The sequence below is a fragment of the Sciurus carolinensis genome, chromosome 17, assembly GCF_902686445.1.
Source record: "Sciurus carolinensis chromosome 17, mSciCar1.2, whole genome shotgun sequence".
In the NCBI taxonomy this organism is placed as follows: Eukaryota; Metazoa; Chordata; class Mammalia; order Rodentia; family Sciuridae; genus Sciurus; species Sciurus carolinensis.
Window position 1 is genome coordinate 30,191,315 of NC_062229.1, and position 72,089 is coordinate 30,263,403.

The 72,089-nt window shown below is 44.7% G+C and overlaps 1 protein-coding gene, 1 non-coding gene and 1 pseudogene across 2 annotated transcripts; all 3 read left to right on the forward strand.

Moving 5' to 3' along the window:
- The first annotated feature begins 12,962 nt into the window (after positions 1–12,962).
- Cx3cr1 (C-X3-C motif chemokine receptor 1) lies at positions 12,963–29,110 on the forward strand. The gene is made up of 2 exons (XM_047531494.1): positions 12,963–13,069; positions 26,054–29,110. The coding sequence occupies exons 1-2, from the start codon at positions 13,064–13,066 to the stop codon at positions 27,131–27,133; spliced, it is 1,086 nt and encodes a 361-aa protein (XP_047387450.1). The 5' UTR covers positions 12,963–13,063; the 3' UTR covers positions 27,134–29,110.
- Positions 15,094–15,168, forward strand: Trnav-cac (transfer RNA valine (anticodon CAC)). Its single transcript has one exon. It is a non-coding gene; the product is annotated as a tRNA-Val (tRNA).
- Positions 29,111–49,124: 20,014 nt separating the features above from the next.
- Positions 49,125–72,089, forward strand: part of LOC124968252 (max-interacting protein 1-like) — a 25,598-nt pseudogene continuing 2,633 nt past the window's right edge.

Sequence of the window (72,089 nt, forward strand, 5' to 3'; positions counted from 1 at the left end):
ATAAGCAGGGTCTCTGGTTCATGCAGTACCACCATCCATAAGGCTCATAACTCAACCCACTGGCTCTGTCCCATTCCAGCATCGTACCACAGGGTGTCAGTAGAGGGCTTTATGACAGCAGTGGTCCAATAGGCCAAAGGTCCTCTACTGGATCCATTAGTGTACCAGGGACTGTCACCCACGGGGCTGCTCCTTTGGTAAAGGGCGATGGCTCTTTTGGCTCATGTTTTTTTGGTACTGTCTAGTGCTTCCTCATTTGCATATTGCACCAGCCCTAGAATCTGATGGAGCTCATGGGACAAGGGACTAATAGACAAGGCACTCTGTTCCAAATACAACCCCACCTTGCTAGTAGGCATCTTGGCTACACCTGTCCTTGAGGTGACTGCCCAATTCTGCACCCATCCTCATCCTCAGAATACATGGTGCACACCAAAACTTCAGCAGCATCTGTGATGACCTTTGAGACCACCAGAGCTGCATACATAGCTGCAAGCTGCTTCTCTATCAGGGTGTAATGAACCTCTGTACCCTTCCATAACTGGCCAGAAACCAACTGGTCTCCACAGCTACAGCAGCTCATGCTGCTGCCACAGGCCCCGCCACCAATGCTCCTGGGTTACACGAACATCCAGCCCAAAGAGGCAAGCCAGGTCTACTACCTGCAGGGACTGAGCTTGCTGAATGGCCCTCTTAGTGGCCCAAAAACCTGTTTAGCCACTTGAGTCCAGTCCTGCCATGCCCCTTTCTTCACTAGGCTTTAAAGGGGATGACACAATTGGGTCAATGGGGAATAAAACCTGACCAATATCCCAACAAGTCCACCTAGGTCAGCAATTGTGCAACCGTTGTTGGTTGTGGATATGCCTGAATTTTATCAATAACAACCTCCAGCACAACTTTTGTCTTACCTGACCAAACAACACCCAAGAACTTGACCGACAAGCCAGGTCCCTGCACCTTGGCTGTTTTTACTGCCCATCCACATGTCTCTAAATGGGCCACTAAGGTCAGAGCTGTGAGCCCTAAATGTGCAGGGCAGTCAGAAGTCAACAACACATCACCAATATAGCTGGAACATATGTCCAGTACGCAGCTGAGTCCATTGGGCCAGAACACTGGCCACCAAACCATGGCATAAGGTCAGGCTTTGCAAATAATCTTGTGGCAACACTTGAAATGTCCACTGCCAGTCTTACCATGTGAAGGCAAACTGCATTGGCCAAGTCCAGAACATAATGATATGTGCCCAGCTGCAAGGTCAGTTGGTCCATGAGATCATGCACGAAGGGAACTGCTGCATGCAGAGAAGGCACCACTTTATTCAGCTCTCAAAAATCTATGTCATCCTCCAAGTGTCCTCAGGCTTCTTCACTGGCCACACTGGAGCGTTAAAGGGGCCTTGTGTGGTTGATATTATGCCCACCTTCTCCAGTTCCAGGATACTAGCTCCAATGTCTGCATGGCCCCTTGGGAGGTGGTACTGCTTCACTGTCACAGTCCTCCAGGTTTGTGGCAAGACCTGGGGCAGAAGAGAGTGGCTCAGGAGAACTCAGAAGGAGTGTCATCAACATAGACCGAAAACATTTGTGTCTTCCGCAATGTCAGAATTTACAGAACAACAATAAATGTACAGCCTTCCCCACTTTCACCTGCGGCCATTCGCTGAGTACTTAGGGGTCACCTGGAAGTCATAAGCCAGGCAATGTCAGGTTCTTTTATTCCAATATTATTTTCTATTTTCTGTAACACTCTAGTAGCACTTCACACTTCACACAATTAGATAACTGTGTGTGTGTGTGTGTGTGTGTTTGTGTGTTTTACAGAAAGGCTAAGAAAGGGTTAAGGCAGTCACAGGGTTTCAGAAGGCTGAACTGAGATCAAAGGCAGACAGCAGCTAGGAATGCAAAGAGTCACTGCCCCTGGTCAGATGAGATTATGAACCAGCCTAAGAAGTTGTTCTGGGGCACCACAGAGCTATCAAAGTGAGGATGTCTCGCAGTGTCAGCTTGGAGTGTCAGCTGGGGATGTGGCTCAGTGGTTAAGCGCCCCTAGGTTCAATCCCTGGTACAAACAAAACAAAACAAAACAACAACAATAACAACAACAATCAAAACCAGAAAATATAATGAATGGTTCAAGATCAAATACCAAATAAAAATAAGAGGTTTAAATATCCCTGAAGAAAATATGGGAAGAGGCTTCTCTCCTTCTGTTTTAGGATTTCTTCCTCTCTTGTTTCCACTGAGGTGTCTGAAGTCCTTGCCTCCGCCTCATTTAGTGGCTGCCCACCCTTGCTATGGCCAGGTGGAGTGGGGCAGGGGGGTGGGAGGAGAAATTGTTTTTAAAAGATTGATTTTATTTAAATCTTACAGTCACCCCATGAGGAGTTATGTATGAAATTGTAAGTCCAATAACAGTTCCTACTTAAATGTACATACAAGGCCAGAATCCTTTAAAGCAACTAATATCATTTTCTTGTTTACATAAAACATGCATTTATATCAGCTGCTACAGGTTGGCTCATCAATTTCTACAAGAAGAGACAGTCCAATATAGTCAATAAGAAAACTGTGAACAACAGTAAAAGAAAGGTTTTCTTGTTCACATAGAATGGGGAACAGAGCCCTTCATAAAAGCAGCTCTTCAGCACTGGGGTGACTTGTACACTTACTGCATAGTGAAGAATGTGTCACTGGCTTTGACCTATCATCGGAAGTAAGGAACTTTCTAGTTAAATCAGAAATTTGAGCAGTTATAAACTAGTAATGGTGTGACCTTGTAGATGAGGTTCTAAGAATCCTCAGACTTGGAAAGGAATCCCCAAATCTTTATGATGACTAAGTAAGTCATTCACCAGCCTCACAACTCAGTAATGGTTCCTTGAGGACCTCTGCACATCTTTTATGAAAAAGAAACATCAAGGGAGACAGTCTCTGCATCCTAATTATTATGGAAATGTACAAGCCTTACCTCCAGGGGTCCCTTGATTTCATTTGCAACAATAAATTTATCTCTCCACCAGATAAAACCAACCCAGGTCTCATGAATAAAGAAAAGATGATAAAGATAGGATGGAAAAGGGGTTGTGAAGTTCTCTTCCTTGGCATCATCATTGTTTAGCTTGAGAATGTTTCTGAAATGGATTGAATCTACTTGGCTACTTAAAAAAAGAAAAAGGTGAAACAGATATTATTACCTCATGTGCACATAAGACTGCATGACCAATATGAACCTACAATATGTACAATCAGATAAATGAGAGATTTTACTCCATTTATGTATGATTTATCAAAATGTATAAATGCATTCTACTGTCATTTATAACTAATTAGAACAAAAAATTTTTAAAAGGAGTCATAAAAAATAATAATTATAATTTTAAAATGGTGAGATTGCTTTCTATCATTGCAATCTCTGACCACTCAGAGTTTCTAGTTTAATGCTTATTCAATAATAAAACAGTTTTCTTCCTCTACTATCTTTTTGGAGAGATTTTCTGGGTTAGGAGAAGCTTTTTGTTTTCCAAATTATATTTTCCCCACAATGGCACTCTGTAAAAATGATATTAGCAGTTGCTTCTGAGTGAAGGAGCGGAGGTTCAGCTGTTGAAGAGTCAACTCATTGCTATGATTGGATTTTCTCAGCAGAGAGCAAAGGTCTGTGTGTTCACCTAACCTTGGAAATCTCTTGGCTTAAAACGTCATCCTGCTTCTCTTCAGACCTTCTTACAAAGTGTGACCTTTTCCTCCTTTTCATTTTTCATATTTTCATTATTCCCTGACTCCAAAACATTAGAAATGCCACTAGACATCTTGCCCATTTCTTGTCCCACCAGGAAACATCTGCCTCTTAAAATTAAGGCAATTTCAACCTTCTCCTGTCCCTGGGGTTCCTTTCCAGCATAGCATATGAGTTCCCAAGAGGCACTAGCTGCCATTCCTAATCAGTCCCTGTGGGGAAGTAGCCTAGCAAGAGAGTTTGTTAGCAAGACAGAAATTACAGCCTTCTTGACATGGTTGGAAAGGCCTGCTGTGGTTTCTCTGTATTCTAGTGGATGGAAGCAAGCTGTAGGTTCTGCCCACACTCCAGCAGGCAGGATTACACAAAGGCAGGAATCCTGGGAGGTGGGGATGATTGGGGACATCCTAGTGTCTGTCCCCCATCGTCATCCTCTGAGACTGTTTAGACACACGCAGGCAGTGGTTTATTCTGCGTTCCGGTCTCCTAATCTCTTTCATATTTTCCACCCTTTGGTCTTTCTGCACCACATTCTGGTTAACGTTCTTTCGTTCATCTTAAAGTTCGTCAGTTCTTCTTCACCCAAGCTTGATCTACTGCTTACCTGTTGATTTCATATTTCCAGTCATTCTGTATATTTGATTTTGAGAATGTGTTTGATCACTTTCATGTCATCCAAACTACATGTGATAGCTTTGTATGTCTTCGTCATATCCCAGTGTCTTCCTTTATTTCTTTAAACGCATTCACATACTAATTGTATATTCTTTATTTACAACTTCTGTATCTGAAATCTTCGTGGGTCTGGTCTTAAGGTTTGGTGTTTTTGCTGACTCGGACCACGCTGGCTCTGTTCCTTGGGTGTTTGGGATTTGGGGGTTGTGATCTCACATTACTTGGAACTTTCTTGGGGTTGGGAGTTTTAGGAAGACTTTTCTTCTCTCTGGAGTTGAAGCCTACATAGATGCATGCTCATACAGTCTCCCCTCTGTGTGGGGGTGAGGTGGCATTCCTGGTCCATTCACTGAGGGGATAACCTTTGGGGGTGCTGCATACAGAACCCCCACCTCTCCCAGTTCAGACTATACAGGTGTTCATCTTCCACACTAAACATACATGACCCATCAAAACCAGGCCATGTATGAAAAAGAATTTTTTAAAATATTTATCACTGTCAAAAAAAAAGATAATGAAAATAAATTTCAATACCACATATTACTTTACTGAGATTATGCTGAAATGTTCACATTTTTTTCCTGTTCTCAAATGAAATTGTTGTGTACTTACTAAGAATAATAAATAAATAAATAAATAATTTAAAAAAAAAAAAACAGGTAAAGGGCCCAGGGTCAGCACAGACTTAGCTTTCTCGCCACTCTGCATTCTGGCTTCTGAGAATTTCCCTTACCTCTCTTGTGATCAGCCATTCACTTAAAAATGTATTTTAAAATCATTAGAATCTTAAGTGTTCTGCATCAAGAGAGGGGCCTCTAGGCATTCTTACTGTCTGTGTTACCTGGAAATCGTTTCTTTCCTCTTTTATTTTTTTCTCTCACCCTTTTCCTTGAGTCACAATCTTCCATCCCTCACAGAATATGACATAGGTGTGTCTCACAAAGGCTTCTAGGTGGAATCCCCGGAATTCAAAGTTCTGCACCCCCAACACCATGCTCCCTCTGGTAAGTCTGGAAGAGAATTTTATGACTCCACTCCGAGTGGGTACTCTGGCCAGCAGAGCGCTAGCACCTGGTTGTACAGAGCTGGAGAGTTTCCATGGCAGGTATGATCATTTCCTTTCATTGTGCAAAGTAGGAACATGTTAGAGATCAGCACTTCAGTCAGTCAGAACCTGCCTCTCATGCACTTTCCTGGGGAGAGTGACTAAAAATCGTTTTCCAAATAGCCGTCAGTTTCCACTCTCTGTCAGTTCACATATACAGCTCTTACACACTGCAAAGAGAAAGCACATACGATGTACTGTTGTGTGTCTCTTGATGACGGGGATATGTTCTGAGAAATGAGCCATTAGGCGATTTTGTCATTGTGCAAACATTATAGAGTGCATTTATGCAAATTAAGACGGCTAGGACGTCACTAGGCAGAATCATCTTATGGGACTGCTATTGCATGTGCCATCCCTATTGACAAGTCATTAGTTGTATGTGATTGTATATTCACTCAAGGGGGAACTCCAAATGAAGTCATCTATTGAAACCCAGCGTGACCTATTGTTCCAAATCAATCACCCTGAGCAAAGGACGGCTCTGGAGGAAGTGATGCTACTCAAGAAGTGGGAGATCAGCAGTTTCATGAAGTCCCATGTGTCAGCTATCTGGGAGAAGGGTGTGCCCGAAGATGGTTCTGGCTATTCCTTCAGCCCAGCTGTCACCTGAGTAAGATTTGTTTAGTACCTTGGTTACTGACCATGTGGAGTCTCCAGCGCCCACTTTAGGGATGGAGGTGCAAAAAGCTGGAGTCTAAGAACCCTCAATTTGGCTCAACCAGTTTCCTCATCTGTACTTCCAGTGGTAAATTCAGAAAGCACAGGATCCAGTTTTGGCCCTCTGGTTTGGTTGCCTTACTCAAAAAGTGAAGAGACCCTGGGGACATTCCCTAGGACACTGGGGAGCTCACCCTGAGGACCTCATGGATGCCCACTTCTCCCCACCAAGCCCTCTGTCCTTTTCATTTCCATGTCCACTGGATGAATCTCTGCCTCCCTCACAGTTAAGTGGACCCCTTATCTAATTTTTCTGCCTTTGGCTGGCTTGATGAATTACCTGTCCCCTAACACTTGATAAGTTATTGTCACCTGTGCAAGTATATGTGCCAGGCAGAGGCTTAGGAAAGAAGGACTTCTAGTCCCTGCTGACCAGTTTATAAGAGGTGCATGATTCAAAGTAAGTGGGACTGCACAGGACACCTGTGTGAGAAGACTTGGTAGAAAGAACATTGTCCAAGGTGTCAGAGAAGATTCCAGTTTCTGCCCATCCAATTAGCAAACCAGGGCTTGAACTGAGTCACACTTGTCAGTGCAGTGTGGCAAGTAAGAGTTTGGATTCAGACTCAGATGGTATCTCCACTTTCTGAGCTGTGTGATCTTGGAAAAGATACTCAACTTTTCTGTACATCATTGCCTTCATCTTTAATATGGAGACAGTACTCGTGTTTTGGAAGAATTAAACTAGATCAATAGAAAGCACTCAGGTCAGAGCCTAGCATATGGTAAATGGTGGATATTACTGTGCTTTACCTATTATTACCTTTGTGCCTACTTGGTTTTAAAATGGAAACTTCCATGCCTAATAAACCTGTCTTACAGGGTTTGTGTGATTTGAGATCATGAATGTGAAAATTCTTATAAAACTGGGAGTACTTTAGAACTTAGGGATATAGCTCAGTTGGTAGAGAGCTTGCCTCGCATGTACAAGGCCCTGGGTTCACCAATCCCCAGCACCACCAAAAAAAAAAAAAATCCACAACTGGGAGTACTTTAGAAAGTCATTGCACATTCAGAAGTGGAAGGGAGACTGTAATACGGAGTCGATCCCAGGACCAAGTCTAGAAGCTCAGCATCAGTACCTTTCATGGTAAATTCTGACTTGATCCCTACTTTCTCACCTCTAGCAAGGGTGGAGAACACCTGGCACTGCAGGCCTACAGGATGAAGGTCAAATGAGTCTCTGACCATGGTATGCATGGGGCTTTACTTAGGGGCTCAACCCCTGGCACTTGTGGCCTCAGAAAGCCCCTGGCCGCCCTGGTCTTTCTTAGCCCTGGTCTGGGGCAGCAGTTCACCTGACAACCAGAAGGGGGAGCTCCAAGGCTTCCACATAGGAAATGGGTCCCTGGCCCAATCTTTCCCTGTTCCCAGCAGTTGACCCTTTCCAGGGCCAAGAAGGAAGTCCTTCGGGAAGAATCAGTGGCTGTCCACTCTAAGTCTTCAGGCCATGAAGGCATCTGCTCTAGGCTCCATAACCTGAGAGAAGCAGCCCTGGTTTCCAAGGCCAGACACAGCATGTAGGTATATTTCTGACCTGGGAGAACCTCCATGCCAACCTACCAGTTGAGTGGCCTCGAATTACTCCTCAGTAACCAATTCAGGCCTCAGTTTGCTCCCCTGAAATAGAGAGTTGAAGATTAAAGCTCCTGGTGCCCATGGGAGTGCTTGGTAAACTGTGGCTAACCTATCCCATTCGCTGTTGCCACTGGTGGAGTATACTGTATGGGATTCTCCAGTATGAGAAAAGAACGGTGAAAACTTGCTTGTCAAGTGCAGACTGTGATGCTCCCATGCGGACATCAGCAATACACAGACAAGGAAACACAGTGACCATGTTTGCAGCAGGCTTACACAAGACCACTCCTCAATCACAAAATGATCCACACCTCCACTTCTGATTAATATGAGCAATGGTTGCTTCTTGTCCGATGATGACTCTAGCCCTCAATCCTCTGCCCATTAGAAGAAGAAATTCATTAAGACAGCCAATCACTGAATTGTCCCTACCTCTCAGTAGTATCTGACCAGAACTGACCCTGCTTCCTGTATCTGTCTTCAAATCATTCAGCACAATCCCAAATCCTCCATAGAACTCTTCTCAACTCTCCTGTATGAAAATTCTCCCTGATACCTAAGGCAGGTGTCCTTCTTTGCTGCAGTAAGTTAAACAAATAGCCTTCAGTCCATAAACTAGAAGAAAGAATTCCACCCTGATTTATCAACCTCAAACTTTTAGCTGCTTGGGTTGCCATAACACAATACCACAGACTAGGTGGCTTAAACAATAGCAGGTTGTTTCTCATAGTTCGGAAGCTGCAGATCCAAAACAAAAGTTCCAACAGGTTTGACTCCTCCTGAGGCCTCTTGTCTTGCAGTGGCCATGTCTCCTGTGTCCTCACATGGCCTTTCTCTGTGCATGCACACACCTGGTATCTCTCTTCCTGTAAGGACATCAGTTCTATCAGCTTAGGGCTGCATTCTTATAACCTCATTTAACCTGAGTTGTCTCCTTAAAGACCCTGTCTCCAAATACAGGCACATGGTGAGTAGGGCAGCAATGTATGAATTTTGCAGGGGGAGGGACCAGTTCAGCCCATAACACTTGACTTTTAATTTTTTTTTTCTAAGCATAATAAAAGGATCTTTCAGAAGAGGAAAGGGAGAAGATTTCCCAACAGGTTGAAACAGAAAAGGACACTGTCACTCAGAAATCCTTGCAAAGGGAGCAGGTTGCAATGAGAAGAGGACAACAGAGCATAAAGAGAATTCCAGGGGAACTACGGCATGACAGCAAAGCCCTGGAGAGAGGTTACATTCTTAGTAACCTCACTGCTTAGTCTGGGCCACTGTGTGAAGTGTTCTGCATGTGGCTAGTCACACACTGGTCTTGCCATAATGATCTATTCCACTGATTTTTTTTCTTTCTTTTTCCTCCCTATTTAAAATTGTTTTTTACTTATTCTTTTTAGTTATGATACAACATCAGGATACACCCTGACATAATCACAAAAGCATGGAACCCAACCTGCTCTAATTCAGTCCCCAGCACTCCATCCCTCTCCCCACTTCCCTCCCTCCACTCCATGATCCCTTTCCAATTCATCTACAGTTCAATTTTTTTTTTTTTTTAAATTAGTGTTCCGTGGACACACCTGATGCTGGAACCCACCGTGCCACCTCCATGCACACTCAAATGAAATTTCCATCCATTCAATTCATGGTTCTTCCCTTTCCCTGTCCCTTCTTCCCTTCTTTCTTTGTCTAGTCTACTGATCTTTCCTCTATTTTGATGAAATTCCCTCCCCTTTCTTTTTTTCTTTTCTCTTTCATTTTTACTTCCTCTCTCTCTCTCTCTCTCTCTCTCTCTCTCTCTCTCTCCCTCTCTCTCTCTCTTTCTCTCTCCCTCTCTCTCTCTCTCTCTCTCCTCCTTTCTTTCTTTCTATCCTTCCCCCACTACCCCTGCTCCCTCCTTGTTTTGGATTAGCTTCTGCATATCAGAGAAAACATTCAACCTCCATCTTTTGGGGATTAGCTTATCTCACTTAGCATGGTATTCTCCAGCTTCATCCATTTACCAGCAAATGCCATAATTTCATTCTTCTTTATGGCTGATAATATTCCATTGTGTATATATACCACATTTTTCTTCATCCATTCATCTGTTGAAGGCCACCTAGGTTGGCTCCATAGCTTGGCTCTTGTGAATTGGGCCGCTATGAACATTGATGTGGTTGCATCCCTGGGGTATGCTAATTTTAATTCCTTTGGGTATACACCAAGGAGTGGGACAGCTGGGTCATAGGGTGGTTCCATTCCTAGTTTTTTGAGGCATCTCCATACTGCTTTCCAGAGTGATTGCACCCATTTTCAGTTCCACTAACAAAGTATGTGTGTACCTTTTTCTTTGTCAACATTTATGATTATTTGTATTCTTGATAATTGCCATTATTACACTGATTTTAACAATAAGGAAACTCGGACTCTGAGAAATAGCTTGCCTATGGCTACACAGCTTGAGAGTAGCAGGTCAGCGTTTAAGCCATGATGGTGTGACTCCAAATAATCTGGGGTCTTCTAGTTCACCACAAAATTTTAACCCAAAGTCTTGCCAATTTTACCCTCACACACCACTCTCTCCAAGAAATGCAGCTGCCATGGGAATTTTTGCTAGCAAAAACATATACTTTGGATAAATTAATGAACTAGAATGTAGTCCTGAGACCAAAGACTCAAAGACTGCCCACTAGGCAGGGCTGTGTCTGCAGATGGGCTACCCAGCCTGATGCACCTGGCCCTGGCAGGTACTTGGAAAAGGCAGAAATGCTAGGAGAGAGAGACAGGAGCAGAGCTCCATGGACAGAGGTTAGACAGGTCACTCCTGTTAGCTGATGACTGCCTACTCCCTAAAGAGAGTGGGAACAGGCAGACAGTCAGGGTAAGGGAAGAGACCCTGTCCTGTTCCTCTTTGTATCTCTAGCAAGCAGCCCTGAGCATAAAGTAGGCTTTGCAATAGGTGCTCAGTTAACACCTTATGAGTAAGAGAACAAAGGAGTCAGGTGGGTGACACAGGGCATAAGTGCAGAGGTGAACTGCATCCTGTGGTGGCTACCAACCATTACTAAACGGTTCAGGGGCAAAGATGCGGGTGAGGCTCAGTGCTGGAGCACTTAACTGAGTCCCATGCCAGGTGTCTGTAGTCCCAGCTTCTCAGAGGCCAAGGCAGAAGGATCGCTTGGGTCCAGGAGTTCAAAACTAACCTGGGCAAGATAGCAAGATACCGTCTCAAAAAACAATACAGTTAAGGAGCAAATGATGGCTTGTTTTGGAATAAAGGGACACATTTGCTTTAGTCTGCATTGGGTGTTAGAAATTCTGACTCAACATATTGAGGTTTAGAAATAATTCAACTCCAACAAGCTTCCTAGAGAAGAATGACACATTGTCACATAAAGCACAGATGGGTTTCATGTACTTTTTTTAAAAAAACAATTCTCTCTCCCTCTCTCTCCTTCTTTCTCTCTTATACACACAAACACATATACATACACATGAGCTTTTGAATATGGCAATGTGTTGCTTAATTCACATCCTAAATTGCTCCATCTGGAGAGATGTCACAACAAAGGAATTATAACCATGTTGCTAGACATACAGTGTCAACAAATGTTGCATCTAGGTGGAACCAGACATACACTTAAGCTGTAGAATGTAGAAAAAAATTCATGTAAATATACCCTTTAGCCTCTTTTTGCATGTAAAATTGACTTGACATTGTAGATTTACTAAATCTTGATCATGGATCTAAAACATTTTTGAAAAAGGAACTCTAAGTGACATTTTCACTTAAGCCATTCAAAATATTGACAGTTATGCCTCCTTGTCCCCAAGTCAGCTTCAAGGATATTCCAGATTTGTCAGATGTAAATGTGCTAAAGGTGCTGAAATAATCCAAAGTCTATTTACCGAGTAGAATACCAGAAACTTTGGAGTAAGGGCAATATCTGCACATGGCTCTTCCGAAGCTCAAGCATCCCTGCAATTTCCAGCAACAGCCGGAGCACTGACTGACCGAGACAGCTCAGCACCCTGGACCCCCCAGCAATCCCTTCTGGCCAATTTGTCACTTGAGGACTGGTGGCTTATTCTACCAACTGCAGAAGAGTGAATAGCCAAATTGGGGTTCAAAAGGAGGTCTCTGGCTTTTTCTTTTCTATCTTTCTTTCTTTTTTGTGATGTTGGGGATTGACCTCAGGACCACACACATGCTAGGCAAGTGCTGAGCTACATCCCCAGGACTGTTCACTTCTCTGTCTTGTGGGTGGGGAATGTCAGTGGAGTAACAGAAGAAAGACAGAGGGGTAGGAAGGACTTGGGTAGGCAGAGGAAGCCATCTAGGTTCCAGCTGGAGATGCAGACGGTTCCCAGAGGTGGTCAGCAATGTGTAGTAGATGAGATTGTCCAGGAAGAGTGAGTCAGGGGAGAGGGAGAGTCTTGACCAGATCCCAGAAAGGAACACAAAGAGTTGTAGAAGGAAGTCCAAGATAGGGAAGGACGGTTACAGCAAGGCCCTGAGAGATATGCTGTGGGGAGAGGGAGGGCCGGCGTCCAAATTTGGGGGCACAGGAGCAGGCTGTCTCTTAGTCTGTCCTGTAACCTTCACAGGCAAAGGTAGCCAAATTGGAGGCCAGAAGGAAATGAAGAAAGGAAGCGGTGGACTTCCTCAACATGAGCAGGTAGTGAGCTGCTAGGTACTTCGGGGTTTCCTCAAGCTCAGCGAGCACACCAGTCTCCTGAGACTCTCATCGAGATGAAGGTGCTGATGCAGTGGATATAGGGTGGTGTAAGAAGAACCTGGACCACACCGAGAAGAAAGGTTGTAGGTCATTTAATCTGCACCCCAGTGCTGCCCAGGGAGTACCATGGGCTCTCTTTATGGACAGGAAAGCGGAGGCTCCAGCTTCCCTGGAGATCACCATTAAGAAGAGCTGACTGCAGGGTCCTGTTTCCTGCCCTCCCCCATATGGGAGTAAATGGCACAATCCAAGTCATCCCCCTTCCTCCAGGTCTGCCGGGGGCTCCAGTCCTCCAGGCTTGTAAATTCAGAGCCTCCTGAGGTTGGCTGGTCTCCAGGATGGAGTTTCTGAGCTTGCTGGCTGCAGCATCTAAAATAGTCTACCTCACAGGAAACCAGACACTATTGGCTAACTTTGCAAATAAAGATGCCCTCAGAGAGAGGGAAAGGGAAATACTTGCCTCTGGCAGAGTCTACGTAGGACAGGGTGGCTGACTGGCACATCCTGAGGTTCTCTTCCCCAGTGGATGGAGGTAAGTGCACCTTAGTGGGTGGGTTGGGGTGGGCGGGGCACACTGGAAGAGATTAGTAGACAAGTGATGTTGGTTTGCTCACAAACCAGCCTTTTCCTGAGGATGCTGCAGCCTAGATATGTCCAATGGAGTAGAGGAGTGGAAAATGGGAGTGTGTGTGTGTGGGGCAGGTGACTAGATCCTCTACCACAGGTCATACAGTGGGATGTGATTAGAAGTGTTAACAATTACATTTTAGGGATATGGAGAAAAACTCGTGGTTTGACATTAACAGAAAAAAGCAGATACAAAATTGTATCTGGATGATAATGAGGAATTCTATTTTTTAAAGATAAGAAATAGTACTGTTTTTTTTTTTTTTTAACAGTTCATATCCTTTAGAGACCCACGTTTAAGTTTTATGGGTAAAATTAAATAATCCTGTGGGGCTAAGAAGTGGGAAACTGACCAAATATTAACTGCTGAAACCGGGTAATGGGTGCCAAGAGATTCTGCTTTTCTACTGTTTGAAATTTAATAATAAAGAGTATTTTTAAATTACATCTGAATATTTACTATAAATATAAATGTACTTAATAGAAACATACACTATAAAGATTAAATGGAGAAAAACTGAAAGATTGTTCCACTTGATTCTAGGGAGTAGAATTATAGATAGTTTTGTGGATTCCCACCCACCCCCTGCACATTTTTGCATCATCTACAATTCTTTTTTTTCTCCCCCTTTGGTACCAGAGACTGAAACCAGGGGTGCTTAACCACTGAGCCACATTCCCCAGCTCATTTTATTTTTTATTTTGGGAGTGTCTCACTAAGTTGCTCAGGGTCTCACTACATGGCTCAGGCTGGCTTTGAACTCATGATCCTCCTGCCTCAGCCTCCTGAACCACTGGGATTACAGGTGTGCGCCATCGTGCCCTCCACCATCTACAGTTTTTATAATGATCATATATTGCGTTTATAATTAAAATGACTTAATTAATAAACCTCTGGCACAAATTCACTGTTCAATTTTGATATATGGTTATATAATCATTGTGAGACCACTTGGGCTCAGAAGGTTTGTGCCATTGGAAAACATAGTCTTTGCAAAGAAATTATGAGAGCAAGACAGGAGGAAATATGTCCCTGCTTGCCCACAGCTCCCCTTTTTCAGAGGCCACAGCTAAGGACCAGCTGTAGCTGTCTTTTTCTAGGTGTCTGCATTGCATCTGTCAATCATACCCTCACAGAATTTACATCTGAGTCCAGAGAAAGGCTAGGGAATTTTAGGATTCTTCCTCCCAGTCAAAAATAAAAGTTGTTATTGTTATTATTTTAAATACTAGATATAGAATACTTGAGGCAAAAAGAAATTAAGTCAAAAGTAAAGAAGAGCGAACCGTGTGAAAGTAGGCAAGAAAACTCCCTTCTGGGCACAGGTCATCCAAGGGGCCTGGGCTTCCAGGGAGCAGGCAGATGGGAGGGGCACATGGGCTGCTGAGCCTTAGGGGCCACTGTGGGTCAAGGGAGGGGGCAGTGACTGGGACTTGGGACTCCTGGAAAGAGAAACAGCCTGAGGAAGGTCAGGATGGAGTCTTCCCTTCTACCTTTTCACTTGGCTTTATTTTCACAAAGAGATGTAGGGCAGGAAATGTCTCAGCCCAAATTCAAGTTGACCCCTCTTGGCTCTCAGACTGTCCTGGCACTTACCATCCCCTGGGAAGTAGCAACTACTCTGTTAGCCACACATTTGTTTCCAATCTACCCGCAACCCTGTCCTCAGTGGTCTCCATTTCACAGAGCAGGCTGCAGACACTGCTTGGCTTTGGAGCAAAGTCCTGGCTCCTCTGCCCTTAGAAACTGTACTCATGACTTGGCTTTGCTCGGTCCACTTCCTACTGTCACAGGGACATTGGCCATGAGTCCTTGAAGCCAGGATCTGATAGGTGTTGACTTTCTGTGACGATTAGGGGCATGGTATATAAAGTCCCAGGCACACTGTTTGGCCCATGTTTGGTGTCAAAAACACAATATATGGGGCTGGGGAGATAGCTCAGTCGGTAGAGTGCTTGCCTCACAAGCACAAGGCCCTGGGTTCGATCCCCAGCATCCCCCCCCAAAAAAAAACCACAATATATGTTGCTAGCATGGGAAAACTGAGGTTTAGAAAGCTTGGGTATCTTAAGAACAACGACTACTTTCAAAGGAGTTTGTGAGAGATCCAGAGTTGTAGGGACAGGAGAAGAGAGAATGAATCACAGCTGACCCAGTTCGGAACAAATTTCCATTCTCTTCTCACCCACCCCAGTCCAGGAGGCAGCCCTTCCCCACCCCAGTGAACTGTGGAAGGGAAGCCATGGCAGGTATGGTCCTCCCAAACCAGAGACCCTGGCATCCTTCCTGAGACTCAGGACATCTAGCTGGCCCACACCAGAGTCACAAGCTCAGGAATGTTCAGCTCCAACTGCTGTAGCAGATGAGCTAACGGGGAAGGCAGCTCACTGTGCCTGCCAGGAGGTCACAGGCATATGAAGCAGGATGATGGAGTCCAAGTCTCAGCTGGCTCTTCTGAGGACTTGTTTCGACTCCCAGGGGGCAGCCTGGGAGTTCCAAGAGGTAGGCTGTCTCCTGTCACTCATTCTGCCTAGAAGAACCAAGGGAGACTGAGACTTCCACCTGAACCTTGATCCTGTCTGTCTTCTCCAAGGGGACAGAATATACCAGCAGCCATGAGCAGTGGATTTTTGTGACCTCTAGCCACAGTGGGTGCTTCAACAACCTCATCTTATTTAACCAAAGTTCAACTATCTGGGGTTATAAGTCTTGGTAGGGAAAAAATAATCTCCATTACATCTTCACTACCTTTCCAGACCACCTTTGTTCTTTTCCTGAAATTGATATTAACTGTGGAATATAACACCCTGAAAGAATAGTATCCATGTTCACCTCCCATGTAACACCATCCAGGCCAGTGTGAAGAACCTGGCTGCTCCCCCAAGTCTCCCTCATGGCCCTGACTAACCTGCCTCTCTTGCCACACAAATAACCACAACCCTGACTTATAGGGTGATTGTTTCCTTGCTTTTCCTCACAGTTTCACCCAATCTACGTCTGCACACCCAAATAACATTTTTTGGCATTTTCTGGTTTTGATCTTCTTATGTGTGGGCTTGTATGCAGCTCTGGTTTCTTTGACTCAACATCAAACTGGGTCTTCTTTTTAATTTAAAATTTTTTTTTGTTCTAACTAGTTGTACGCAAGAGTGGAATGCAATTATACATTTTGATAGCTCATACATAAATGGAGTGTGTTTTTTTAAATGCTTAAAATATTTTATTTTTCCCATTTTCAACTGGTCTGTGACAGTTGTACATAATGGTGGAATCCACTTTTATATATTTGTTCATGCACACAATATAACAATATAATTTGACTAATATCATTCCCTAGTATTTCCCCTTTCCCTGCCCTCTACCCTCCTCCTGTTCCCTTTCCTCTCCTCTACTGATCTCCTTTTCAATTTTCATGAGATTCCCCCCCACACACCCACCTTTCTTTTTCTTTTTCCTCTTTAGCTTACACATATGTGAGGAAATATATGACCCCTGACTTTCTGAGTTTGGCTTATTTCATTTAGCATAATGTTCTCAAGCTCCATCCATTTTCCTGCAAATGACACAATTTCATTTTTCTTTATGGCCAAATAAAACTCCATTGTGCATACATACCACATTTCCTTTATTCATTCATTCACAGATGGACACGTCGGCTGGTTCCATAGTGTGACTGTCGTAAATTGTGCTCCTATAAATATGAGTATGCATGTGTCACTGTAGTCAGATGGCTTTATTTCTTTAGGATAAATACCAAGGAGTGGCATGTCTGGGTCATATGGTGATTCCATGCCTAGTCTTTTCAAGAACCTCCATAGTGATTTCCACAGTGGTTATACTAATTTACAATCCTATGAGCAGCATAAAAATATACCTTTTTCTCCACATCCTTTCCAGCATTTATTACTATTTTCATCACTGGGTTTTTCAAATGTATCCATCTTGTAAGAGATGTCCAAACTGGACCCACGTGCATCAGCAGTAGAAATAATAAGAAACTGGAACATTCACACACAGTGTATTCCTATGTAGCCGTGAGATTGAACAGACGACAGTCACAGCAATAGTGTGGGATGAGATGCTTCCAGAAAGGCGGAGATAAACTTAAAGACAAATGGAAAATTGGTTCAGTTCCATGGGGCTCTTATCCAGTGCATCTCCATACACACAATTTATATGTCTATGAACAAGACTGATTTACACTGCTATCAGTTTTCTATTACTTATGGCATTGCAAATTAGTTCAGACAATGACAGAGGATGATAGCACCAAACAGTGTGTGAAAGAGGACACCCAGCCATCTCTTGTGTGTGCCTATATCAAAATCTTTTTAGTACTTTTTCCTTAGCTTTCTAGGGTGAAGTTTGCAGTTCCTCTATTTACCCCCTTCTCCTTCCCACCTTGGCTCTGGGCATCCTTACCTGAGCCTTCACTCTGGCTCAACTGGTCTTTCCTGACTGTTCCCAGGACACGTGGGCACCTCCCGACACCATCAGCCCCCGTTCCTTCTCTCTGCCCAGGACACTACCCTGGTCTAGCCTCCCTGAGTCTTGGCCTTCAAAGCCCACCTCCATTCACTGTCAGCTCCCTCTTGTCACTCACAAGTCTCCTCCCACCTTTAAGTCTTAGCCTAAATGGCAACATTTTTGTGATGCGCTCCATCATGCTCCCCAGTCCTAACCAGGACAGACATAGAGACCCAACCCTTGGTTTTCCCACAACTTATGTATTATTGTTACACAATAACAAACATTTACAAGAACTATATCTTAAACACTGATATGGCTTCAGAATTTAACATAGTGCCTCGTTTTGGGAAAGTAGAAATAAAAGCAAAAGCTTCTCCCAACACAGAAATCCTTCCTGCAAAGGTAGTAGAGAAAGAAAGCACTTTTTTCATTACAGATTCAGTAAATCAGCATGTGATGCACAACACAGGTGATACGCTGAGAGATTGCAAGGCCAAACATAATTTCAGCAGGTATACACCATTACATCCGTGTTCCTCAGATAAACAACGGCTAGTCACCAAGTGAGAGGCATGATGGCACCATTTCCCAAGCAGACTTCAGCCTAACCTTACCTGGTATTCAGAGTGGCCACTGAGTTAGCAAATTGGCTCCATTTAGGGGAGAAGCATCCTTCTCTTTCCTTGATGACGAAGGTGGTTGGCAGCTTGGAGCAGGGCTCTGAACCTGCTCTCCCATAGAGACTGGGAGAAGGGCTCTATGCCCTTTATTGCATACATTTCAAAGAGATGACACACAGCTCCTTGAGAAAGACCTAGCCCAGAGTTGGAGATATAGCTCAGTTGGTAGAGTGCTTGCCTCGCATATATAAGGTCAGAGGTTCAATGCCCAGCAGACAAAAGACCTATTAATCTTTGAAAGGATAGATACAAATTCAAAGAGAGGAGAAAGTACTTACAAGTTTTCTAAAGCAAATGTCCTAAGGAAAAGAGAATCTCTTCCCTTATTTTCACCAAGGAGAATTAATCTCTTATTTTTAATATTTATTTGCTCTTATGCTACCATAGGGTAAGGATGCTCCATCAATGTTGGTTTAATTCATAATTCAGTAATTAAAAAGTCTGTCTCTGTCTCACTTTTTTTTTAATTGTCAAGTATTTTCTTTCAAAATTTTACAGTTCATTTTGACAGAAATAAATAAATACCATAAAGTGCTTTGAGAAGGAGGGAGGAAAGAGTGTCCAACCCCAAGCAATGGCGGGCTTTGGAAAGGGGCAACTCGAGAACCCAGGGTGGGAACAGGGTTCCTCAGGTGTGGTTTTCTCTCGCTGGTACTTTTTGGCTTGGGTGTGTGCCTTTGTGCTGTATATAACCATGGTGGGTAGACAACACTGTGAAGTTTTCAGTGGGATCTTTGTCACTCAATTTACTTGCAAAGGGAATGGGGTAAAAGTTGCAAAATTTTTTCCTTTTAGTTCTTTATCATGGACTTGAAGCCCCCTCCATCCGCCATCAGCCTCGGCTCTCTCTGCATCCTGAGGGGTGCATGTTGTAAAACTAGCTGCCACCCTACACGAGAAAACCATCCAAATCTGGTAAAACCAGGCTTCCCCAGCAGCCAGGACAGGCTGAGAACTTTTCTCTTTAGTACAAGGTTAAGCTCAAGACTTGAGGTTTGTGTGTGTGAGGGCGGGGGTGCTGGAAATCAATAGATCCACCACTGTTTCCAAATAGAACTTCATCTGAACACTTCTCGACTGTGACCCAGGCATGTCACACACTACAGGCAGCTGCTGGGCAGCAGATACATGCTTTCACCAACCTAGAACTCATGTTTGTCTTTAAGGTTGATTCCTTATGTTGGATTCTTGTTGGAAAATTGAGCATGTCAGAGTTGGCAAGGCCCTTGGAGGTGACCTGGCCCATGGCTTCATTTAACACATCGGGAAACTGAGGCAGAGCTAGAATGACCTGCTCTGGGTCTCCCAGAATTCGGGCATAAAGTGCACAGCCCCCCCCCCCCCCAGGAAATTTGTGGCTCTTAAAAGCACCATGGAATATTTGAAGGCAGGAAATAGGCTGATCCTTCAGCCTTCAGACTTTTTTCTCCAGAGGAAACTATTCCAATTTCTTCACCTCGGTTCATAAGAGCTAAATTCTGGGGGTCTAGGGTGAGGACCTCCTGGTGGTGGCTAGAGGGGCAAGTAATATCCCACCCTCCCCATTTTCCACTTGCCGTTCCCTGAGAGTCAGCCTGCTGGGTTTTGAGTCCAGAAGGGAGAAACCCAATCACTTCAGGGTTGTGTCATGGACTAACTTCTTTCAGGGGACTTGTGTCTACTATTTCTCAGTCTTAATTCTAGGGAAGTGGCCTGTGATATTCTGCAGACTTCCCCTCCAACCAAAAGAGCATCATTCAGTGCAGGGAGCATTCGGGTTTGTGGAGAGAAACAACTGGGATTGAGTTCCGAGCTGTATTGCATCCTGGGACAGTTAACCAAATCTCTGTGATGTGAGCCTCTGTCAGTCAGTTTGTAAATGAGGATAATCATTTCTCACGTGGGATTGTAGAGAGAATTCAGTGAGATGGTGTGTATGAAGCATAATCTTGGCAGGCCTGTAGGCACGGCAACGTCTGCTCCTTCAAAGCTGGGGCTTTCTGGGGTTAACATACGATTCTGGAACAGTAAAAGAACCCATGTAGTAATTATGGATCAAGCAACTCTAACTTCAGTTGGTCCAAAGGGGGAAAAAAAATTAAGCCTCACAATTTCCTTGGCTGTAGGCTGGAGCTCAAACCCAGCCTTCACACAAAGGTTTACTAAAAAACCATCAACAGGGACCAGGAAGGGTAAAAAAAAAAAAAAAAAACTAACGGAAGATACACTGGATTTGGAAAATGGTAAGCAGTATATACAACCAAAAAAGGGTGGGGGGAGCAACACAGATATGTCAGATAGAAGGAGAAAATGGACTGGGGTCACCTAAAAGAGAAGGGAAGTGTGGAAACGGGAAGCGAGGAGGAACGAGGGGCAATGGTGACCTCCACCCACCCCTAAGAAAAGTCAAAAAAATAAATGAGCAGGCCTGAGAAAAGGAAGTGGCCAGAGGAAGCGGAGCAGGACGGGCAGCAGAGGGGAGCAGGGAGATTTATATTATAGAGCGGGTTGTGCGGAAGTCGTTTCTGCTTGGCTGGGAAACAGACCCTCTCACCAAGCACTGCTTGGAGGCTCAGCCCAGGCTCTCCCAGCTGAACTCCAGTTAGTAAATCCTGGGTTTAACTGGCTGGAGGGTGGGTATGGAGGCTGGAGGACAGCCTAACTGGCTTTAGTCCTTGCTGGCTACTACCCTGAGCTGTCGCATGCAGCCTCAGGCTGGGGGGCACTTTTCCTGTGCCCCTTCCCTGCATGCTGCTTGCAATGCTTGTGGGTACAAAATCTAGCTGAGAAGACGCAGCAAAGGCTTAACCCATTGGATCCTTACCCTCGGGTTCTGGCATCCCAAGAAACAGAGGAAAGCCACTGTCTGGGCAGGCCTCCCCTGAAGGCCACCCCAAGGACTAGCCACACTGCCATCTGCTGCTGAGACCCTCTCTTTAATTAAGCTCATCTCCCAATCCCTGAACATCTCAGAGGACCCAGAAATAAAAGATCCACTTGGCTCAAGCCCACTTTTCCTAAAGAGTGACCTTAACAAAACTATCAAGTTCAAGAGGACCGTTCAGCAAAGGGGCCGTCTTCCCGGACGTGGAGCTTCTGGTGTAAACAGAATCCTTGCTGGGCTCTCCTCTGCTGAGGCTGGGTTTGTATCAGACCCAGGGCCTTGCACAGGCTAGGCAAGGGCTCTACCACTGAGCTACATTCCCAGCCTGAGTCTGGGTTTGAACTGACTCCAACACATAGTCTGCTCTGCCTTTCCAGGCAGACAAAACCCTGTGTCACCAGTGACTCGTGCCTCCGAGGCAGCACTGTTTCTCAGTACTTGCCTGGAAAGAGCTGAGGTTGTTTAAGAATCAGCTAAGTCTAGCAGCCCACCTGACAGGAGCGTGTTGAGATGGGAAGCTGTGCTTCCCACACCTCTTCAGGCTATGCTGGGCTTCAGGGTCCATGTTCCTCTCTTAGGGCTGCACATTGAGAGGTTACTGTCTTTTACTTCTCTAGGTCTTCCATTCACTTGCTCACCCATTCATTCATTCATTCAGCACAGCAGGCACCCACACAGAGCTCTCAAAATTCAAGTGCCCCTGGCCTGTGACAACTGTGTGGCCTATAAGCTCTGCCAGGAAGAGTAGGAGGTACTGTCACCACTAAGTCCTTAGGAATGAAGGTCTAAGATACTATAAACATTCATACAGCATTTGTTCTATACCAGGCCTCTCTCTTTGCTAAACCCTCATCTACAGAGTTAAAAAGAATGTGATTCTTCTTCGGGGATCTCCCAGTCTTGAGGGAGGAGGATAAGGAAGGCTACTTACTTTAATTTTTCCTATAATTCATATTTTTGCTTATTTTTACTTTGAAAACTCCAAAAGAAACATTTAAAATCACTTGCAAAATAGGTAATATGTGTACATGGTAAAATAATTCTGAGAGTTGGGCTGGAGATGTAGCTTAGCAGTAGAGCGCTTGCCTAGCATGTGCAAGGCCCTGGGTTCAATATCCAGTACCAAAAAATAAAATAAAATAAAAAACTCCAAGTTTAGTTTACAGTGAAAACTAAAATGCCCCTCTCCCCATCCTCCAGTCCCCATAGACGCCCTCCAGCAGGAACTCTTATTACCTTGATTGGCAGAACCCTTCTGAGATCTTCAGACCTTACCCAAAACATGAGCATGGCATTACCTCTCACAGAGAGCAGCACAGTGTGCGCCTGGTACCTCACGTACCAGTGTATCTTGGAGAAGGTTCCATGACAGAACACAGATCTGTCTGGCTTTGCTTTTTTTTTAAGCAGGTGCTTGCTGTTCTGTTCTTTGGATTTACCATGGTTTTGTGTGATCTGTCCCTACCCATGGGCACTGGAGTGGTTTCTCTTGGTGTCTATTTCAAGCTCACTGTGGTGATGGTCTGAGTGCACACTTCCTTGAGCTTGTGTGTGAGAGCATCTCTGGTTGAACCCCAACAAGCCATTGGGTGTCATTGCATTCTTTGGCTCTTGATGAACCCCAAGGTTGCTCTTTAGAGGGGAAGCTGAGACAGGGCCCTGATGGCTTTTTATTTCCAGGGGATCGACTTTGATAGTCACTGCATCCCCCTCTTCTCTCCCTAGCCATCTTTCTTTTCTGGGGGGCCCACTAGGAGTGTGACCTGGGCTTCAGTCTTGCTACCCCACTTCTAGCTATGTGATGGGCATGGGCCTTGACCTTGCTGTGCCTCTCATTGGCATGAGGAGCACTAAGTCTCCAGCTCCTCAGAATCACGTAAGGGCAATCAAAAGAAACACACCTCCTGCTCCTCCCTCTGTAGTCTGGCACAGCATGACTCAGCAGGGATCACAGTGTGCCAGGCAAGCACCTACTATGTGCACAGCACTGTGCCAGTGCTCAGAGGAACTCCTGTGGTAGCTGAACCAGACTTTGTTGGGGACTCTGAGCCACCAAGGAGCCAGGATAAGGGTGGTCAAGTGTCTCTGTGTCCTCACTGGGCAGACCCTCTGGATGGCATGGAGTGTCCTGAGCCAGATCTGTCAACTGGTTCTCAGGAAGTAATATGTTCACCAATCGAGCAAGATCATCCCTTCCACAGCATCTCCTGAAATTGTGTCCCATCTGCAGGGATGTATTGACACACTTCCCAACTCTGCCTTTATCAAGACCGTTGTGTGAATTTCCCATTGAGACCACAGGTCCCTTTGTGGCTGAGACTGGGCCTGACTAATTCCTCCAGGAGCCCAGCCATGCTTTGAATGTTTGCATGGATATCTGGCCCCTCCAACCAGGACCTCCTCTGGCTTATTTGGAAAAGGTGTTCCTGTGCATGTGGCAGCCCTGAACCCCAGCAAAGTGGGAGGCTAGATTTGGGACCCCTTGCTCCTTAGCCAGACAATCCCTTGCTTAATTCTAACTCTCCCTGCCTTCTCCACATAGACTCATGCCCCAATCTTCCTCTTCCTCTCTTCACAAATATCCCTGGAGCATCCAGTGCAGTGAATTAAACACAGGACTTTGAGAATCACAGAGAGGATTAAACAGATAATAATGCACATGGAATGTTTGGCAATAAGCCTAGCAATTCAGTAAAAGCTTAGCAAAAACTGGCTTGCACCGCTCTTAAAAATAATCTAAAAAGAAAACTTTTTCTTTTATTTCAGGGGAAAAAAATTAGAACAACCTTTAAATACCAAATTCCCACGATGCCCTGGGTAGGAGTTAAACATGAATCTACAGGCAACCCGGATGAGTCCAAATGCTCAAAGGGCCTCTGCTGCCTCCCCTAATGCAGGAAAGAACTAGCATTTATGAAGTGCCTGCTGTAGGCCACACAGTTGTAATAGTTTCTCCCCTTAGAACACCTCTGTGGGCAAGCATGAGACTGCATCTCAATCTTGCAGATGAGGAACATCATGCCCAGAGATTCCAAGCTCACCCATCACTTAGCCTGAGAGAGCAGACTAAAGTTTTGGAGCCAAAGGACAGATCACAGGCAGAACAATTCTTAGGGGTTTTAACCTCCTTTTTTTTTGCGCTGCTGGGGATAGAACCCAGGGCCTTGTGCTTGCAAGGCAAGCACTCTACCAACTGAGCTATATCCCCAGTCCTTAACCTCCTCTTGAAGTCAGCTTTGCCAGCTCTTTTCACTGGGCAGAAGGGGAAAGTGTGTTAGTCTAGCCCAGCCTCCCCAACTTGCAGTCTTCAAGGACTTGACTACTTTCGCACTTCAACAGCAGGATCTTCACACACTGAGTACCAATTCCTGTTTCCCCATCATTAGTTTTAGACAGATGAAGCTTACTCTCACAGAACTCAAAAATGGGATCAGGTCAGCAAATTCGTTCTTACTAACTTAAATGTTATTAAGGTCACAGCCAGACACCTGTTCTAAGGGCCTGAAGTAGAGAACTCATCCACTTTTCCTGGGGTCAGATATCCATCACAGGCTGAGAAGGCCCAGGACTGGCAGGCTTGGCCCATCTCATTGCAGAAGAGATGGGTGAGATGCAGGACATGGCAGAGGCTGGGCAGGAGCAATGCCCAGCTGGGTGGGCTGTGGGAGACACCCGGGTGAAACCATCATGAACAGGGCGCAGTAGGGTGTGGAAACTCCCTTGGTTAAAGAACCGCGAGCTCTGCTTTCAGTTTTGATGAAGAAGGAGGTGCTGACAACCAGGAGGCCTGCTCTGAGACATGGAGTTTCTGAGGGACCTGCCTGTGGCTTCACAAGGTAGAAAAGGAGGTGCCAGAGGAGCAAAGGGAGAGGGCAACCTATCTGCCACCTCTGGGGTAAAGGTACAGCAAGTCCTGGATGGGAAAAGAGCAGGACTAGGGCAAGCTTGACTGCCCAACCTATGCAGAAATGTCTTCTTTTTCAATTTTTGCTCAAAAGCAAACAGGAGATAAGAATCACGGGGAGGGCCAGGGCTGGTGATGACCAGGAGAAGTAGTCTCATGGGCCCAGCCTGAGCTCATCCTGTCTTGGACTGGTCAACCCTCTGTGACTGCAGAGCCCTGGATCATGACAGTGTTCCTCTTCAGCTGGGCCTGGAAGATAAGCCTCAGTCCTAGTTTGCTTGGGATTGAGGGGTTTCCCACAGGTGGGAGTGCTGAAAGTCCTGAGCAACACAAAACAAGTGATTCACAGGACAGCGTGACTCTGACTGATCCCTGCTGAGGAGCAGAGGGGCTTGTTGTTTCCAAGAGGAAGAAGAGGAGGAAGGGCTCTCAAAAACCAAACACGGGGAGTCTCTGAGACCTCTCTCTCCAGGCCTAGCTTCATGGAGGGGAAATGCAAGACCAGAGGGTGGAGAAGGTAGAAATAAAAAAGAGCATGGAAAATTGCTTGAGGAAAGGTTGGGCTGTCACCCCTCCCTATCCTGCCCTTCACCTCGTCCTTGGTTCTCCTGCCCCTGTCCACACACTGGTCAAACCAGACACCTTTTGGAGAGACTTATGAAAATCAATGAAAGCGATCTGCCTCAAGTTCCAAAAGGCCTGGATCCAAATGCTTGCCGAGCAAGTCCTCTTGGGGACCTCTCTTTGAACTTGTCAGGGGCCTGACTGCCTCTCCTGCCAAAGGCTTCTGTTGCAGCCTCCATTATTAGACCATGACGGGGATCAACAAGATGGCGAGCTGAAGGCAGGAAGCTACTAGGCACAAAACTGGAATTTATTTCTTCCTTTCTGCCTCCACGATGGGCCAGTTAGAATTCCAGATTTGTTCCTTCGAGAACTAACACTGTCCCTTATTTTCCCTTCCGATCCAGGTCCTCACCATGCCCACTTTCTCCCCTGAATCAATTGAAGAATACTTTGAGTACGATGAATCTGCCGAAGCCTGTTATGTGGGGGACATCGTGGCCCTTGGGGCAGTGTTCCTGTCCATATTCTACTCCCTGGTCTTTGCCTTCGGCCTCGTGGGCAATCTGCTGGTGGTGTTTGCCCTCACCAACAGCCGGAAACCCAAGAGCATCACTGACATCTACCTGCTGAACCTGGCCTTGAGCGACCTGCTCTTCGTAGCCACTCTGCCCTTCTGGACTCACTATGTGCTCAGCGAACAAGGCCTCCACAACGCCGTGTGCAAACTCACCACCGCCTTCTTCTTCATCGGCTTCTTCGGAGGCATATTTTTCATGACCGTCATCAGCATCGACAGGTACCTGGCCATCGTCCTGGCCGCCAACTCCTTGAGCAACCGGACCGTGCAACATGGCGTCACCATCAGCCTGGGCGTCTGGGCGGCAGCCATCCTGGTGGCAGCGCCCCAGTTCATGTTCACAAAGCGAAAAGCAAACGAGTGCCTGGGTGACTACCCCGAGGTCCTCCAGGAAATCTGGCCGGTGCTCCGCAACGTGGAAGTGAACTTTCTCGGCTTCCTGCTGCCCCTGCTCATCATGAGCTTCTGTTACTTCAGGATCATCCAGACACTGTTTTCCTGCAAGAACCAGAAGAAAGCTAAAGCCATCAAACTCATCTTACTGGTGGTCATCGTGTTTTTCCTCTTCTGGACGCCCTACAACATTTTGATTTTCCTGGAGACTCTCAAATTCTACGACTTCTTTCCTAGCTGTGACATGAAGAGGGATCTGAGGTTGGCCCTCAGCGTGACTGAGACGGTGGCGTTCAGCCACTGTTGCCTCAATCCCTTTATCTATGCATTCGCCGGGGAGAAGTTCAGAAGATACCTCTGCCACCTGTACAGGAAGTGCCTGGCTGTCCTGTGTGGTCGTTCGGTGCATGTCAGTTTCTCCCCGCCCGAATCACAAAGAAGCAGGCAGGGAAGCATTCTGAGCAGCAATTACACTCACTACACAAGTGATGGAGATGCATCCCTCCTTCTCTGAAGGGATCCACAAAGCCTTGTCTCTACAGAGAACCCAGAGCTCCTGAATCTGACACTGAGTAATGAGAACAGATTTTTCTTGTTGTTGCTTTGTATGTGCAAGAAATTTGGACCCAAAACTAACAAAACCACACTAGAGTGTTTTCAAGAAATGTGCTCAAACTTGGAATGGTAAAGGGTGCACGTGTCTCTTACTGCAAATGTCAGGACATTTTGCTCACAAGTGGCAAAATTTTAACCCAGACTATCTTTGTTGAAAAGGGATCTGTGAGTGGTGTTCTCATTGTGGCATTGATCAGGGGGTGACTGAACCCTCGGGGTGAGTGGAAACCAGGACTTGAATTTAGCTAGAATTTGCTCTCTCTCTGATCCTCAAGGCTTTAAGCAGTGATAGATTTTCAAAGCTCACATCATACAGCTTTATCACCAGAGAGGGAATAAGACCCTTTCCTCTCCAGTCCCAATGTCAAATTTTCCATAGAAATCTTGATTGGCCAAGTTTGCATCAGGTGGTGGACCAGGTGGTGAACCAGGCGGTGGCATCCGTCTATAAGAAAGGGATATATGGGATCAATAGCCTCCCCTGACCCAATCTTCTGCTCTCACCTCAAGGTTAGAGGTTGAGAAAGATGTGTTTCCTACAAGTTAGAGGAGTCGCTACTGTTCTGATCAGACAGAACAAGAGCCACTCACCCTGTACCTGAGTTAGTTCCTTCCCTGATCACACAAACCAGCACACACCTCTTCATTAAACCTTCTTCTATCTTGTCCCCATACCTACAAGGGCTCCCCACTGCCCACTGCATCAAGCCCAAACACAAATGCCTGACCTCAGACTCTCCACCATGCAGTTCAACCCACAGATTCTCCCCTGCTTCCCTCTTCCCAGGGGATCCCATCCCCCCGGGCACTCACATCCATATGTCAGCCATATCCAACCCTGTCTCTACCATCAGACTTCACACATCTCCCTCTACTTGCTCCCAAGCCCACGGGAAGAAGAAAAAAAAAAAGAACGCTGCCCCAAAGTGAAGGGAGGAATTCCGATCCCAGCTCTCTCACTTGCCCACTGGGTGGCCTGGGGCCAACTGAGCTTTAGTCCCTACATGTATAGAAGGGGGATGATGGTATCTTTTGTGTAGGGAGCATTCTCTCCATCATGAGGAACCAGTCACCAACTCTTGCAAGTCCCAATCATCTCACCTGTTTCCCAGACTTCAGCTGTACCCTCGCCTGGCAATGAGGAGGCTGCACCATGCCCAAGTGGGACATAGCCTCCTCAGAGGAGGTCAGTTCCTGCAACAGCCCTCAGTGAACAGCTACAGCTGCAGCTAGGCAGCCTGCAGAAGAGAGTTCACCCTCAGTCTACAATTGGATCATGCCCACTGCTGCCTGAGCTCTGGGCTCCCCAAAACAGGAAAATGAGCCCCGAGATCTGCAACCTTCCCAATCCCCTCAACACAAGCCCTTGCCCATCTGGAAGACAATCCCTTTCACTCTTGCCACTACCAACCTGGAGAGACAAGCTATGACAGCAGTTTTCTTCTTTCAGTTGGTTTAGAAATTTATGAAGTAATCATGCTAAAGAAAGCATCATCTACAATCTAACCACATGAGTATTTTCATTCCTGGGTTTGCCCATCAAACCTGTTCACACTCACTTATTTAGAGTTGCAATCATAAAGCACAGTTATTATGTAACCTGCTTTCTTCAATGTTAGATCCCAAATAGCTCTGCGTCTGTGTAGTTTTGTAACAGTCCTTTTAGAAGACTCTACCAGATTGCATGCTCGTTGAGGCAGATGTGCTGATTCATTGCTGTGTATCTGGTCTCTCCTTGATGGTATGAACATTTGTTTAATGAATGAGAAAATGAGTCATGTTCCTTCAAGATCATGCACCATCATTAACCCACCATTACTCTGTTGATAAACATTTCACTCCTTTCCAATACTTAGCAAATACATATTTTACAGTACTTTCATCGTGTCATTTTCTTTCTCCTGTTCAATTATTTCCGTTAAATAAGTTCCTTGCCAAGGGGATAACTGGGTCAAAGGGCATGAGGACTTTTTAGCTTTTGACACGTAGATACAAAATTAGTTTACTGCAAAACCTTTGTTGGGTACATACGCACAATATGTGAACTCAGGTCCAGAGCTATTCCAAAGGTCAGGAGACCAGGTCTCTGCCTGCGATGATTTAACGTTTAAATGAAGAAGAGAGATGTGAACAAATAAGCATGCTTTGCATTATGTGGTAGCACAGGGGCCGTGACAGCTGATCTGAGACCTGAGGGGTGAGGGACTTTCCCAGGCAAAGAAGGAGTTGGTGAGCCAGGCTGAGGGAACAGCATGTGGAAATGAAGAGTTTGTAGCTCTTAAGATGTGGGCGCATTTTCTGCAAATATTGAAAGGCACTGACTGAGAACAAGATGGATGGAAGGAACCTTTGGGAGCTGGGGTCATCACAATGAAGTGGGGTGGTTCCCCTCAGGGTGTTCACAAGGTTGCTTCTTTATTATCTGATCCTTATACCAACTGTTGAATCACGAGACTTCGTTTTTGCCTTTTTTGTGGTACTGAGGGTTGAGCCAAGGGCCCCACGCAGACTAGGCAGGTGCTGTACCACTGAGCCACACTCCCAGTCGAATTATGAGACTTTTAATTAAAGTTCGACCTATTTCTGAATTTCCATGAGGGGAAGAAATAATTCCTTCGACTTGAGAAATAAAATTAGGGAAACAAACGCTTTCATTTCTAGAAGAATATTAAATTCGCATAAGAATCTTTCTTCTCATTGATTTTGCTGAATAGGAAAAACTCAGAAAAGCAAAAAGGTATTGGTGACTAAATAAAGGAGGGCACATTTGAAGAAGAGAGTTCACCCTCAGCATACAACTGGATCATGCCCAATGCTGCCTGAGCTCTGGGTTCCCCAAAAGCAGAGGAAATTGAGCCCACAGATCTGCAATTAGTCCCCATGCATCAACTCTGACAGCAACAAGTTATTTAACATCTCTTAGGCTCAGAGTTCTCATCAGAAAAATGAAAGTAGTGACCAGCTCTCAGGGTTATCAGGATTTAGAGAGATGACCTCCACAAAGTTCCCAGTGCTCACCTGGCAAAATAAGCTCAAATAAATGGTGGCGAGTATTATTACTTTATTTTTATTATTATTTTATCTTTGCAGCATTGAGGATTGAACCGGAGGAAACTTTACCACTGAGTTGCATCCCTGTCCCTTTTTCTTTTTTATTTTGATACAGGTCTCCCTAAATTGCCCAAGCTAGCCTCAAACTTGTGATTCTCCAGCCTCAGTCTCTGGAGCCCTGGGATTATAGGTGTGCATCACTGCCATTGCAGATGGTGATGGTGATTTTTTTTTAATTGCCACGTTTTATATTGGTGCATTATAGCCGTACATAATGGAGGAATTTGTTGTTACTTATTCATACATGCACACAACGTAACAATATTATTTCACCAATATCACTCCCCAAACCCTTCCCATCGCCCTCCCCTCTTTCCATTCCCTGTTCCTTTCCTCTATTGATCTCCCTGTATTTTCACAACATCACCACCACCACTACTTTTCCTTTTTTCTCTCTCACCACCACATATGAGAGAAGGATACGATCCCTGACCATCTGAGTTTGGCTTATTTCCACTTAACATTCTCTATTTCCTTTCATTTCTGCAAATGACACAATTTCTTTTTCTTTATGGCTGAATAAACTCCATTGCATACACATAGCACATTTTCTTTAACCATTCATCCAGGCTGGTTCCATAGTTTGGCTATTGTGAACTGTGCTCCTATAAACATGGGTATGCATGTGTCACTGTAGTAAGATGACTAATAAATCCTGAGTAAATATCAAGGAGTGGGATAGCTGGGTCATACGGTAGGTAGTTCATGCCTAGTCTTTTGAGGAACCTCCAGACTGATTTCTATAGTGGATGTACTAATTTACAATCCCACCAACAGTGTAAAAACATTCCTTTAAGGCTGGGGATTTAACTCAGTTGGTAGAGTGCTTGCTTTGCAAGCACGAGGCCCTGGGTTCAATCTCCAGCACAGAAAAAAAAAAATTCCTTTTTCTCCACATCCTCTGCAGTATTTTTTATTATTTTTATTCTTGATGACTGCCATTCTGACTGAGATGAAATCTCAGTGTAGTTTTGATTTGCATTTCCCTAATTACTAATGGTGTTTGTGGGGAGCCATCCTTATCTAGCAGGATCAGAGGAGGTCGAGCCTCATGACCCAGAGGACCGATTTCCCAGAAGTGGCAGATTGCCGGAGGGTATGTGGCACTGTGGGAGTGGTTCCCTCCCTGGTTATATGATAGTTTCCCTGAGCAAAGTGGCTCCCCAAACTCCACCCCATTCTGTTCATCACAGAAGCAGCCCCTCCCATTCCGGGCCCCTTTACCTGTGTGACTATAAATAAAAGAGAGCTAGGCTACTCCATGTTGTGAGAAGCCAGATCTGGGATGGCCGGATCTGTCATGCCCTCTCTCATTTAAAAAGAGTATTGGCTCTTGTGTTTTTTGATTAGATAAGTTTATGGGTAATTGACTGATTTGTAGCCAACATCATCCTCTGGCAGTTAACCCTTTTCTCATCCACATGGGACGTGGCTGAGAGACCCTCACAGATGTTGAACGTTTTTTCATGTATTTGTTGACCACTTGTATATTTTCTTTTGAGAAGGGTCTGTTTAATTTATTTTCCCATTATTTATTTATTTATTGGTACTGGGGATTTAGCCCAAGGGCACTTAACCACTGAGCTATATCCCTGGCCCTTTTTATTTTTTTATTTTGAGGCACAGGCTCACTAAGTTGCTTAGGACCTTGCTAAATTGCTGAGGCTGGCTTTGAATTTGCAATCCTCCTGCCTCAGCCTCCTGAGTTGCTGGGATTACAGGTAGAAGATACTGTGCCTGATTTGTCCACTTATTAATTGGGTTATTTGCTTTGTTGGTGTTATATTTTTTGAGTTCTTTATGTATTCTAAATGTTAAACCTCTGTTAGAAGAATAACTAGCAAAGATTTTCTCCCATCCTGTAGGTTTTTTCTTCACATTCCTAATTGTTTCCTTTGCTGTGCTTTTTAATTTGATGTCATCCCATTTATTAACTCTTGACATTATTTCCTGAGTGTTAGGGGTTCCATTGAGAAAGTGATTGCTTGTGCCTATATGTTGGAGTACGGACCCTACATTTTTTTTCCTAAAGGTTGCATACTTTCTGGTCTAAATCCTATGTCTTTGATCCATTTTGAGTTGATTTTTGTGCATGGTGAATCTAGTTTCATTCTTCTACATATGGATAACCAGTTTTCCCAGCATCATTTGTTTAAAAGACTGTCTTTCCTCCAAGGTATATGTTTGGCACCTTTGTCAAGGATGAGAAGACTGCATCTGTGTGTATTCTTTTCTGTACCACTAGTCTATGTGTTCATTTTTATGCCAGTACCATGCGGTTTTTGTTACTAAAGCTCTGTAGTATAATTTGGAGTCAGGAATTGTGATGTCTCAAGCATTGCTTTTTTGGCTTAGAATCACTTTGACTGTTCTGAGTCTTTTATTCTTTCAAATGAATCTTAGGACTGTTTTTTCCTAGTTCTGTGAGGAATGTCATTGGTATTTTGATGCTGATTGCTTGAATCTGTAGATTGCTTTTGGTAGTTTGGCCATTTTAACAATATTGGTTCTGCCTATCCATGAACATGGGAAGTCTTTCCATCTTCTAAGGTCTTCTTCAACTACTTTCTTCGACATTTTACAGTTTTCACTGTAGGTCTTTCACCTCCTTGGTTAGATTTATTCCTAGTATTTTTTAGGCTATTGTGAATAGAATTGTTTTTCCTGATTTCTCTCTCTGAAGATTCATTATTGGTATATAAGAAAGCTATTGGGTTTTGTATGTTGATTTTGTAACCTGCTACTTTGCCATAAATATTTATTAGCTTTTTGGATTTTCTAAGTATAGGATCATATTATCTGCAGTGGTTATTATTTTTATTCTTTTTCTTGTTAGCTTTTCCCAGGGAGGAAACTCATACTATCTTGTCCTTGCCTTATTGTTTTTCTTAGTCCCATAATCACAGACTTCTAGGTGGTAAGAGAAACTGGGTCAAAACTGCAGTTACAGAAATGTTGACCATTTAGGGTCAGAGCCTGGCCCCAGATACCACAGTGAATTACTGAAAGAGGCTGATCCTTGACTCACAGTGTGCTGCCCCCTCACTCACCTTGATAAGAATATAGACCACTCTGTCTTCTGGGAGCAGGGAACACAGGTTAACAATAGAGAAACTCCAGAAAGAAGGTCTGCAGACAGATGCCCAGGCAGGGAGAAGGAACTCCTGACCTAGACTGCTGTTCAACAGAATCAATTCATCCATGGACAGGTGCCAGATGTATGATGTGGCTTTTGGTGATACCTGTTCTGTGACATCAGTATCTCTAATAACAGGTGGTGTCAACAGAGAGTCATCAGCAAATGATACAGAATTTCCAGAGGCAAATACCATGATCAGCCTCCAGAAAGATAGAAACCTCAGATAGACAGGGCTAATGTCAGGAACAACCATATCCAGGGGCTGCTCAGTACTTGGGCAAAATGCCAAGTCACTTCTAAATAATTTGACTAATTTCAGGTTTGTTATGTGCTCTTTCAACAACAGTCTAAGGGACAGTCTCCTTGCCTGGGACCTTGCCACCAAGAAAGATGGAAAACCTATGCTTTCAGTTCTTAGGAAAATCTATCAGTCCTTTTAATCCATTGTACAGGGAGTACATACAGGGTGACCTGGTGTTTCCATTCTTCTCTCTGTAAGCTGTTATTCCTGAGTGTCCTGGAACAGAATCCACCTCTGGCCCCAGCAGGCTACAAATCCCCCTGGGCACATGGCACCATGGGGAGCACAAAGTCCCTAGATGCTGTCCCATTATTGCCTTCAGGATTGGTGCAGGCTTTACCAACTCAGAAGTGAATTTTCTTCTCCAGCTGTACCCCTTTGGCTGGCCCATGGGGACCACTACAGTTTCAGTTTAACTCATCATATTGCATGTTTAACTTGCTGAGTTTTCAACTTCATTTCAGGCTACCCAACGGTAGTATGATTTGAAAGCAAATGCGAAAAGTAGGTGTCAGTACATTTAGAAATATCTGATTTCTCTCCAAGAAAGTCCTGTCCACAGGAAAGCCAAGTGTTTTTCTGAAGAGGATCATTATGTTTCCATGGGTGAGGTATAAAGGCATGTTGCCAGGCAACCAAGAGAGTTCCTCCAGACACACCCATGACTTGGGGACAACACCAGTGATGGCAAAAAAAGCACAGCAGGAAAATGACTCTTTTGCCCATGTTTCCTCATTTATTTAGATAGAAAAGAAAAAATTTTTATTTGCATTTCTTTCAATACTAGCTAAGATTATTCAGCTTTCAATGTATTTGTTTGGTATTATATTCTTTGTATTCTTTTTCTGATCATAAAAACACAGACAAAAAAATCAAACATTAAGAATTTTAGGTTTAAAAAATTCAAATTACACAATATTCTACCTCCCAAAGATAACCAATGTTCTACTGTGTATTTTTCTGTAGATACAATGATTTTTTTAAAAAGAGATTTGAGATCGTGAGTAGAGTTTTAGATCTCCTTTTTTAAATTAGCATTATAGTTTGCACATTTTCCATAGAGTAAACTCAAATGTGATTTCTTCTAAGAGAGCGGGGGATGTTATCAAGTGTGGTAGCAAACATCTGTAATTCCAGTGACTCTAAGAGGCTAAGGCAGAAGGATCACAAATTTGAGACCAACCTGGACAACTTAACTCACTGTCTCAAAATTAAAGTGACTGGGAATGTAGTTCAGCAGTAAAGTGCCCCAGGGTTCAAATTCCAATATTGCAGAGAGAGAGAGAGAGAGAGAGAGAGAGAGAGAGAGATGGGGTCTCACTAGGTTGCACAGGCTGGTCCCAAACCCCTGGGCTCAAGCAATCCTCCTGCCTCAGACTCCCAAGTAGCTGGGACCAAAGACAGGCACCATTATGCCTGACTTTCAAACCTGACTTGAAATGGTTACATAGTAGTCAATAACTGACTTCACTAGCCAGGCCCCACTGAACATGGCGGCTGCTCCTAGTTTCTCACTGTTGGGAACATCAACACTGTGGAGAACACAAATCTTCCCAAATATTTTTCGTATTCAGAGGAATTACTGTCTTGATGGACTTAAGCATTTTAAGTGTCTTGCTTACGGCTGCAAATTTCCTTTTCAGGAAGATGACACTGTGTTGCTGGCCCTGGAAGAATCCCAATACCCTCCCCGAACACCCCTGACTTTCCCCATCTTTTTGACCAGGATTATCCTGGGCTTTGGTGATTTTGTTAGCATATCACCCACTGAGGCACAGAGAAAGACTGACAGGAAGTAGTAAGGCTGCTCATTCGCAGACAGAAAAAAAGGATAGGGGGATTTTTTTTAAGTGACCAATGACATCACACACACACACACACACACACACACACGCACACAAAAGCTATTTTAAGGGAACACCCGGGGCTTAGCACTTGGGTTAGGGGGACAGAGAAGAGTCCGTCAGAGCTGTGCAAAATTGGATCAGAGAAGTAGGCAGCTATGTGGGGAGAGAGGAGTGTTTTAGAGGGAGGTAAAAGAGAGGAGCAGGGCAGCCATAAAGCTCATTTGCAGTTTGAATGCTTTAAAATATCACTTCTGTACAAAGACAAACAACCTGCAGAAGATAACAAAGAGAGAACTAATTCCAGATCTGGCACAAATTGCAGAAATGTTGACTTTCAATGTACCCACTGTCACTTTGGATACTTTTGGGGGTAGCCATATGGGTATAATGTAGAGCTCATTACCTGTAGAATAAAAGAAAGCAAGAAAATAAAAGCATTAGCAACTTCATTTAAATACCTCGCATTGTCTCCCTGTATGGCATTTCACACATTGTTTATACCTTATATGGAAAAATTCAAACCACGATGACTTTGTGGACATCCTAGACCTTGGACTTGGCAGGCAGAAGTGATGATGTCCCAGTCAGGGAAGTCCCTGGGTTCCAACTCTTTGGCATATCCAGTGGCCCCTGCTTTGGGACAGGAAGATGTCCAGCTGTCAGGCCAAAAAGTCTAATAAAGGCTCATTTGCACTTCATTGCTAACTAAGGTAGGAGTAGCTTCTTCCAAGCACATGATTTCCCTGAGAAAAGAACTAGCAAAGAAGTTCCACAGACACGTGCACACACACACACACACACACACACACACACACACCTCACAGCTGTGCCCATGCCCCCTGCCTTCCATCCTCAGATGATGGAAGAATTGTTCCTGCTTGTGATGGGCTGACAGATCTGACTCCATGAGAACGTAATAGGCCAGATTCTAAGGGAAATGACTAAACAGACTCCATTTTGCTCTGAGACTCCATGTTATGTAGGAAATAAGCTTCTCCCATGGGAACACCCTGCCTCTGTGCCCATCATCAGTTACTTGGTGTGACATGTTTAATAATATACAATGGCAACTCCTATGTAGTAAAGAATTGCTCTCTTTTGATTCCTATTGCTCCTAAACAATGTACCATGTGAACGGTGATTGTGTGGATGTTAGTAACCATTCTTTAGTTTGTACCTAGGTAAGGGTCATTTTGACCCACTTCCCACTCTGTCAATGATCTCATGACGTTAATGTATAATTTCGAATCATAGCAACAGACACTTATGATTGATGTGATTTTTGGTATAAGAACCCCTACAACCCTGTGGTCGGGGCGGTTCTCCCAATAGTCATTTTTTGGGGCATTGTGTGAGACAGTCAGCCAACCGGCTTAATAAAGACTCTCAAATTTGGACTTCTCAGTGGTGATCGGTCTGTTCTTAAGTTGTGCCCCATAACACTGCTCTCATCTTAGGCCAAACGTACCTTCTGAACAACCAGGTCCTCCACAGGATCAGGCCTCTTCCCTGTATTAGCAATCTGCCCACCCTGAGTAACTGACTTAGCATACAAGCAGGCCAAAAGGCGTCCCATTTTTAGGAACCTCCTCCTGACTTCACATCTCCTACAGCTCTTGTCTTATGTCTCAAAAGATCTATTCCAGGTCCCCTTCTCCCATTTGTTTTGTTTTGTTTTTTGTACCAGGGATTGAACTCAAGGGCACTCGACCACTGAGTCCCATCCCCAGCCCTATTTTGTATTTTATTTAGAGACGAGGTCTCAGTGAGTTGCTTAGCGCCTTGCCGTTGCTGAGGCTGGCTTTGAACTCTAGATGCCCCTGCCTCAGCCTCTGGGATGACAGGCCTGCGCCACCCCGTTTTCCCATTCTCGGGCTTTCTTCTCTTCCCCGCCCCAGCCATGATCTAGTCCGGGTCGCCAGCGTTCTCCCTGTTGCTAAGTCCATTGGGCCATAACCAGGTTCGCCTTGCCTGACTATCAGCAGAACTGAATGGAGTCGATCACGCCCTCCTTCTTGAAGCGCCTCTTCCAGAAGCCCAGCGATGCAGATCCCGCCCACCGGCTCTGCTATCCCGTCGCCCTGCTGGCTGCTCTTAGTCTCCTGCGCTGATTCCTTCCTTGCTTCCCGACCTCTGCACATCACACACCCCAGGGCTCAGTCTCCGGGCCTCTTCTCTTCTCTAGCTCTTCTCACTCCTCAGGAGATGGAAGTCCATAGCAAAGCTTCAGATGCCATCTCTGCACTAACAACACCCAAATGCTTTTCTCTGAAGCCCAGATGTGCATATTCAGTGTCCTTGCACCTTCCGCTGGATACACAGTGACCATCTTCCAGCACTCAAAACCTGTGCCCCTGCGGTCTGCCCTAACTCAGCCAATAACAGCCTCCTTCTCTCTGTTGCTCTGGGCAACACACTGGGAGGGTCGGGGGAGGGGCCCCCCTTTCCCCTTTCCAGCACCCACAGCCCAGCCAGCACTTAGTTAAAAACAAATTGTTTCTTGCCCCTTCCCCCACAGTCCCTCCCTCCGCTCCATCACCATCTCTCCCTCAATAACTCCACACCGTCTCCCTGCTTCCAACCCATGGGCCCATAGTATTACAATCTGCTCATGTCTCCTCCACTCAAAACCAACTAGCGACTCCCTCCCTTCCAAAGACCCCAAACTCTCTACTAGGATGTACAGGCCCGACATCTGGTCACTGTCTAATTCTCAACCACATATCCAAAACTTTATTCCCACTCTCCATTTAGCCACACTGTCTTCTTGATTATTTCTGAAATTGACTGAACCCTCTCCCACCACAGGCCATTTGCACATACTCTTCCCTCTGCCTGCCTGGGAGCCTCTTTCATCACATTTGTGCATGGCTCAGTCCCTAACTTCATTCAGTTTCCGTTTGATGTCACCTCCACAGATAGACCTTCACAAATCACCCCATCTGGAATACAGATGCCACCACCAGCCTCACTCCCTCTCCCTCTTCTTGGCTTTGTTTTAGTTAGCGGGATTACTGAGCATTCCATCTTTACCTACATATTAATTTGCATTTTAATGAAACACTGAAAGGACTGCCCAGAGGCTGCTGGTCAGATGCTATGACACTGGGGGACAATATGTTTATCACAGTCATTAAGGTAAATTGATCAAAGGTGGCAGAAATAGCAGTGCATGGCTTCATCACGACCCCAGACACAGGCAGACACAGACTGGCGAAATAGCAAGCAGTTGCTGCCAGTGCCAATCCTTAGGAGTATTAATAGAACCCAATTTGGCTAATTCCTACAGGTATCCAGGTGGTTTACCTAAAAGGCATGAACCAGGGAGATGGTACCAAAACCTTATACCAGGAAGGATTTCAGAAATACTCGGTCTAGGAAGGTGACTGAGAGCATCTCTGAAATCCCTTCTGCCGTCAGTGGCAAAAGAGGACGGGGACGGTGTTGACCGTGTTAGGGTGACCTTTTCCACCTTGGTCTTTTGAGAAGTCCTATTTCATTAGCCCTGACCACTTGGGGCCACTACTAGAATCAGCGGACACCTGCCCCACAGACTACTCTCCTCCCTGTATCACAGGTGTGCCCTCCATTGCACACAGTCTCTGTGACTTCAGTCTTCAGTGAGGCTACAGGCACCCAAGGCCACCTTGTCACCCTCTTGTCCAGGAGGATCTGCCCTTGCTGTCCTCAGACCCCTGCCCCTGATGCTGATGAACCTGGACTTGGGGGTTGACCTCCTTGCTCTGAGCCTGTTAGTCTTTGGAAATTATTTAACTGTCTTGGACCTTAGTTTATTCATCAGAAAAGTGGGGTGCCGGCATCTTCCTTCAGGGCAGAAGACGGATGGCTGTGTAAGTACCGGGGAGTGTCTGTCCCATGGCGGGGGCTCAACACAGGCTCACTTCCCTTGCCTCTGACCGCACAGTCCAGAGTCCCCCAAGTTAAGGCACCCTCTCCTCAAGCCTTACTTCTTCCTTGGCCAGAGTTCAAGGAACTGGCTTATTTACATTTCTTCTAGATCACCCCCAGTTTTGGCCTTGCCACTGGCAATTTTCCAGGGAGCTTTCTGTTTGTAACCCACCCAAAGCCCTGATGCTACCTGGGGTCCCTCTCTCCCACCACAAGGTGAGCTCATGCTCCCCCAGAGCCTCCTTTCTTCACAAAACATGCATGGTGGCCTCCCTCTCTTCTCCTCTCTCTTCAGGAGTGAGGATCTGGAACTCGAGACTCTGTGCACAGGTATCCCTGTGAGTGTCAAAGTTGCATATGCAGACCTGACCCACCGTGGGGCCTGGGACTTGAAATTCTACAGGCTTGCATTGCTTAATCTCAGGAAGTTGCCTAATGAGAAATGTATGCATCATCATTGTGCAAACATCACAGCATTTACTTACACACACACTGAGACGCTGGAGCATCAACAAGCCATAGAATCTTGTGGGACCACCATCACATATTCAGAAATGTTGTTGTCAAGGGGCTGTGGCTGTATATGCATTTGCATGGACACAGTGTTGCTACCAGAATATGCAAGAGACAAAGACTGTCATTCTGCCGTGACTGACTTCAATAGGCCCTTGGAAACTGTTGATTTCTGTGTTCAGTGACATGTGCTGGGTAAATTCAGTTGCTGCTACTCCCACCGTGCAAATTTTTAATAAGTACCAGAAGTACTTTATTGGGGTAAAATTAATGCAGAAAAAAATAGTGATTAAATTTCCACAGATAAAATCTTGACATATGGCCAGGTGGGAGACAGCTGGGAGTTGTAGGAAGGGCTCTGGTTAGTGGTGTACTGATGTTTTTGAGCTATATTTAAACATGACTAAAAAAGAACACACTACTTCCATATTTATGACTCATTTTTAGAGGCTGTAGCATTTGCGTGAATTAAGTTCATTTCTTAAATACAAAAGCACAGTTTGCTGGGGTTTCTTTCCTAATAAAGGAAACGTGTCTTCACAAAAATCAGTTCTCTCAATACACCAAACAATGAATATTGGACCATGTTTTATGGAAATGGTCTATATTTTGACCGTGACGTGTCTATGAACTTGTCATGATAGTTGTATGTTTTGTTTTTTTTCTGGGGGGGGTGCTGGGAATCGAACCCAGGGCCTTATGCTTACAAGGCAAGCACTCTACCGACTGAGCTATCTCCCCAGCCCCAGTTGTACGTTTCTTAAGAACTTACCAGTCAAGGTAACTGAGTGAAGAGTACACAGATCTCTATTTTTTTGTTTACAACTAACAGCATATGAGTTAACAATTATCTTCAATTAAAACTAATTTTTAAAGAAAATATTAGTGTCTTAGTCTCTGCTGCTGAGCAGAACACCACCGATTGGACTAGGTCATTTACAAAGAACTGAAACCTTTTCTCACCATGCTGGAGGCTGGGAAGTCCAAGATCAAGGTTCCTGGCGAGACCTCCTTGCTGCATGCACCTTCACACAGCAGAAGACAGAAAGGCAAAGGCAGGCCAGCCAGCTGGCCAAATGCTTCAGGCAGCCTCTCTGATGACAGTCTGAATCCCACGAACCAGGGAGGAGTCCTCTTAAGGCCCCCCTTGTAGCCCTGTGACACTATCAACACCTGGGATTTGGAGGGGACACATTCAAACTGTACCTAGTAGATGGTAAAGAAGAAAGGCACAAGGTGCCTGTGTCCCAGGGGAGACTGTCATCATGCTGTACCCGCTTTGGGCCCTCGACCCCAGGACTTCCCAGCACAAGAGGCACAAAGCCTCCCACTGGCTCACACCACCGTCAGCTGGGTTTTCTGTTACTTCTGGAACCAGGGGGTAACTGCCCTTCCCGGCATGCCCTCTCTCCATCAAGCGCCCACCAGACAGCCACCTCACCCCTGGCACCTCAGCCAGCAGGAATTTTTGACTCTTAGTGAGCCATGTGGATGGCTTGGTCCCTGTTCCTTTCTGCCCAGCCCTCAGGTCAGCTGCTCTCTTCCCTTTCCCACACCAAGACAAGGGCCAGAATTTACCCTGTTGTATCTATCACGCTAAGGGCCTCTCCATAATGCCGCTGTGGCTATCTGCTTACATCCATTCATTATCTGGGTTTTGTTCCTTCCCACAACTCTGGGAAGTAGGGCACCGGTCCCCTCTACCAGTGGACATCTCCATGACCCCAGGGTTGCAGTATCTCAGGGCCAGCGCTCTGCCCCCTGAGCACCACCACAGGCTCTGCATTCCTGGCTTCTCTTCTCACCGGCTCCTCCTCTTGCCCAAGGAATCTTTTTAGAGTCTAGAAGGAAAGGAAAGAGGTAACCCTCTGCTTTACCATTGCTAAGAAATTTAAATGTTTGAAAAGTAGAACAAGAAGAAAATTGGTTTAAAATCCTCCATGCCTTTTTCTGTCTCGTGGGTGCAAAATAGGTGTCAGACAGATATGAATGGGTTTGGACAGAAGGAATAAGAGAGGGACAGTGTGCCTTGGGGAATGGCAAAGTCTCAGGGTCACCCAATGTCATGGAGGAAGGTTGTTAGGTGGAAGAGTTAAGCAGTGCAGCGTTGGGAGAAATCCTAGTTCGCAGCAGTGAACATCTCAAGTGTGTAAGAAAAACCTGCAGGGAGGAGCGTTCCACTCTGGCTACCTAGGAAAGTATGCAACTCCCCCAAATTGACTCAGTGTTACCAAGGGAACCTGTATAGGAGCCTGGTGGTCTGATCCCCCTTGGCACATTGTAATTGGGCAAGAAACCTGTAAAATGTATAGCTGTTCCCACAATAAACGAGTTTGCAAGCTGCTTGCCACAAGCTTGCTTCCACCCAGCTCCCGGAGTGTGGGTCTTGACTCTGCACCCTTACCCCACATATGACCTAGCCCGGCACAAGAGAAACTACAGTGCAGGGCCAGAGAATCCCACGGCTGTGCTGGGTTAACTGTGGACAGGACAAGGAAGCAGCGATCACAGAGGCACAGTAGCCCCCTCTGATCCTCTACTTGGCACAGGTCAACCCCTGGAGTTGCCCTCCCTCATTGTCCTCCCAGACTCTCTGGCAAATGGCTCCTCCAGCCATTCCACAAAGCTTTGTCTACTGTCTCCACTAGCTCACTGCCAGCACCAAGGCCAAGCTCACCCTCCCAACACTGCCTGGTGACCTCCTGCAGATCAAATCTCCCGTTCTGCTTCTCAAGACCCAGCCTGGACCACATGGCCACTCTTCCCCATGCCTTCCTGGTCCAAGACTGCAGACTGAGAAAGGAAGTGGGAATCTCCTTTGCTGGGGCTTCTTTCCCTCTTTGTCATCTCCTCCAAGGGCCTGCCACCCCATTGTCACCATTGCAATAGGGTCGCATCCTTGTGCTGGGGGCTGCTCAGTCAGGGGCAGAGAAAGAATGCCTAGGTATATGCACAATGTACACACACACACACACACACACACACACACACACACACACCTTCCTAGGAAAAAGAATAGGGCCAAGCCTTGTGTAGGAGAGTAGCAGCTGGGCCAAACAACCTAAAAGAGTGGGTTCCCTGTCTCAGAAAAAAGTAGAAGGCAGCCCCCATCAGAACCTGTTGGGAGAACTATTGGGAGAAGCCACAGTCACTGGGTAGGGAGTGTTGGGAGAAATCCTAGTTCTTGGATCGCAGCAGTTAACGTCTCAAGTGTGTAAACTCGCAGGGAGGAGCGTTCCGCTTCTCCTACCTAGGAAAGTAAACAACTGCCCCAAGATGACCTAGTGTTACCAAGGGAACCTGTATAGGAGCCTGGTGGTCTGATCTCCCCTGGCACATTGTGATTGGGCAAGGAACTTATAAAACGTGTACCTGTTCTTGCAATAAACGAGTTTGCAGGCTGCTCGCCACAAGCCTGCTTTCACCCAACTCCTGGAGTCTGGGGGTCTTGGCTCCGAGGCCCTTACCTGTGCCTGAGCTAGGCTGGCACCACTACAGGGAGGACTAGGCTGATAAATTTAGTAACTGCTTGAAAGAGCAGCAATCCTGGGGACGCAGAAAGGTCCTCCTGGCATGTGGACAAAGCCCCTCTGCTCTTAGGCAGAGACCCTCCCCCACATAGCCCTCACAGTAGAACAAGCCAAGCACAGGCCCACCGTTTCCTGGGGAAACTGACACTGTGGAGCTACACCCTCTTTCCTGTCTCCTTCTCTCTTCCCATCCCAGAGGCCCACTGTCCTCGTATCCACTCATCATTTTGGCCCTGGCTTCTGATTTCTCTCCCTTCCAGGTAAGCCATCTTTGGTACAATGAAAAAGCAGGGATGTCCTACGTGGAAGCAGACCCAGGTCTGAATGTCAGCCCAGCACCTCCCTACTGTGCTGTGTGTCCCTTCTGCACCCTCCCAGAACCCAGACATGGCCAGTTTCTGGTCGGCAGGATGTGGCCTTCTTGGGATGATTGCATGAGTCAAGGAAGCCTCACGAAGAACATCTCCCCAGATCTGTGTGGGAGTCAGCCAGGCTGCAACTGCTTTGGAGTTTTAAAGAATCTGGAACCTCCAGATTGCACCACACATAGATCCACTGGGGAGCTGGGAGGAGCCTTAAATGTCAGACAGGAGATGGCTCAGGTTGCAGAGGTGGAGGGTGCCATCAGAGAGCCTGGATCTGTCCCTGCACACCCGTGAGCTGCCCTACAACTCTCGAAAGGAGTGGGGAGATGTCATCCTCACCCAGTGGAGACCAGAGGCCCTCAAGGACAGAGGCATCATATATTCATTGGGCCTCCTCTCTACCTTGGGGCATCTGGGCCACAGTAGTCAAGGGCTGGTGCCCTCATTTTTGAACTTGGTTTCCCCACATGCAAAGTCGTAGTAAGAGCAGCCTGGTGGTGAAGCTTGGGTGTTCAAGTCCCCTCTGCATATTTCTGACTTCAAAACCTGAAGTAATTCACTAGATCTCTCTCTGGCCTTGATTTTCTCTCTGTAAATATAATTGTGGTAGCTAATGTCAGGGTGTCTGCCATTTTAGGTCCTCCAAGAAGCAAACACTGAGACAGGAAGAACTAAACTTATGAGAGTTGAAACAGGGGCAGCCCAGGGAAGGCAGGGCACGTCTTCAGACCATGATGGAGCCCCAGCCCTGGAGGGTGGAGAGAGGAGAGGAATTCTGTGGCAAGGTCACCAGGATGTCATGGAGCCTAAATGACCTTTCTCTGTGGTGGCCCTGTCTTGGTGTGCTCGGTCACTCGTGGGAAGCAAGAAAAAGCCCAGTGTCAATTTCTCTCCCACAGTTGAGACACCTGACACCATCCTTATCAGGCAGCCACAAGACTGTCATAAGAATTTAAGGATTTACTTAATTCTGGCGGAACTTCTTAGAATAGAGCTGAACTTACATTGAGCCTCGGTGATGTCTCCCCCAACTTCCAGCCCTCTGGGTCCAGCACCCTGTCCCCACTTTACCCCAATCCTTTCTACTACAAAATAGTATTCTTGCTGCTATTATTTTTCCCCCTTCTTCTTTCCTTTACTTTTCTCTTTCAGTCCCTTTCCAGATCTGCTCTCCAGTCACAACCCCCTGCCCACAAAGGTTGGAAGAAGGAGAGAAAGGCTGCAGAGGGGAGGTGGGAGAGGAATGGTGGGAGGGCTTGGGCAGCCCAAAAAAAGGAGCACAGGAAGGTCCAGAACTGATGGCCCATGTGCCTCCTTGTCTCCCACACTGGACCCTCAGCACATTGTGGTTCTTACTGGAGGCTTCCTTCAGAACTAGGGCCATATGCCCACCTCTGAGGGCCTGCAGCTGGGCCTCTGAACTGGCTTCTATCCTACAGGAGCCAAGGTTACCCAACAGCACCCAGCCATCACCTGTCAATCCTTCCACCAAGAAGGGCGAGGCACTGGGCGCCTTCTCTACTCTCGTGCCTCCCCCGGCATGACAAAGATCTATTTTAATTCCCACTGCCTGTTAATCATCACTGTGGTGAAGTGACATTCATCTCCATTGTCAGGGGGAAGCTGAAGAAGCCTGTACTTCTCCTTTGGGGTTTGAGTTGCAAAACTCTTCCTTAATCCCCAGCATTATATATCCTGTTTTTACTTTCACAGCTATATGCAAGATCCAAACAGCAACTTTCTAAAAATGGACAGAGAAAGCCATGACTTATCCAGAAATGAGCTTCCAGGCACAAGGGCAAGAGCAAGAGCACCTATTCCAACAGGGGCACCTCTCTGCTGGATGGGACAAGAGAGAAGTCATGCACTAAGAAGGACGGTTAATTCCCTTCACTGGAACCTGGCCCAGGGTGACGCCACCTAGGAAACTATGCAGACCCAAAAGGATGGCATTGTCCAAGGAAATGCCAGCATCTCAGTACAAACTGAGTTCAAAAATGAATGACTATTTATGTGACATGGCAGAGTGACACGGTGCAAAGGTGACCTTGGCAAGGTCGTCTTCAGCCCTCCACAACCTTTGGTCTGATCAGTGCCCAACCACAGGACAGTCCACAAAGCCTGGGAAATGAGTCACAGCGTCTTTCTTAAGTTAGAGTCACACCATTGTGGTGGCTGCTACCTGCACAAGGCTAATGAAGAGGTTCTGGGGCGTGACTTCAGGTCGACAAGGTTGGTGCATGATCTTTCCAAGTTCATTCCCCGAGGGGATCTGTGGACGGATTTCTGCCCCAGCCTCCATCTCTGGTCAGGTGTTTTCTTGGCTGAGTTGCCATGGTACCCACTCTGGTGTTCTTCCTTCTCAATGGAGGAGGATGAGCTTGCACATCAAAGAGTTGAAGGGACATCAGATTTTCCTGTGAAGTTTCAGGGACATAGCCTCAAAGAAAAGGGTTCATGTCTGGATCTCGTTCACTGATCCACCTGCCACTCAGAACTGAATTTGATAAAATCTTATTTCATTTCTTATAAAACATCTCTCATTTTGTGAATCGGGATTGGTTTCCTCAAAAGTCGTCCCTGAGTTCCAGCAGAGAGCTTGGTGAGAAACAGAGCACAGGCCTTCCCCCAGCCCGTGACCCCTCTGGGTCCCCTGGCTCCAGATTGGCAGGTGAGCTGGGGGACCCCAGGACAGACCACAGACTTGGCCCTGCAGACACCTGGCGCTCCCGCTGTGATTGCCCACCGGCCAGGCCCAGGCTGTGAAGGACCACGAGCCTTTCCCCAGGCCTGGCTAACCTGATGGTGGTGGTGGCCCGTTGGAGCCCAGTCCTGTCCTGTCCAGGTAAAGCCACCACTGAGGACTTGGTGCCTTTGGGTGGCAGGGAGCAGGGAGTAAACCCTAGAAAGCAAGTGGATGCCAAAATCTTGGTCACACATTAGATAAGGGAGCCAGCAGATCAGGGCCCTGCGTGTCCGCTCCCAGTGGCAGGTTCCGTGAGACCTCACCTCATCCAACAAGGACAATAAAGGCCTTTACCATCCTGGAGGGCGAGCAACAGGAGTGGAGCTGTCAGCTGCCCTCGGCAACTGTTCCTCCTTCTTCCAAAGAGGGAGACAATAGAATTGATAGGTTACAGACAGATGCTGGGGTGGGAACACGAGGTTAAAGGAATGATCCTATAAAATGGACCCACTGTGCTGACCCCCATGTGCTTTCTTTTCCAAGAAGCAATTTACCTGCAGTGCTGCTTGGACTCTGAGGACAGAATATGTCATATTCCTCAGCCAACTAACTGTTATCTGCAGGAGAAATGCAGGCCCAAAATAACGTAGGTAAGAGGAACCCAAATTACTTTGAAAGGGGAGATTTTGTGACCATTTTCACAAGCCAGATCCCCAAACTGGAGGAGATAAGGACCATTCCATTTCACCATAACATGTGTAAGAATTTATGGTTAAGAGTTCAACTAGGTGGGTTAGCATGGGCCAAGGTGACCCAGAGTTGTCACAGCAATGGGGACTTGAAAGTCTGACTTCATCCTGCTGTCAGTCAACAGTCAAGAGGTGGATCTGGGTAGGACTCTCTGGAAACTTCTCTGGGATCTCCAATAAAACTGGAGTGCAGGAGAGGCACATTGCTCCTCTCCTTCTGAGAAGACCCACTCCCTACCATCAGAGTGCCCCCTTTCCCTTTCTCTATCCCTTCAATAAACTGATGCCTTTTACTCTGAGCAACATGTCTGAAATCTTTCTGACTTGATCACAAGAATCAGTGCTTGAAGTGGGGGTGGGTGTCTTTGTGCTGCCTCAGTTTCCCTGTTATTCTGCTACAGAATAACATGCCACATTTGACCAATTAGAAATGCCCACCACCCTTTATAGCCCACTGGGTCAGTGAAGGGCCAGAATGCTCATATTTTCAAAGACATTTTCAAATTTGCACTATTGTTATGTGTGTGCAATTTATTCAAGACTGTCATGTACATAGTGGGCAAATGGAGTCCTTACTTAAAATATCTAGTCTGTCTAGGTGTTGAGAAGTACCTGCGATATGGTAAAGGTGGAGGTAGTAAAATATCACTTTGTAAATATCTTTTTGCTAGAAGTCATACTAAATATTATCTTTTGGGAATGGAAAGATTAAACCACCTCTGTGCGCAGAATAAGACTGTACGTGTTCAGTGATGTGGAGGAGGTGGAAGGGAAGCAATCACAAAAGGTAATGTGTTAACGTGTTCACACTTGGACACTTTCAGACATCAGTTTTCGGTATGTTTTATGCATTTTGCTTTACTGTGTATATAGTGTATATAATGGACAAAGGAGTCCCAATTTGCAATATCTAGTCTCTACATGTTAAAGAGTTTTCCAGTATATGACCAAATAGTAAAATTAACACATTTTGAACATTTTGTGTTGACATTCATAGGAAAGCTTGTCCTCTGTAAACGACTTTTGGATATGAATTTGCTCAACCATCTCTAAGCATTGCTTATGCCTGTACTTGTCCACTGGCCTGGAAATAGAAGGAAGTGAGGAGGGATAAGTTCAAGGACAAAATAGCCTTATCAGAAGACACCGCAGACTACGATCATTGCTGCGTATGCAATTTCTTTTCCCAGTGCTGCCCGCATAGTGGACAAGTTCTCATGTGAAATATCTAGTCCTTCTAGATATTTAGAAGCGCTCCATATGTCTAAAAGCAGAAGTAGTAGAATAAAACTTTTTGCAAATAGCTTTTAAAAACTGCTGGGAAATACTGTGTTTGGAATTGTTAAACCACCTCTGAACAGCACACTGTCTGTACTCATTCACTGGGCTGAGGGAGGTGGGAGGGAAGAAGTCATAAAAGGCCTTTTGTTAGAGTGCACTAAAAACTTTCAGCATACCCATTACCCGGAACATGCAGTTTGTTTAACTTTTCTGTACTGTATATTATATATTGTGCATATACTGGATAGAGTCCTAATTTTATAATATCTAGTCTCTAGATATTAAAGAAGTTGCCAAAGTATGACAAAAGTAGAGTTATTCAACTAACACATTTTGTCCACTTTGTGTTAAAATTCATAGAAAGGCAATCTTCTGAAAAGAACTTTGGGAAGTGAAGTTGTAACATCACATCTGAGTGACGCTTGTGCCTATACCACATGTGACATAGGAGAAAAGGACATGGAAGAAGTGAAGGTTCTGGGCCAGAATGATCCTACTGAGAAGATGCTTTCAGATATAGCCATTGTTACAGGTATGTAGTTTGTTCAACAACTACATGGGTACACAGTGTACACGTGTGTAGTTTATGCTGCAATTACTATGTACATTCCTTATCTGAAACATCTAGTCTCCCTAGATGTTTAGAAGTGCACAAAGTAGGTGAAAAGTAGAGGTAGTAAATAAAACATTTGGTAAATACCTATTTTTAATTCATAATGAAATACTGTCTTTTGGGAATGGAATGATCGGAACACTTGTCTGAGCAGGACATACAATATTTGTGCTACTTCAGGGAGAAAGAAGGAAAAGAAAACGCAAAAGGGTTTTATACCAATGTATTTTCTGCAAAGCAAGATTGGCCATTGACCCTTATGTCTGAGAGTTTTGTTTTACCCTGCTATGTAACTAGTGGATAGAAAGGACAAACGAGTCCTGCTTCACAGCTAGTCTATCTAGATGTTCAAGAAATTGCCAGCATATGACCAACGCAGAGCTAGCAAGCTAATAACACTGAGTACACTTCGTGTTAAAATCATAGGAAAGATGGTTCTTCAACCACTTAGGAAGTGAAATTGTTAGTCATCTCTAAGCATTGTAGATGCATGTATCTGACCCCCAGGGTTGATAAGAGAGGAGAAGGGGAAGGGTTCTAGGTTGGAATGTTCCTGTTTGGAAGATACTTTTAAATTCTAGCCTTTAAAAGAAGGTGTTTTGTTTGTCTGTTTGTGGGCTTTGAAGTGCAACTTTGTTAAGTAAAGGTTGGAGTTTATTCAGTGCTACTGTATGTATAGTAGGAAACTTAAGTCCTTGCTGGAAACATCTAGAGTTTCTGGATGTTTAAAAGTGTACAACACATGGTAAGAAGTAGAGGGCTAAAGTAATGCCCTTTAAATATTTGTTGTTGTTCTTGTTGCTGTTTCTACGTAGGAATGATTGCCATCTAGGGGGAAAAGAATAAACTTGACATCTTGGAAAGAATGTTGAAGGTTCACTGCAGGGGTGTGGAGGAGAGAAAATATGCAGAGGAGCATTCTGTGCCTCTCAGATTGTCTAGCCATTGTTATGTGCACATTTTATTTTATTTACTAGTTTTCTGAGGATGCTGGGAATTGAACACAGGGCCTTGTGCATGCAAGGCAAGCACTCTACCAACTGAGCCATATCTCCAGCCCATGCATTCTAGCTAACATTGCTGAGTATTAAAGGATAAGTCCTAATGCCCAAAGTTTGTTAGAAGTAGCAAAGTAATCCCTATGTAAATATCCTTTTGTTAGTTTTTAGGAAGAACTGTCTTCTGGGAATGACCTTTGTTAATCCACCTCTTGGAAGTGGGTAGTCCTGACCTTAGTCAGGGTGAAAAGGGTGAGGGGAGAGACTCCAGATAGGAAGACAGTTTTAGATTATTACCACAGATATACGTGCCTTTTGGGTAAAGTACTTGTGTTTATTGTGCACAATGTTCATACTTTATTTCACAACATTTCTAGATGTCCTGGGTGAAAGTGTATCATAAAAAGTTGAGTTAATGAATTGGCCAACTTGTAAAGACCTTTTTGTTTTAATTGATAGAATTGATGCATCTTGAACAGGGAATTGCTTCATCTCTGGGCAGGGTGTATGAGAACTTGTTCATCAAGCTGGCAGCAGAGGACAGATGGAAGCAAGTGCTCAAGGTTTTACCTTTTGATTTGAGCCACTGGTTTGTGTGCATCTTCTGACTGTACTATAGGAACACTTGGATTCACTGGGAACATGCATTCTTGCTACTATTCTAGTACTAGAAATCTGATAATGAACGCTATTAGAAACACGTGTGGTATATTCTGCTGCTTTGTCTCATTTTAAATCCAGCATTAAAAAGGGAATGGGTTATTTTAGTTGTAACTCTACCAGTATGTCTATCTAGAGGCCTGTTGCCATTTCTGTCTTCAGCAAAATTCTTGTCCCCCAGAAAGGATTACAATTTTCTCTAACAGATTGAGTTGGTATAGTATATTCTTGGTTATCAAAAATATTCATGTCGCTCTGGGATTCTGAATTGGTGAATACTCACGATGTGTGGAAAAGCATGATCCACACACCCATCTCAATCACGCAAAATGGGATTTTGTGTTTGCATGCACGTGACCTGGAGGGACACATCCAACTAAGCTGCTCGTGACTGGATGACTCTGTTCTTTGCTTGTGTTCTTCTGTTTCCTGTAATGCACATTTTAACTTTTGAAAAATAAAAGCTATTTTAAAAACCTGGAAGAAAAAGTTGTCTTTGCAGATACCTCATCTGGAAAGGCTCGATCATATAAACATACTGATTAACTCTTATGACTCTTCGTGATGGGCTGACAGACCTGATTCCATGAGAATGTTATAGGCCAGACTCTAAAGGAAATGACTAAACAGACTCCATTTTGCTCTGAGACTCCATGTTATGTAGGAACTAAGCTTCTCCCATGGGAACACCCCACCTCTGTACCCATCAACAGTTACTTAGTGTGACATGTTTAATAATACAGAATGACAATTCCTATGTAAAGAAAAATTGCTCTTTTGATTCCTATTGCTCCTAAACAATGTACCATGTAAACGGTGATTGTGTGGATGTTAGTAACCATTCTTTAGTTTGTACCTAGGTAAGGGTCGTTTTGACCCACTTCCCTCTCTGCTGATGATCTCATGATGTTAGTTTGTAATTTCTAATCATAGCAACAGACACTTATGATTGATGTGATTTTTGGTATAAGAACCCCTACAACCCTATGGTCGGGGTTGTTCTCCCAATAGCCATTTTTTTTTTTATTGTAAACAAATGGGATACATGTTGTTTCTGTTTGTACATGGAGTAACAGCATACCATTTGCATATTCATACATTTACATAGAGTAATGATGTTTGATTCATTCCGTTATTTTTTCCATCCCCCCACCCCTCCCACCTCTCTTTTCCCTCTATACAGTCCCTCCTTCCTCCATTCTTGCCCCCCTCCCACCCCCCATTACGTGTCATCATCTGCTTATTAGTGAGATCTTTCGTCTTCTGGATTTTTGAGATTGGCTTATCTCACTTAACATGATATTCTCCAATTTCATCCATTTACCTGCAAATGCCATAATTTTATTATTCTTTATAGCTGAGTAATATTCCATTTCTTTATCCATTCATCAATTGAAGGGCATCTAGGTTGGTTCCATAGTCTGGCTTCAATAGCCATTTTTTGGGGCATTGTGTGAGACAGCCGGCCGGCTTAATAAAGACTCTCAAATTTGGACTTCTCAGTGGTGATCAGTCTGTTCTTAAGTTGCGCCCCATAACGTCTTCTGCTTGGGAGTATTAAAGATCAGCCTAGGCATGTGCCAGCCTCTTCTCAAAGCCCAGTCACCCGCAGTTACCTTCTACCATGAATCTTCTCCTCAAAAGCCACATCTGATGGCCTGGTTGTGCTGGCAAACTTGGGTGCATGCAGGATCCAGCAGAAGTCAAGTTCCCCGACTTTAATTCTAGAAGGTCAACCTACGTCCATCTGAAGGACCCGAGGGAGTAGAGGTGACAGATGTGAGCTCCAGAGGACACTGCATGGTGCCAATACTAGGCATTCCTCCTACCAGCTTGAGGTGTTGGACAAGCTCTGAATGCTTTTGAATTCAGTGTCTTCCTCTGATAACACCTCACCTCACAGTGTAGCGGAAGAATTAAACGAGTTGATATTTGTGAAGTTGTCAGACCTGGGCCTGCCACATAACAGCCCATGCACAAGTAGCTGTGGTGGTGAGCATTCCCACATGTGGCCTGCTCTGCAAAGTGACCCAGGCTGGGATTTGAATAGAGCACCAGTTACTACTCAGCCACACTCACTCCGGGAAGCTGTTTTAATCTGGAAACTGCCATTCCTGAAGGTTCAAACTTAACATCAGGAAGTGAAAGGAGAAGTCCATCTTCTCTCTCCTGTTACCGGGTGTTTCTGAGTCTTGGTGGACTTCCCTTCAGCCTGCTGATTAGTGTCGCCTGGGGCTCACACAGGCTGAGAGCATCCTGTTCTCTTCCTCTCGACAAGCATTATTGTTCTAACTATGGGAGTAGAAAGAGACAGTTGAAGCAGGGCAGTGGCATATCCTGTAATCCCAGCTACTCAGGAGGCTGAGGCAAGAGGACGGCAAGCGTAGAGCCCAGCCTGGGCAACTTAGCAAGACCCTGTCTCAAAATCAAAAATAAAAAGGGCTGGAAATATATCTCAGCAATAGAGGGTCCCTGGGTTCAATCCCCAATCCCCACCTCCCAAAACGGAATCTTGAAAATATGAGTTCAAAGAAGGTGCTGGGAAAAAAAAGAGAATTCCTAGAAATAAAAATGATAATAACACAGAAGACAGATTTAGTAGCAGAACAGACACAGCAAAATGGAGACTTAGAAAATGGAATAGAACTTAAAGAAAGACCCAAATGCAGACACCAGTATTAATGAGGAAAACAAATTTCTAAGCGGAGATGAGAGATTATATTCTGTTTGGCATATAAGTGATAAAGACCTGTTGAAGAAAAGTTGGAACATGATAGAAAACTATTAAAAAATCAACCCTATAAAATAAAAAAAAAACCTTGCTCCCATTTCCCAAACATAAATATTTTACAATTTTATTAAGTTATTATATTCTTTTTGTTAACTTATTCATTGATTGAGCAAATTTTCATTGGTTACATGCAGGTGTCAAGGAATAGTAGAAGACACCAGAGGTACAATAATGAAAAGACAAACTTATTTCTGTCATCAAGTAGACAAGCTAGAAGGTCAGTGTTATGGTTTGGATGTGAGGTGTCCCCAAAAAACTCACAAGTGAGACAATGCAGGAAGGTTCAGAGGAGAAATGATTGGGTTGTAAAGAGTCTCAACCCAATCAGTGAACTAACCCCTGATGGGATTAATTGAAGTGGTAGGGTGTGGCTGGAGGAGGTGGGAATTGGGACGTGGCTATGGGGCAAATACTTGGTATCTGGAGAGTGGAATCTCTGCTTCCTGATGATGCCAGCTGCTTCCCTCTGCCACCCTCTCCTGCCATGATGTTCTGCCTCACCTCGAGCCCCAAGGAATGGAGCCAGCCTTCTATGGACAAAGACCTCTGAAACCGTGAGCCCTCAAATAAACCTTTCCTCCTCTATAATTGTGCTGGTCAGATTATTTAGTCACGGCAGCGAAGTAGCTGACTAAAACAGGCAGAGAGGTGACATCTGTGAGATCAGAGACCTATAACTTGGCTTCCAAGTAGAGAAGGATCAGCATAACCTTCCCAAGGGAAGTGACACTTAATTGGAAAATTAAGAAATATGGAGAAAGCAGCTTAGGTGGAGATGTGGTAGATGACTACTTCAGGCAAATGAAACGGGCATAGTGGCACACTCCTGTAATCCTGGCAACTCAGGAGGCTGAGACAAGAGGATCGCAAGTTCAAAGCCAGCCTCAGCATCTTCGTGAGAACCTAAGCAACTCAGTGAGACCCCATCTCTAAATAAAATATAAAAGGACCAGGGAGTAGCTCAGTGGATAAGTGCGCATGGGTTCAATCCCAAGTACCAGAAAAAAAAAAATAACTGATTCAAACACCAGGTCTAAAACAAACAACAAAAAGAGCCAGGTCTAAGCCAATCAGCCTGTGTCATCTATGGATGGCTTGCTTCAAAGATGACCCAATTAATGCGAAAATCAAGTGTCTTGTTGGGGATTCTGGGACACACATTCTGGACAGAATGATGTGAGTCTATGACACCCAGGGTTGCGGTAGCCTCATTAGTACCATGAATGCTGCCAACCCAAGAAGGAAGTTGGACATGGGGAGAAAGGAAGAGAAAAGAAATTTCAGAGAAAGAAACCAGAGCTCTGATCAAATCATATCTGAAACCAACAAACCTCCAGCCTTTATAGTTTAAGTTGATATGAGTCAGATTTTACTTCTGAGCACATTCTATTCATTTTGCATGCTGATTTTCTGGTAACTCTAGGATACCTAAGTGGTGCTGTTGATTGCCCATTTTCCTCCTGTGTGTGTCCTTTATATAGAGGGACTACCAACCATGTATGTGGCAAATATTTTTGTCCAATTTTCTGGTTTTTCTTTTGTTGAAGACGGATGCCAGCATCCAAATGCTATTATTTTCAATTAGATAAATCTACTGGTTGTTTCCCTTGTAATCATTTTATGTCAGAACAAGGACAGACTTTAACATACTCTAAGTTGTCTAGCATTTGAATGAACCCCAGTGAGGAACCCTACATATTCCATACCACACCTCTGACCAAAGAAATCAGTCTTGGGTAAGCATGCGTTCCAAGATGATCCAGTGAGACAATAGCTAAGCTATGGAACCAACCTAAGCGCCCTTCAACAGATGAAAGAAAATGTGGTATACATACACAATGGAATATTAAAGAATGAAATTATGGCATTTGTTGGAAAATGGATGAAACTGAAGACTATCATGCTCAGGGAAATAAGCCAATCCCCGAAAAAAAAAAAAAAACGAGGACCAAATATTCTCTCGATATTGGATGCTAACACACAATAAGGGGGAAGAATAGAAGTTCATGGGATTAGATGAAGGGGAAGGAAGGGAAGGGATGGGGGATGGGAATAGGAGAGACAGTGGAATGACTCAGACATAACTTTCCTACATTTATATATGAATATACAACCAGTGTAACTCCACATCATGTACAACCACAAGAATGGGAAATTAAACTCCATGTATGTATAATATGTCAAAATACATTCTTTGAAAAACAAAACAAAACAAAACAAAAAAACCCAGATGATCCAGTGAGTCAATCCCAGGGCATGTACTGAGACTGTTGGGAAGTAGGTTCTCTCCCCACAGACCTTTCTCCTTGTCGTAGTTCCCGGTGGAACGGAAATCTAGACATGCTCATCATAACTGTCTTATGGCCTCCAGGGAAGAATCCGCTGAAGAATGAGATCAGCACAGAGAAAAGAAGAACCAAAATATGGTGAAAGAGAGGCAGAACTGAGGACCCAGCTTAGGGACCTGGATCCCAACACACCCAAAGTTTTGTCTTTACATTACATAAGCCAGTGAAGTCCCTTTTTAAATTTACTTCTATTGTAATTTGGGCTTTTGTCACTTGCAACCTAAAGAATTGGGCAATGCAGGGCATGAAACAGTCTCACCCAAAGAGCTCTTTCAGAGCCGAGAACTTTCCCAGCAGCTCTTCCTCTCAGTGTCTTTGTTGCAATTGCACATGCCCCACCTCGAGGGACCTGGCCTCTCTGGGGCATTCCCATGTCTAGTTCAGCTTGGTTCTCTGATGGTTGCTGCTTAGAAGGAGGTCAGGAAGGACAGCTGGCCAGAACTGAAGCATCAGGGACCCGTTCCTCCTGCTCCCACGCTGGTCTCGTCTCAGCTTCTGGCTCTGAACTGGCTCCCCACAGGGATACCTGTACCTATACAGTTTTTCCCATAACCTGACAAATTTCTGGATTACTCTCTGTTCCTTCAGTATTGTCCAAAGCCAAAGCACAGGAGAGGATTCTGAATTGGTTTCTTTTGTTTGTTTGGAAGTTCGGCAATCGAGCAGTGCTGGGGATTCAAACCCGGGTCTCGAGTTTGAGGGACAGGCACTCTACGCGTTGGGCTATATCTCCAGTACGCCAATGCACAGGAGAGCCAACAATACCTACTTCTGCAAGATTGGGTCCACATTAATTGATATAAACTGTTTTCTGAATACATGCTCCAGCTCTGTGATAGACTTCTCCGGAGAACCAATCAGACATACATCCCATTGGTGACATACATTTATAAGAGAGAGAGAGAGAGATTTTAAGGAATTGACTCAGTCCTAGAGCTTGCTTTGAAATCTGGCTTAGTATCTGTATAGTAATTAACAACAGCACTTTATAGCTTATAGACTTTTTCCTAAGGACTTTCTATAAACTGTACAGTTTACAGAACTTTTTCTAAGGTGTCACTTCACAGAAGCTTGGGACCCTGGAGTATGGCAGGAAAAATTATTGACCTCATTTCACAGATGAAAAACACGAGGTTTGGTGAGAGGCAAACCCATATACAATTGACACATCTCTGTGGCAAGGGTGCCGGCAGAGGTGGCCTGGGGGGAATACAGCACCACCCCTTCCCCCGGGTTTGTTTTGCTGGTTTGGGTTTTGGTGAAGAAGTTTGGGTGCTTAGTATTTATCAAGTTCTCTCTGTTCTTTTTGTCCCTTGGACTTACAAGCAAGTACCCCACATCTAGAGAAATCTCCTTGCTTAAAATTTCCTGCCAAATATTGATTATCCTCAGTTCTTTGCTCTTGGAGCCTTGAAATGGTCCTGTTACCCGACCCCCAAACCCCCAGAATGTAGATTCCTTCCCATCCAGAGGTGATTTTACTTTCCTGCCAGTCACCAAAGTGACCTGAATTCCAGTGAGTGCCAGGTATGAACAGGTCTGAGGAGGCTGGTGGGCTTTTCCACAAACGGGATCAGGTCTGTCACATCAGATGACGGCCACAACTCACCCCAGACCCTGTGGCTTTGGGGAGCTCAGGACCTGTGTTTTCAGATCTATTAATATCTGAAAACAAGGATTTTAAAACTGAACTCTCTGATTTCACTTGACAACCAATTCAAATGGCTTTTAAAACACTGTAGGCTAAATTAAAGACATTGTCAGAAAATGCTGCCCAGTGATTAAAAGAGAAAAATACAACCTGTCCCCCACGCCATGACTAGCTTGGCACATTTATTATCTGCCCACTCATAAATGAGGAAAGCAAGAATCACTAATTGGCCAGTTTCTTGAGTGCAAGATATGAGAAGGATATTCTTCCAGAGATTCAGATGCAGAGAAAATTGGGGAGCTGTTTCCTGTCGCCATCAGAGGTCAGTGAAAAAACGCTTGCTACTCTACTCTCAAAGCTCCTAGGACCCCTTGCACCCATCTGCCCTTATCCCCTGACTCACAAAAGTTCCTAGCAGCTGGGCAGGTGGAAGAGAGAGCTGAGGACAGGGCATGCCTGAAACACCCCTAAAACACCCACAGGACTCCAGCTGACTTAATTGAGCTCATATAACCTCGTGCTTTTTGGAGCTCTCTCTTCCTAGCAAGCCACAGAAGGCGAGTTCTCAGAGGGTATCTCAGAAGCCCACCTCCCCAGCCACAGCTAATTGAACCAGCCATGGGGGTCTGACCAAAGGCAGTCAATCAGTGGTCTGGCCAGTGTGCGATAACCAGCTTAGCCCCAGAGCACTGCCCACCAGGCTGAGCCAGTCACAGAGGTCAACAGCATGAACCAGACCAGACCTAATTCCCGAACAACTCGCCAGCTACGTGAGCCTTACAAACCACGTTTCCAAATCTCTCCCCAGCTCTCAATTCTTAAAAACACCCTCAGCATCCCGATCTTGCTACCTGAATGAGAAAAGCAAGAGATCAAACATCACCTGTGTGGCTTCACACCTGTGATGGACTGAATTGTGTCTCCTCAAAAGGTATGTTCAAACCTGACCCCCCAGTAATGGGAGTATGACGTTATTTAAAATAGGATCTTTGGAAATGGAATGTTGTATGTTAAGATAAAATACAAGATCAGGGTGGACCCTGAATCTAATTGCTGGTGTCCTTATGAAAAGAGGACAGGGTCTATGTGAAGAGGGAGGCAGAGATTGGAGTGTTGCAGCTATAAGCCAAGAAATGACAAAGATATTTGGCAGGGCGCCCACAGTCCCTGCTTCAGGAAGGAAACCTCCTGTACCTGTACCGGGGATAAGGAACCAAGCTGGCTCAGGATGCCCGTATCAGTTTCCTACAGCTGCCATAATAATCACCACACACTGTAGGCTTAATGCCACAGAAACACGTCCTCTCCCAGTCCTGGAGGCTGGGAGTCTGGAGTCAAGGTGTCAGCAGGGCTGGGTTCCTCTGGGGGATGTGAGTGGGAGGGAATCTGTCCCAAGTTCTCTCTTGCTTCTGGTGGCAATCTTTGGTGCTCCTTGGCCTCTAGACATATCACTCCAGTCTCTGTCTCTGTGGTCATATGGCCTACTCCCCGTGTGTCTGTGTCTCTGTCTTCACATGGCCCCTTCATAATGACACCAGCTCCGTGAGGGAGCACTTGCCTATCATGCAGGAGGCCCTGGGCTCCATCCCCAGTACAAGATAAAATACCACCACCAGTCATGGGACTTGGGGTCCACCCCAATTCCATGTGAACTCATTTAACCTATTTACACCTACAAAGACTGTTTCTAAATAAAGTTACATTCCAAGATACCAGGGGCTAGAACTTTATATCTTTTGTGGGGAAACACAAGTTCCCAGAGCTGGGGAATCCCTGGGCTGAGACAGTGAGTGAGGTATGGGGAAGCTGCCCCGCGTCCCCTGTGGCCCCGCTCTGCTGTGTGTCCCTTGGCAGGCAGGGTCTCTCTGGGCTCCCCAACACTGCCACCAGTCTCTCCACTGCACATACTGCTCAAGAATTGCCAGCAGAAAGGAGTTGCTAGATTGACCTCAGGATTTTGTCTCAGGCTCTGCCCAGCCACCTCAGAAAGACATGGAGGAACTCAAAGAGAATCTTTTTTCTAGATGAAGTAGATAAACAACAAAAAGGCGACATGTTTACTAGCTATCTATTTGAAAGTTCCCAGATAAAATCTATGACAGGATGACCAAGACCCTGGTTTCAGAGGGTCTTTCTAGCAAGAGCATGGAGTGACTGGCAACAGGGAATAGAGGAAGATTCTTTTGTATTCTTTGAATTATTTATTATGAATACTTCCTCTTAAATGAAGAAGTAAATTTCCCCAACACTGGAAAAAAAGAGAGAGAAAAACAAATTAAGTAACTCTTGTGTTTATTTGTAGTATATATTTTTCTCATTTCCTATAGCCATAGACTCAGTGTTAACATTTCTCCCAAATGGACTGTGATTATAATTGTTCATTAGTAAATATTTAACTGAAATAACATACTTATATATTGTGATAAACAGTTGTAAAAATAAAAAATAAAATTTTAGGAATGGGAATATATCTCAATGGAAGAATGCTTGCCTAGCATGAGCAAAGGTCCTGAGTTTCATCTCCAGTACTTTCTACAAAAAAAATAAAACATAATTAAAAATAAATTTTTTAAAAAATATTTTTTAGATGTTGATAGATCATTATTTATCCATTTACTTATATGTGGTGCTGAGAATTGAACCCAGAACCTCACACATGCTAGGCAAGCGCGCTACCACTGAGCCATAACCCCAACCCCTAAAAATAAAAATTTAATGGAAATGGATCTCAAAGAGATAAAAGTTGGGGTTTTTTCCTTAATCAGTTCACATTTCCATGAGTGAATATAATTGACTGCCAGAATAAGACCAAATTTGGCATCAATTCTATTTCTACTTTTTAAATTACTCAAGCTAACAGATGGGAATGGAAGGATTTTTTAATAGCAATAGCATTGAAGTTTTTGAAACTTTTCTTGGTGAAACACTGAAAACACATAACAATTCACCATCATCAAAGTGCATTGTAATGATATATCAGCCGCTCACTCTATTAGCATCTTCTCCATTTTTACGAAACGAAGAGGATTCCTTTTAGCCGGTTCTCATCTAAAGACAAGGCACAACTATGTAAGTGCCCCTTATACTCTTCCTTGACCCCTGAAGATGGTTGTGGAGTTTCCATAAACAGACCCTATCTTTCCTCCCAGGATCTGTGAACATTTCAGCAACTTCCTCACCATCCCCAACGTCCACACCACTTTCTCCACTGCTGGCCATATTCCTAACTGCATGCGCATTAATTCCGTCACCATTTGGTGTCCACTGCGACCCCAGTTTTCTCTTCTTAATATCCTCTCTACAGTAAGAGATGTTTTCATGCTCCAAATCTACTCCTCTGAAGTCAGGTAAAGAGATCATCCCTAAACGTCGACTTCCTCTGTTCTGCCAGTCATTAGAGATGCCCTTTTCCGAGGTGGTGGAGCCCCGCCCTCCAGGAAGGCGTAGCTGTGGCCACCACGAGGAGTCTTTGCAGAGGGAAGGAGCCTCTCTAGCTAACCACACTGCTGCGGGAGGGGAGGGCTTGTCCCTGCAGTGTCCCCATCAGGGTGTGTTCTTCTCACCTCTCAACTGAAAATGACACCCGCTGATGCTGGGGTCTCAGTAGGTCCGCAGTCCTCGTCAGGAAATAGAACCCCACCCCTCCCTCCGCCCCTTTTTAAAGAAATGCAAACCCAGAAACTTCAAGATAGAGGCCACGACCCAATAGTCTCACTGAGTTATCCCTCAGGACTAAGAGGGAAGAATTTTCCCATTTATTTTGGCTCATTTTTTTCCCAGCATGAGTTCTGTGGTCCTCACCTGCCACCCCACTCCTACCAAAGCATTCTTCCTGCCTAGAGAGAAAGGAACTCTCAGAAAACAAGCAGTCCCGCCTTCCTCTCCTCAGGACCCTTCTTCGCTGAGAGTGGTCTGTTCCTTCTCCCAATCCTAGACCAGAGTTCCCTGCCTCATGCTCTTCCAGTGGAATGGGTGCGGTGGAGGGATATGCATTTATTTTACATAACCATTCATTTGGACCCCATTTTATTTGCCAGAAGCTTGGAAGAAGAACCAGCAAAACCCCACTGTTAGGGAGTTTACCATTTTGGGGGAAGCAGACATGAAAAATGATCCTTTGATCTGCTGTGGCAAGTGCTCCATTAAAATAAGCAGAGCACAGCCCTCTCGCCTGCCTAGAAGGAGGGCTTGGTGCGGGAGGCCAAGCCGTGTCTGTCTTCAGAGCTGACCCAAGAGCTAAATTGCAAAGGCTGAGCAGAAGTTGAGAAGGAAAGCAAAGGGAGTATCGGAGTCCCGGGGAACAGCAGTCCAGGGCGCAACCCTTGGTCTCTCAAGTCAGGGGGCAGGGAGGAGGAGATAAGGAAGGATTATTTTTTTAAACCCCCTGAGAGTCTTCCATTTCCAAGGAGATAAGTATACATTTCCCTATTTGTCCTGCTAAGTACAAATAGGACATTAGATGTAAGTCAACTTGAGAAACTGAAAGGTGAAGAGAATAAGGCAGACTAGCTAGAAATCTCAGAACCAAGGAAGGACATGGCAGGGAGTCCTCTGGGCTTTCTTTATGCCTCATATATCCTGATGTGGGACCAAAAAAATCCCAAAACACCAACAGATACACACAAAAAAGGGGTGAGGAGCCAAGAAAAGGCAGCTGTCTCCAGTCAAAGAACCCAGGAAAAGGACAACCTGGTGAGACAGAAAGCTTGCAGACAAAAACTGCCCTGCTCTAGTTAAACACCATAAAAATACTGTGCCCCCACCACCTGCACTCACGCCTGGATAAGCAGAGTGGGGACCCCAGACTTGGAGCTTCCTGCAGCTGTTAGGAAGCTTCCTCTTCACCCCCACTGTCTATGGTGTTCGTGGAGACCACCTGGGATCCTGGACTTTCACGCCTGCCCACCTTCCCCACTGTGGTGGGGTCAGAGGCCTACTGCAGTCGGGACCTGCACCCTATCTGGTGACGATGAGGCCAGTCACCCTATGGTGTTAGTGAAGGTCACATGGGAAGCAATAATGAGGCACTTCTATCCCTTCTAGCCAAGGAGGTATCTATGAATGACGAATGGGAGCCAGAACCTCACACTCGCCCAACAGTAAGGAGCAGCTTCCCTTCCTAGGTGGTGACAAAGTCCAAGCAGGGAACCTTGGCTGACCTTGACCTGTAGTGATGAGCAGCAGCACCTTCCAGTATTGGAGTGGTTTTAAAGGAAGTCAGCTGACACAGAAGGTGTTGTGGATCTGGAATGTCCCCCAAAGACTCATGTGTTGAAAGCTTGGTTCCCAATGCAGCCATGTCCAGAGGTGGGATTTTGGGGTAGAGATTGGATCACGAGGGCTCTGACCTCATCAGTGGATAAATTCACTGAGGGATTCGTAATGTGAATGGACCGTTAGGAGGTGGTTCAAAGTTTGGGAGGTGAGAGCTAGCAGAAAGGAGGGGATTCTTGGGGGCATTCTCATGGGGACTGTATCTTGTCCCCCCAGCTCCTTTCTCTCTTTGCTTCTGTCTTGCCATGAAGTGAGCAGCTTCCTTCTGCCGTGCCTCATAAGGTTTTGCCTCACATCTGGGCCAAAGCAATGGACTCATCTGACCATGGACTGAGACCTCTGAAACCATGAACCAAGATAAATCTTTCCTCCTGTACGGAAACACATGGTCACAGCAGTGAGAATCTGACTCACACAGAAGGCATAAATAAGATCCCTGCAGGCAGCCTCCGCGAGGATGACGCATAAAGCTGTAAATTGCAGTGGAGACCACCCAGATTAAGAGAAGCCAGTAACGTGGAACATCTGCCAAGGAAAGCTGCTGGCTGCAGACAGAGACAGCCAAGCGGGAGGCCATGAGCACTGCAACCGGCTAGGCCATAGGAGCAGAGCTCTCTCAAGCCCTTTGGAGATAGCACCTTGCTGCCAAGGGCCCCAGAGGCTAGACATGGAGCTCCAGGACTTGTTTGCCTGGCTGGCTTTTGTTGTTGCTTGGGTCACATCCCTTCTTTCTATACCTCTGTTTCTCCCTTTTGGAATGGGAATGTGCCACAGTATATTGAAATATATGATTTGCTTTTGATTTTCATAGGGGCTTACAGTCAAGAATTTGCCTTAAGTCTCAGAAGAAACTTTGGACCTGGACTTTTGAGCAGTGCTGAAATTGTTAAGACCTTGGAGATTCTTGGAGATGGACTAAATGCATTTTGCACTATGAGATGGACATGAACTTTTGGGGGTCAGGGGCAGAATGTTATGGTTTGGCTATGAGGTGCCCACTAATAAGCTTATGTGATAAATAATGCAGGAATGTTCAGAGGTCAAATGATTATATTATGAGAACTGGTCTCTAATATATAGGTCTTTGACCCATTTTACTTTAATCTTTCTCTACAGTGTGAGGACATTTGCATTCTCCTATATGTGACTATTCCCTTGCCCCAACACTATTCGTTGAAAAAGATTATTGTTTTCCTTTTTTTTTTTTTTTTTTTTGCGGTGCTAGGGATTGAACCCAGGGCCTTGTGCTTGCAAGGCAAGCACACTACCAACTGAGCTATATCCCCAGCCCTGTTTTCCTATTTTGAAGAATCTTCACACCCTTACCAAAAATTGATTAACCACAGATAAATGGGTTTACTTCTGGACTCTCAATTCTGTTTCACTGACCTGTGTCTGTCCTTGGGTCAATACCACATTGTCCTAATTATTGCTACTTTGTAGTGATTTTGAGATTAGACCATGTGAGTCCTCCAATGCCTTTTCTTTCAAGATTGTCTTGGCTATTTGGGTGTCCCTTGAGTTTCCATAGAAAATTTAGGACTCACTTGTCAATTTCTACAAAGAAGCCCACTGGGATTCTAACAGTGACTGTATTGAATCTATAGATCAATTTACAGATTATTGCTCTTCTAACTATATTAAGTCCTCTGATCTAAAAACATGAGCTCTTTTCATTTCTTTAACTTTGTTCAACAATATTTTGAAGTTTCCACAGTATAAATTTTGTACTTCTTTTGTGAGCTTCATTCCTAAGTGTTTGATTCTTATTGATGTATTATAAATGAAACTGTTTTCCTAATCTCACTTGTGGATTGTTCACTGCAAGCACGTAGAAATACAATTGATTTTTATATATTGACCACATATCCTACCACCTTGCTGAACTCATTCACTAGTTCTAATAGTCTTTTAGTGGTTTTTTTTTTTAATTTTGTACATACTGCACAAGATCACGTCATCTGTGAAGATAGTTTTGTTTCTTCCTTTGTATTCTGAATGCCTTTTTATTTCCCTTCCTTCCTTCCTTCCTTCCTTCCTTCCTTCCTTCCTTCCTTCCTTTCTTTCTTCCTAATTTGTTTCAGCAGATCCCTCTGGGTACATTGTGGAAAACACACCAACTCAGGGTAAACGTGGAATAAGAGTCAGGTAAAAAAGGATTTTAGGGGCTGGGGGTAAAGCTCAGTTGGTAGAGTGTTTGCCTTAGAAGCACAAGGTCTTGGGTTTAATCCCCAACACTGAAAAAAAAAAAAAAAAAGGGACTGTAGAACTTGGACCAGGTTGGTAACTAAAGAACAAGGCTCAGGGTATTTACTTCTTCTATGTCTCACTAGTCATCTTGGTGATTTTTTTTTTTTTTTAACCTCAACCAATAATAAAGCCAGCACCAAGTTTTGTAAAACTCTCCTCTGGTAAAATCCTTAGGAAGCAGTTCTACATGAAGGAAGTAATACCAGACGGGAGGCGAGAGAAGCCCAATGCTGCATGACCTGCCTGCAAGAACAGATCCTATGAGACAGGTCTGGCCTATTTTTATGAGCGAGAAAAGAGAAGTACTCATTGTCAGGGCTCAGAAATGCTGCAACTCTCAGCAACTCTCTAAAGATAACCAGGCAGAGAGCTCTGCACCCAGACTGGAGGGGCCCTCAAAGCTCTGAGCATACGGAAATTCAAGCTTCTCCAGGGAGCAACCGTTCCTGGGGCTGCCAGATCCCTCACCTTGGGGAAAGGAGCTCAGCCATCCTCCCTTGGGGTCTTGCTTCTCCCTGAAGGTAGCAACCCTGGGAAACCCCTCACCAGCGCCTCTCACCCAAAACCTCTAATCCACATACGCTGTCTCCCTCCTGATGAGCAGGAACCTAAAGTTCTTGTCTGGGCTGAGCCTAGGGTAAGTCAAGAAGGCACCTAGGGCACCTGCATGACCCTGAGAGTGAGGGTCTCCCTAAATTCTGCATCTTTGGTGCCCCACTCGCCTCACCCTACTGTCAACCCTGGTTCTAATCCCAGCTTTGTCACCGACAGACCATCCATATAGGGACAAATCCATTGCTCCCTTTGGGTCTCAGCTTGCACATGTGAGATACTGCAGTGGTAGATTTAGATCCGTGCTCCCCAATAACTAGTCCATGAACCCAAAACAATCCTTAATTTTCAGATTCACAAAAGCTTTACCAAATGCCCTTACTTCACATCAATTAGCCAATAATAACCACTCTAAGAGAACTTCATGTATGACTCTAGAAGGTAGCAGATGTGTTCAGGATCCTCCACATGACTCACCCCTTCTTAGAGAAACTGCCATGTTATCTACAGACTGGCTGCCCCAGCTGCTACCATAACTTTGCTCCCTGCCCTGGCCAGAAGTGAATGGACCAGAGGTAGAGTCCAGAGCTGAGATCAAACAATCTATAGTCTGAGAAAAGCAGATTATCTTTCTCAATGTTTGCGCATTGCAAAGACTTGAGCTGGTGGCCACAGAGGTCCATGTATAAGCAGAGAAAGCTAGTCAAAGACGGTGGAGCCAGGGAGACAGTAATGGGTGAGTCCTGTTATCCAGGAGAGATAAGAAACTACTTGGCTCTTGAGAGGTGTCTCAGTTCCTGGCTTCACTGTCCTGGTGTCACATTCTTGAATTGTGTCCTTATACAAATCACAGCCAAGGGAGTTATAGCTAAAGCAGAGAAAAAGAACACTATTCAAGAACATAACTGATTGTTGTACTTGGGAAAAGATTGAGAGATTTCTGCCTCATGCCATAAAGAAAAGATTCAAAAAGGATTTTAAAACAAGGGTTTGTTTCTTGTTGTTTGGTTTAGTTTGGTTTAGTTTGGTACCTGGGACTGAACCCAGGGTACTGAACCACTGAGCCACATCCCCACCCCTTTTTAAAATTTTTTATCTAGAGACAGGGTCTCACTGAGTTGCTCAGTACCTCGCTAAGTTGCTGAGCTTGACTTTGAATTTACAATCCTCCCACCTCAGCCTCCTGAGCTGCTAGGATTACAGGTGGTGCCTGACTAAAATAAGATTTTAAAAAGAAAGTTAAGTATATATTTTCCTTCCTTTTCACTTCCTGAAAAATTTGCCTTCCTCCTATTTCTCTCCTTTCTCTCCTTTCCTTCCTCTCCTCCCCTTCTCTTGGAGATGGTGGTAGCTACAAAGATAGCAACAGAGGGGTTAGAGAGTCATGGAGGTGACAAACACTGTAGGGAAATTCCTTACAGCCCAGAAGACTGAGTACATAAATAACCACACAGATAACGAGGCAGTTTTCTCATAGACCAAGAAGGGAGTAAGGGATTTAAGTATAAGGAAAGAGGAAAGCCTGGAAATAATCCTGAGGAATAGGATTGGAAGTACAGATACTGTGCAAATATAAAACATAAAAATAGATACATAAATAGTTATATGTAACACACACACACATATGCACAAAGACACATGCATATATGCCCTACCACTGGTATACCGAGAAGGCCCAGAATCAATAGAACCACAGAAACAACACCTCACCAAGTACCCAGATTCTAGTTTCCAAACATGGTTCTCCACTGTAGGACTTCTTGGAGAAAGAGTTACTTCTGGGACTGGGACAAGGATGTTACAAGATAAGGCTGGAACACTGTCTTGTGACAGAAAGTAAAAGAATTGCTTCAAGAACAACGAGGACAGATCTAAAGGAATCAGGAGTCAATTTTAAGCATGATCTTGCTGGCCAAATCTGGACTGATTTGCTACCAAATAAATAATCACAATAATGGATTTAATCCAATGTGAATAAAATAGAACAAAATGCTTATTAGGGGCTGGGATTGTGGTTCAGTGGTGGAGCGCTTGCCTAGCACATGTGAGGTACTGGGTTCGATCCTCAGCACCACATAAAAATAAATAAATAAAGATATTGTGTTCATCTACAACTAAAAAAATTTTTTTAAAAAAATGCTTATTAACTACAAGTGGGAAAACAATGAGTTAACGTGAAGAAACCAGGAAGACACCCAAGTGACCCATGGCCAGTGGAGGGACAAGTACCTGTCATGTGCCTCCCCCTGCAATGAGGGAGAAGGGGGCATCCTTCCTTCTGCATTTTCCTCCCTGGAACACGTGTCCAAGTTTGTCCTTACGATGGAACATCGATGGAACCAGACTGCCTGAAAAGCCTGCATCTAGAACTATCGGAGTCACAAAAGACCAGGATTGATGAAGGAATTGTCCAGATTGTGGTAGACAGAGACTTGACTCTAAAGTGTCAAGTGTGATCCTGGACCACACAGGAAAGACACATGGTTGGGACAGTTGGTAACATCTGAATATAGTCTTTGGGTCAGACGTTGTTGTTCTTACCAGTGCATATATGATGCACTGATTTCCTGATTTGGAGAACTGTATGCCAGCCATGTGAAAGAGTGTCCTTGGTTTGGGAAGATGCACACCGAAGACTTGGGGAGTTCAAGGCATCCTGTTGCCAATGCATATATTTGTATATTTTAAATTTTATATAATAGATATGATATGTATATTACTTAATAATATGAGTCCCCCCAAAAATGGATTCTATAATTTTACCTTTCAATCCTACCATTAACTTTTCTCAATTGAACAAATATTTCTAATTTCCTTGAATTCTTTCTTGCAACTTTTTCCATAACCTTCTTTTCTCAATTTACAAACAAGGTACATTTTTTTGTTGTTGTTGTTGTTGTTTGTTGTTTTGTTTTTTTGTTTTTTTGTAGTCATTGGGATTGAACCAGAGGTGTTTTGCCACTGAGCTACATGTTTAGACCTTTTTATTTTTTATTTTGAGTCAGACTCTAACTAACTTAAGTTATAGAGATTGACTTTGAACTTCCCACCCTGCTGGGATTATGGGTGTGTGCCACTCCCCACAGCTCAGAGTATGTTCTTGACTCTCTTTTTGGTTCTGGGCATTGCCAATGGAACATTCCACAGGTACCTGCAGAACTCCCCATCTTTGCTTATAAGCCTTTGAATCCTGCAATCTTCGAGACCACTGAAAGCAATAGCTTTCTTTCTGTGTGGGGTAGGGAGCCTTGAAGGATTCTGAGCAGAGAAGTGACATGATAAAAATTTGCTTTAAAAAAAGATAACCCTAGCTCCATTGAGAATAAGACATTAGGGAAGCAATGGAAGAATCAGAGTCCGGTTAGAAGCACAGCCAACTACCCTGGTTTTCCCAGGGCTGAGGACTTCCTGAGACTGAATTTCAGTGCAAAAAACAGGAAATTAGCAAGCAAACTAGGGTAAGCTGATTACTATAGTTAGGAGACTATTTCAGAACATCCAGGCATGAAATGATTATAGCTTAGACAAGACGAAGGTGAGATTCTGGACATATAATGGACATGTTAAATAATATGTAAGGTACAAGATGTGCTGCACACAGGAAAAGAAGATTCCTGCATTCTTAGATTCCACTAGCAGACCCAAATCACAATTTATGGTGGGTTGTGGGGGGGTGAGTGGGAGAAATCATTTTGGAGGACGGAGTGACTAGATCAGGAATTCAGTTTGGGGCTTGCTAAGTATGAGTGTCTATTTAACATCAAAGGGGATGTTAAATAGGCAGTTGAATACATGAGTCCTGAGATCAGAGAGTTAGGAATATTATGTGATGAATTACATATATAAAATAAAATATAATAAACATTTAAATACAAATATAATAAATAAAAAAAATACAATAATATATACAAATATATCCATAATTTTATATATATATATATATATATATATATTTAGGAAAATATATATATTTGTATACATATATATATTCTTTAAAAAGAAATTCAGGAAGTATAAATAAAGAAGGGGTGCAGCTCAGTGGAAGCGCACTGGTTTAGGGTGTGATCCCCAGTGTCACAAAAAGAAAGAGAAGGAGGAGGGCTGGGGATATAGCTCAGTTGGTAGAGTGCTTGCCTTGCAAGCACAAGGCCCTGGGTTCAATCCCCAGCACCCAAAAAAAAAAAAAGAAAGGAGGAGAAGGAGCGGTGTTCCAGGGCTGAGTGGCATTGCATTTGTATACACGAGGTTAACTCCAAATCATGCACAACCACAGGAGTGGGAACCTAATAGAATCAGTTATACTTTATGTATATACATTCTGCCAAAATGCATCCTACTGTCATGTAAAACTACAAATTAAAAAATAAAATAAAAATTTTTAAAAAGAGCTGAATGGAGCTGGGGAGATAGCTCAGTTGGTAGAGTGCTTGCCTGTCAAGCACAAGACCCTGGGTTCAGTTCCCAGCACCATAAAAAAAGAAAGAAAGAAAGAAAAGAAAAAGAGCTGAATGGCAGAGATTTCAATATTAGGAGGTGGGCAGTTGAGAGACCATCGGCAATAGAGAAAAGGAGGTGCAGTTAGGTCAGAGATAAAACGGGGACACTGGGCGCCCAGTGAAGATAGGAGCTTCAGGGAAGGAGGAGTGATTCCTGTGTCCAGTGGAAATGGACCTCTGATCCAATTACAAGGAGGTCTTCCTTGATCTTGACGAGATTTGTTTTGGTAGAACGGTAGGGGCCAGAGATAAGAAATGAGAGACAAAAATATAGACAAATTTCAGAACACGTAGCTGCAAAGGGAAGAAGGTGGAAAGGCGGTGGCCGGAGGGGAAACAGGGAAGTTTTTGCTGTATTTGAAGGTGTGGACAGTGGCAGGTTATATGCATGCAAATGGAATTGGTGAGCACAGAGGAGGAAAGAATGGCTCAGGTGATGGGGAGAGAGCGGTGAAAGCCTTCCTGGCAAGAGGGGTTACGATCTGGGGCCTAGGGGAAGGCACAGCCTTCGCTGAGAGTGGACGCAAGTACCCATAATTGCAGGAGATATGTGGGAACTGACTGGGATTGGGTAAATCGGGTGGAAGGAGCTCATGAAAATTTTCTTCTGACTGTCCTAAAGGAAGTAGGAATTGAGGTAATTAGCTGAGGTGAGATGGGAAGGCTTCTCTGGAGGTCTGAAAAGAGAGCAAAGATATGAATTCGCTGTGTGGAGAAGAGGATCACCCCTGACTCTGGGCCAACGGAAAGTTTCAGAGGTCGTGGATTGAGAGAAAGGCCAGTCAGCATTTTTGAACTTTCGTTTCCCTGAAAGTTCTTTCTGGGTTTTTATTTTTTCTGTCTGTTCATCTTTGTCCTTCTCAATCCTGCTGTTGATTTGGCAGAAATGTCTGGTGGTCTGTGGCCACTGGGTTAATTTCTGTGGGTGACTGAGGACACAGTCCTTAGATGGAAAACCCCACCCCCCAAGTGGAAAGGAATAGACGGAATGGAAAAAACACCCTAACTAGACACTCGGTGGTCAAGTTTCAAAATGACAAGCACAAAGAGGCAATCTTAAAAGCTTCTGGCACAGAATAATAAGGGACGACAGCAGTAAAAGTCATCACAAGCTGAGGAAAGAGTACCTGAACGTCATTAGCAACCCTGCAGGTAGAAGATAAAATGCAAGCCTTCGAAGTTCTAGAATTCCAGATCACTGCCATCACTAATAGAGCAAGATGGTAGAATAAACATGCCTGCCATTTATTCAGGATGTATGCCCACCAAATAAGAGTAGGGGCTGTAGCTCAGGGGTAGAGTGTTTACCTAGCATGTGTGAGGCACTGGGTTTGATTCTCAGCACCACATAAAAATAAATAAATAAAATAAAAGTATTGTGTACAGTTACAACTAAAAGATTTTTTTAAATAAATAAGAATAAACAACAACAACAAAAAAGTCAAGGACAGGAATAGTGAATCCATCTCAGGAAAGTAACAAAGGGAAGTCTAGAATGGAGGTTTACTTTATTATTTTTTAATTAATTTATTTTTGGCACTATGGATTGAACCCAGGGGTGCTTTATCACTGAGTTACATCCCCAGTCTTTTTTATTTTTTATTTTGAGACAGGGTCTTACTAAGTTGCTAAGATTGGCCTCAAACTAAGGTGATCCTCCTACTTCGCCTCCCGAGCATATGAGATTACAGATGTGCAGCACCATAACTGGCTTTCTTTTAACTATTTTTAATTGTACACATTACCTTCTCCATTTATTATGTTCACAATCAACTTCATTTAAATAACTGT